Source organism: Malania oleifera, chromosome 12, assembly GCF_029873635.1.
Source record: "Malania oleifera isolate guangnan ecotype guangnan chromosome 12, ASM2987363v1, whole genome shotgun sequence".
In the NCBI taxonomy this organism is placed as follows: domain Eukaryota; kingdom Viridiplantae; phylum Streptophyta; class Magnoliopsida; order Santalales; family Ximeniaceae; genus Malania; species Malania oleifera.
The window spans coordinates 62910626-62982714 of NC_080428.1; the positions used below are offsets into that span (position 1 = coordinate 62910626).

Consider the following 72089-nt stretch of genomic DNA (forward strand, 5'->3'; position numbering starts at 1 on the left):
CAGAATAGCTAAGATGAAAGATGCAGAGCTAGTAGAGGTTATGGAGGGACTTCGAGATGATTTAAAGTCAAATTTCAATATCTTTGATTATGGGGTATTGAGATTCCATAGCAGAATCTGCGTACCGAATGACGCCAAGATCAAGTGAATCATTCTAGAGGAGGCACATCATTTACTCTACACAGTACATCTAGGGAGTACAAAGATGTACTGAAATCTACAGGAATCTTTCTGGTGGTCTAACATGAAAAGAGAGATTGCCCGTTTCGTAGAGTAGTGCCTAATATGTCAGTAGGTGAAGGCCGAACATCAGAGGCTGGTGAAACCGTTGCAACCATTTCTCATTCCTAAGTGGAAGTGGGAGCACATTTCCATAAATTTTGTCACGGGATTGCCATCAGCACTTCATAGACAGAATGCAATTTGGGTTGTGGTTAACAGATTGACAAAGACAGCTCGTTTCATCCCCGTTAAAGTCAGTCATTCTATGGATAGGCTGGCAGAGCTTTATGTGCAGGAGATAGTCAGATTGTATGGGGTGCCGGTGTCGATTGTCTCAAATAGAGATCCACGATTTACTTCCCAGTTCTGGAAGAGTCTTCAGGAAAAGTTGGGATCTCAACTTACGTTCAATACTACGTTTCACCCAAAGACCGATGGTCAGTCAAAGAGGACCATCCAGATCCTAGAGGATATGCTGAGAGCATGTGTACTAGACTTTGGGGGCAGTTGGATCAAATATCTGCCGTTAGTTTTGTTTGCCTACAACAATAGTTATCAGGCTAGTATTGGGATTGCACCGTATAAGGCACTATATGGTCGGAGGTACCAATCTCTGTTATACTGGGACGAGGTTGGTGAGCGACAAATGTTGGGGCCAGAGTTGGTCTAGCAAACCTCAGAGAAGGTCAAGCTCATCAGGGAACGAATTAAAGCAGCTCAAAGTCGGCAGAAGAGTTACGTTGATACACGTCGGCGAGAATTAAAGTTCGAGGTAGGTGATGCTATGTTTTTTTAAGATTGTTCTAATGAAAGGAGTGATGAGGTTTGGTAGGAAGGGCAAGCTAAATCCTAGGTACGTCGGACCGTTCGAAATTCTGGAGAGAGTCGGTTCAGTGGCATACAAAATAGCATTACCTCCCGCATTGTCTAGAATTCACGATGTGTTCCACTTGTCCATGCTTAGGAGGTCTGTTCCAGATTCTTCGCATGTGATCAGTTATGAGTCGTTGGAGCTCGAGGACACATTAGAATATGAGGAGATACCAGTTCATATCCTAAATCATAAAGAGCAGGAATTACATACGAAGAGGATTTCACTAGTAAAAGTATTGTGGCATAATCACGCAATAGAGGAAGCTTCATGGGAGCTAGAGTCAAAGATACGTCAGAAGTATCCTCATCTTTTCAAAGATGCTCAGAGCTAAATAGGTAAACAGGACGGTAAGTAAGTGGTATGTATATATTATAGTTAGAGTAAGTTTGTTTATGGTTTAGAGTATATTTGGTCTTCAAAAGAGTTGCGTTTGGATATTCTAATCTCCTGAGACACTATGTGTAACCACGGTATTCCTCCACCATAAGTGAAGGCAAGTAATAAATTTAGGATGGGGCTGCTATATGGGTAGGCGCGGGCTCTTCCTAAAGTCAGAACAGGGATAGTTCTGATGACATGATAGGAAACAGTTAGCAAATTTTGAGGACGAAATTTTTATAAGGAGGGGAGATTGTAGAGACCCAAACCAGGAAAATAAGAAAATTAAATAAGAAAAAGAAAAAGGGGATTTCAGTCGGCTTCGTCGACGAAGTCCATGTTCTCGTCGACGAAGGCCCTTTTGAGGTTCGTCACCAAAATTCAGAGCATCGTCAACGAAGAGATCCAAAACGTCCGAAAAATATTAGGTTTAGGTTTCATCGATGAAGTCTTTCTCTCATCGACGAACGGCCTACTGTGGTTCGTCGACAAAGGTGTCATTTCGTCGACGAATTTGACTAGGTCAAAGGGTCTATAAATAGATTTTTAATTGCTTCATTGTTAAAAAATCAAAATCTCTCTCTCTCTTTCTCTCTCTCTCTCTCTAGAACCTGTGCCCACACACTCTCTCTCTTCAATTTTTCGTCGTTCGTTGCCCGTTTTAACGATCAGAAGTTATCACGATGATCAGGAAGAGAATATGAACAGGTCTAGCAAAGTAGATTCTTGAACTCGGGAAAAGTTAGGGTTCAATTTTCGAGCGTCTCGGATTTTTTTCAGGAATTAGGTAAGGAGATTATATTATGTCAATTATGTTTATAAGTTCTACCCGAATGGAATGTTAACATGGTTTTTATACATATAGTTATGGCTTTTCTAGGGTTTCCAAACCTAGGGTTCGGTTAACCGAATTTATTTTCAAAAACCAACCGTTTAAATTTAAGTATGATATTTTTAAAGCATAGTATTGGACTTTATGAATGTTTTCATTGGTTGGAAAATTGTTATTTCAAACCACAAGCTTGTTTTAAAATCAACTAGAGACGGTAGGGTTGATTATCTCCATTTTCCCCCTAATTAGCTATATATTTATATTTAGTAAAATAACAACTTGGAGATATCCATACCCCAGTTTTAACAGTAGTATTTACATTCTCAAGGAGATGATTTATTTATGAGTTACCAAATGAAAATTGTGTGGCATGAGTATAGTTTTTAATTGGCATTAAATGAGCAGGTTTTGTGTAATACTAAAATGTAACGGCTATAAGCCAAGATGTGAGATATGATGGCTATATGCCAAGAGATAAGATGAGATATGATGGCTAAATGCCAATTTTTACCTTACCAGTTATGACAGATATGATACGCCAATTTTTACCTAGTTAGTAATCTAGCAGATGTTTTCATAGAATTATGTATAGCTTTATGAAATGAACTATGATTACAGTTTTATTATGATGTAAATTGTCATATATGATAGTAAAGCCCTGTTATGATGATCTCATGGTAAGAGCACAATAATGTAGCTATATGTATGTAGGGGTGCAACCACACGTCTCAGATAGAGTGTGGATAGGAAAGGCGATTGGTGGCCTGGGTGTAAAGTACTCCCTGAGGCAGAGATTTCGGGCCCCCATCTGATGGAGTAATTTCGGATGACTTAGCCTTTGGGCGGCCTTCGGGTACAGATTGAGTAGGCACCATCGTACTACTTTATGTTTGACTTAGCATTAGTCAACCGGCTATTTCTTTGGTCCAGCTTCCGGGCCGCACAAACCATCATGAGGGGAAGCATGTCGCACGTGTATGTGATGGCGTGATGACGCTAGTCCTACAGATCAGGTTATATCTTCTAGGCATATATGGGCATATTTACTATAGAAATGACTATATTGAGCCAACAATATGTATTTTTCAGATTTATAGAGCAATATAGATTTTAAAATGTCAATTAAATGTATTTAAATGTTAGTAGTATATGTACACACGAAATCTCATGCTAGTCACACACTGATGATAATATAATCTGTCTTACTGAGAGGTGTCTCACTTTAGCAAACAAATGTTGTTTCAGGTCCTCTGAGGAATCGAGTTTAGCGTACCACTGGGTTGGTTGTTGAGCGTCGGTTGTTTTGTCAGAGTCGATGAGTCATAGACGGTAGCTATGTTCCTTTTGGGAATTGTAATAGTAGATTATGTTTTAGTTATGTATGAATGTATATGGGAAACAGTTAGAGACTCTGGTAAGTATTAGATGATGTATATATTTCCAATGTGCCAATTTATACATGTTAGTATGGAGCAACTGTTTTTCCTTTGTTTGGGCGGGCTGTATATGTATGGTATCAAAGAGATGTATGTTATGTATATTTAGTGGTACTTTGGGCCCACCTAGAGGGTCGGGGCGCTACAATTCTAATTAAGTATAAGGCATACAACAACATAAAATATTATATCCAAATGCCAACACAAGTATGTGTCACAATCTCCAATTGAGAGTGATGTGTGACCTCATTCTCTAGTTCCTTGGAGTTCCCCCTAGGATTATTGTCTGTGTCATATTGCCACTTACGTATGAATAACGATCTATGAGTCTAATGATCATCCATCATAACCCGAGAGTGCTACCATAATAATTGTTTGAATCACTCAACATCATAGTGACATTTAAAGTATATTTTATGACATCTTCATAATTGAATTTATGTTGTAAGTACTTCCAAAACACCTCCAACATGAACATTGTGGCTAGAGGTGTAATCGGTTTATTATGATTCAGTTATGGGCCAAATCGAAAACCAAACCATACCTTACGATTTTTAGTATTCCCAAACTAAAATCGAAACCAAACCGAATTTATTATCCCCTGGAGAACCGAACATTTGGCAATTCAGTTACGATTTTTTCGATTTTTAACCAATTTTCTAAATATTCAACAATTGCTTTTCATAAGGGTTGTTGAGAATCAATTGAGAATTTTGATTTCTAAATATTAAATGGACCAATCCTGTATTGACATAATAATTAAGTAATTATATTAATTTATATATATAATTTAAATTTAAATCAATTTTTTCGATTTTTTGGTTCGGTTATATTTTGGAAACCGAAACTGAAACCAAAACCAAAAATTTACATTTTGTAAGACCAAAAACGAATACCGAAAAACCGAACTGCTTGTGATTTTGGTACGATTTCAATCCAATCTTTCATTTTACATTATTTTCTGCACACCCCTTGTTCTGGGCTTCCAAGGTTGTCTAATGATCCATCACAGATACAAGGACATTGGATCGTAATATGTACCTAATCCAGCTTATGAACGTCCTTATTGACATCTGTCTATTTCTAGAACTCCTTCAAATATTAAGAGAGAACCCTTGGAAACACCCTAACTCTCCTAATCAATTGGCACATTGATTGGTCCCTATTGTTCACAATAACCTGAATTCAATTCTCATTAAAAGACTCCTGCGGGACACATTCCTAACACATGAAATCATGAAAGCAAGTTCCAAACTAACATTCCACTTCCTCTAAAACCCACATTCTAGTACTCAATTCCTTAATAAAGTAGCAAACCCAAGAACATTCTTCGAACTCACTGGACAGAACTCAAATCTTAATGCCAAAAGAGAGAGCCAATAGCAAACGTCCATCCAACGCCTCTTTATATCACCAATCCTTGATAGTTGATTTGGATCTCTTATTTTGGTCGTATCCTTTAAAACCCAAAACTCACTCACAAGTGAGTGGAAGTTCCACAAGGCAAACCTCTTCCCAAAGTCGACCTCAAATTCTAAAATCAACCAAGAGGTTTACCAATTCGCACCTACGGAAACTCCATACACAAAATGCCATTCTAATTGTGATTTTTTTTTCGCAAGCTACATTAAGACCCTCATTTGATACCCCAATATTTGGAGGTTGCCATCATTTTTCTACAGCAACGAAGAGGTTTATTTTTGTATCCCCTATTCCTAATAGATCTATATGCCAAACTTCCTATCTTTCCTCCAAAGATGAATCCGCATCCTAATGTCTCCCAAAATGAATTGATCTTGTAAATCGAATTAACATTCTCAAATTTCCAAAGCATACCCAAAATCCCTATGAATCACACTATTCAAAATTTCCAAAGCATACCCAAAATCCCTATGAATCACACTATTCAAGAGTCATTCATTCCATCTACATATCCACTCAATCCCCCAACTCTCCACGGCTCAATAACTCAATTTCTCCATCAAGTACCAATTTTAGATCTTCCTCACTCTCTAACAGTCCAGCTTCAACCCTAAGTAGAAAAACATGATTCCAACCTCAATGACCCTGTTACAAAGCAGGTTTATTTGACCAAAGATTTATTGTTTCTTGGTTCCTCTCTTCGTGCTGCCCCGAAAACAAGGAATTGAATGTTGAATTTTTATTTTTATGGATTTAAGTCAAATATATTATAAAATTATATTCAATATTTTTCAATCCACATTTACACAAAACTAAACCTGCACTAAATATTTTTCAAATTCCAACCAGAAGCTCTAAGAAATGAAGATTCATCGTTCCTTGTCTCCCCTCATCTCATGTAGTTTATAAATCAACATCCACCCCCAAACTGGTGATTTTGACAAGATCAGCAGTGGGAGCGCGGAGGGATGGATGAGGGTTAGCTTGAGCTTTATGTATCCAACATTAATTGATGAAACTTTAACCTAGCTGAGTGAGAACTGAGATTTTTAACCGTATCAACCAGTCGTGCCAAGCTCAAGACCAACCACTTGAAATGCCAAACATAAACATGTTAAAAAAAAAGTAACAGATTTGATTCAACTAGATAATATTTCCTTTCATTCCTACCTACCTCTAAATTAAAGGAGCACATTGTGCCACGTAGCATCTGTTTGCTTGGCCCAAACACTTTTTTCTTTTTTCACGAGGCACATTGGCATATTGAAAGAGCAATCATTGTGGCTGATTGTATAAACCTTAAGCTAATCTCGACACTACTTGAAATATCGGGTAAATACAGAAACCAATGCCTGACATGCAAGTCAGGGAGTGCAAATATTCTGCAGAAGCAGTATATCGTTTCCTTCATATCTAAATTAAAGGGGCTTACTAAATCTACCACAACAAAATCAGACAGACAGACAAAGGGCGCCGGCTAAAATATACAATCACCTGACTGTTGGGTGAACAAATGCAGTGCCAGGACACAATAAACCGCTAGCAAAAGGCTCCATAATACTTCTCCAAACCCTATAACAAAATCCCAATTACACAAATGAATGTTGTTTCTCCTCATCCCATCTACTACTTAACCCATGCCGGTTGGATAGGGTGGTGTGTGCATCCACTGCAGCGCAAGGTGAGGCTTAAAGGTTGGCCCCATGAAAAAGTCAAAAGAATTTAGGCCAGTGCAGGAAATCACATCCCAGATAAGTCGTAGTTGGTTGCCCCTTTCATTTACAAGATAAGCAGCTTCTGGCAGAGGGTTACTAGACATTTATGTGGCTTGCATCAACAGCTCTTCCTACAGAGGTTCAAGAGTGCCGCCACTTTTAAGTCTCTCCATCCGAGCTTGAAGCCCAGACAATGCCTTATCGTCCATAGGAAGGACACCGCCTCCTTGCACAGGATTTTCCATACCAGCATGGTCTGCTGCTTGAGGAACCTGACTAGAAAGGCCGAATGATGATAAATTTCCATTTATGAACGTTAACGGCCTATTTCCAGAATCCACATTCCCACCAGCAGATGCTAACTGGATGCTCTTCATCCTCTCTCTTATTGCATCTAGTGTCCCACTGGATACTGCAGTTGCCAAATTAATTCCCAGTCAGACCAAAGAAGCCACAGGATCTAACAGCAATATCACAGCATAAATTACCTCCAGAAGGGAATCTCTCATTCTTCTGGTCACCTAAATGTTGCCGCAACTCTGAATGATCGGATGTGGCACATCTTGAAGAGATGGCATTAACAGCCCCATTGTCCTCGTGCAATGGAGGTAAATTGAAGCTTGTGGGCTCATTTCTAACATTTAATGACCTTGAGTCATTTAAAGGGTTGGCATGGACAGGTGACAGTGGTGCAACTTTTGGAGAAGAAAGGGATAGTGCAGCTGGTGGAGGAGTTGACATTGGCAAACTTGAAGGTGATCTTCCAGCAGCCGCATTCTTCTCCATCTACAATAGAAGTTAAAAAGAGAGTAGTCAGCACATTGCAATTGCAGTCCTAGAATATTCTGATTCAAAAATAAATGCAAACCTGGGCTAAACCTTCTCGTATATATGTTCGAAATGCCTCACTAGCATTTTGGAGCTGAGCAAATATATCAACCTGAAAAGAATTCCACTAATTAACTTTCAAGATATATACTTTAGCAAATAGAATTTACTATCAGTATATGGAAACTTCCCCATGAAAAAACCAGTATGGAAAGTTAATATTTCTAAAAGCAAAGGCGATTCAGTTTACCTTTGGGTATAATTGGGTAATCCGGTAGAGTTCATATAAACCAATTGTACAAGTTTGCTTGTCACCAATTTTCTTGAATATCGCAGCAAGCTCTTGCTATAATCATAAATTAAATCCAAGATTACCTTTAAACACAATATAAAAGAGAATATATGCACCCAAAGAGGCCTCCGTAACACGAAATTAAAATCATGGAAACACCGACTGAAAGATTGACAAAGAAAACTAGGACACAGCAATACCTTCAATTGGGAATCAGCAGAATGTGTCGCAGTTGATGAATTATTAGCCGCTGAATCACCCCAATGAGTTTGGCCCACAGGCCCAGATGGTGTCAGCATTCTTGCAGCAGCCAATGTCTGATTTAACAAAAAAACAGAGTTAAGAGACGGGGAAAAAAAATTGTCTGCCTGAAAGGACAAAGCCAGTTTCTGCAGCTCAATTGTTACCTGGAGATTAAGATCAATGTAGGCAAGAATAATTGGTGGAGGTTCCATGTCTATAGGAACCATTGAAAGATGACCTTTTATTGCAGTCCCACAAAGCTTTACAAGTTCATGCAAGACCGTTTTAACCATGCGCAAAGGTTTGTCATCAGCTCCAGCTCTTATAGAGGTACATATAAGATAGACGAAGGAAAAAAAAAATTTGTTAGTCAGATAAAGTTGAAAAGTCAACACAATACAAACCACATTGCCATAGTATGAATTCAAAAAAATTGGAAGATACCTTCTTCTAATTTCCTCCATTCCCAATTCTTGCAGGTAAACGTGTATGCTTTGAAGGATTCGATCAAGGTCAAGATCATATATGGTACCTTGAAGAACCTGCGCCTTAGGGAATCCAATCAATGTAATTAATGATAGTTAAACACCAATCCGATTTCTAATAGTGCAAGGAATGAAAAAGAAACAGAAAATCTGACAGAAAAGCTAAAATTCCAAAATTGATTGCTTAAAAGGATCAAAAATATGAACTAGACAAGTTTATCAAGCTAAACTGCTTTTAAGTATGTAGAGCTCTAAAAAAAAATATCAAAACTGACTGTGAACATCACTCTTTAAAACTGTTTTCCATTTTTCCAAAGGGAGAAAAAAAAACAAAGAAAATAATTCAATGTGACACATTTAAACATTTTTTTTTTCAAAATATTCTTAAATGGTTTTTCTGTTTTTCAAAAAGTTAATGAAAATAATTTCCAAGACAAGATAAAAATGATATTTTAACTTTTTTCAAGCAAGGAAACAGTTAACAGTGAAAAATAATTCAAGAAAATGATGTTTTACATAATCACTATATCCATGTTAAAGACAATTTCTAAAAACAGCTAGTTGCATCATTTTATTAGCACAGGCTTGTCAAAATGGTGGGACAAGATTTATGTACCAAATCCATAAATAGAAAGCCAATTTGCAGTAGAGGAATAATGCCTTCGTAGTGTAATCCTCACCCCAGCACACGTCTCTAAATGCAAAAATATTGCGAGCATTTTGCATTCGAAAAGGTATATCATTAAACTCTCAAAGTAACACATATTCATATACATCAGTGCACAAGCATGTAGGGGTGACATTTAAACATTTCCCACACAAACATGAGAAACTTAACCATCCAAAACAACTCAACATGCCAATGTTTAACTAAAGGGGGAATAAGAAGGCAAGTAGCATTACCTTTGTAATTTTGGCTAAACATCTGAAAATAAGTTCAGAGAACTTATAATTTCTAACAGCAAGATTCTCATTTGTTGCAGGTGATGGCCACCTTGAGGGGTCTAATGGACGGAAGAGATTAATTAGTACAACAAAGGAAGAAGTTCGTTCAGCGTTCTCCTGTATCAACAACCCCAAGTTAGAATAACTATAGCACATATTCCAAAAAATCATAAGAAATGCAGTTCAATTTTTAAAAGAACTTAACCAAAATTTTAAGCATCAAAACATTAAGAGCTTTCAGAAGTGGACTGCCATCATCCATATGGGGAATCCTTTCATCCAAAAGCCAGAGCAGAAGCTCAGTGATGAGTCTATCAAGAGTACTCTCCTTAACAGCATGAGCAATTCTCTTGTTCTGAAACGTCTGAGGCAAATTATGAAGAATCAGATTAGCAACATATTATTGAGAATATAATTCGATGTAAGAAAGAAAATACCAACCTCCCCAGAAAATTGGCCTTAATAATTCTAAAAACTCAAAACTTCTATTGCTCTCAATTTTCTATGCATTGTTGTTAGAATCTTATGATCCGTGATTTGATTCATATGATTCATATCAATTCCACACAAAATCATTTTTACTAACATATCTAAAAAAAAAATGAATTGTTGCCAAATCTATCGATTCACCATGTGAATCTAACAAATCGATCTGAATCCATCTATTTAAACAATTCTGGACCCTATCATATCAAAACCTCAAAAACAGCATTTTTTTTTTTTCACATGATTACCTTCCATTCCTTGTCTACATCAGTTCTGTGCTAAAAAAGAAGAGTAAATAGAACTTCAGGTCTTATGCTGCATTCACCATTCACAAAACCATTCTTCACTCTTAAAGGAGTTTAGTGTTGTGCCATTCAGAAGGGGCAGAACACTCATCAGCTAAGGCGGTACTCATGTTTCATTGTGTTGTCAAGATTCAAAGGTTGGTTTTATTAGCAGCTTTTCAATTATCATTTTCTTTAGGTTAATTATTTTTTTTATTTTTAATTCAAGAAAGAATACACATGAAACATTAATTTTTTAATTGTAACACCAAAAGTTCAGGTTTTTATTTTTTTTTTTCTTGATTCCTTCCCTTCAACAGCATAAAGTTCAATTTTTTTATTAATATTTCTTGATTCATTCCCTTACTTTTCATTTATTTAGGGATGCATACACATGAAATATGATTCTTTTTTTCACTGTCAAAATTTAAATGTAGTTTATTATTTCACTGATTGTTCGTATATCAAAAAATGCATGTCATTTAGAATTGATTTTGAAATTTTGTATGGATCCGATTCGATTCTCAATTTTGGAAATTCGATTAATGATTTGAATCTCGACTGGAAAACTATGTTTTTATGCAAATAAACATAATCATATGATGCAAAATGATAAGAATTGGTTGCTAACCTGCACAAGTGTGTTTAGGACATATTTACATGACCTTGATGAAGCTCCTGAGAGAGTGAGATTGAAAGTCTCAGCCACCTGTTTAAAAAATAATAATAATAAGTCATAACTAATCTTTAAACAATGTAGGACATAAATGTAGAAACGTAATGATGAAGCCATAATGTTGTTGCCTTGTTTGCCAAACAATAAACAAGTCTATCTGCATCCTTCACAATATCATCCACTGCACTGCCTTCTGGATCACTGTTGGCCTGTGCCAACTCATGACACACAACTTTCATTCCTTCAACAGACTGCATCAAAAGATTCAAAACAACATTAGCTCGGAAGGTGGTTTCACACATTTTTCTAAAACAAGTGTTCCTGTTGTAAGGGACATCAAGTTATTTGTCCATGTCCTGGCCGCAATCAATTTTTGCATACTTAGGTTGCACCTTTTGGAGCCTATAGTGATTTCCCCCCTTCTTCCTATTTATTTACAAAAAAAACAAAAAACAAAGAAAGGCAGCTGCACGAGTGCCTCAGCAATCCGAAAAAAATTTAAATTTTCTCTCAACAAAATAGTTCTTGCAGCAAACAACCATAACTACGGCTTCTTACGTGTTGGAAATATAGAATCAAGGGGTAATAAATTTTATGATGAAAAACAACATATAGATGCAACTACATAAGTGGCAAACCTGCTCAGGGGAGCCAAAAGAAATGATATCCAGAGCTTCATTCCAGTCTGTGGGGCCAGGTGCACCAAGCGCTCGGGGCATTAAATGTCTCTCCACCTGAAGCCCCGGATGAGCATAGTTTTCCCTAGAACCGACCATTGACAAAATAAAACAGAATGTGCAAAGCAACATTTAATACAGAACATATATGGCTTATCTATTAAGTAAAGAACAGGGCTATAAAAATCTGAAGCTTCACAAAAATGTAAATCACAATACCTAGTAAAGATTGGGCCAGACGCAGATCTTGAGGCCTCCCCACTTTGCTCAGCTAATTCAGGCCTAGAAGTAATAAAAAAATTTCAGTTGAAATACACTTCATTAAAAAGAATGAAAGTAAACAAAGATCTATCCAATATGTATGCAAGCTGTCTTTCCAACATATCCCAAGGGAGAGATCCAGGGCCACTTTTACATAAGAAAAATTGTTCCAAACTAACATATTTAAGCAAGGGAATGAAACATTTCAGTTCAAATGAACATAGAAAGGACACAGAATCAACAGCTTCCTAAGAATTATTGGTAAATAATGTGCAATAATTGTGGACCATAACCTATGTTTGCACCATCATAACGTAAAAGTTTCAGCTGCAGCAAATATACATCAATGTCACTCGAAGACTAAGTACAAACAAGCAGATGCAAAGATTAATGGAAGTAGATATGCACCCATTGTCCCTAACAGAACGCCGTAAAGCAGCTCTAGCTTCACCAGGCTTTCCTTCCTTCCTCTTCTCCATCTCTCTAGCCTGAAAAAGAAAAAGACAATTATAATGAAAAAGAAGATTTGAAACAAACATAATGCCAAAAAAAAAAATGTGCTGACCTTCCACTTAAATCTATCATCTAACATGCTTTTCTGAGCATCTGTCAACTTTCCAACATATCTCCATATGTCATCCCCTGAGAAGAAAAGAAAAGTTACTCAGAAATAGCTAGGTGACTAAGGCTTGAATACATAGCACACTAGTTGTGTCTGCACAAGTTTTATGAGGTGCAAACAATGCTGCAATAGAAACATCTTCGAAGATTTTGAATTTTCTTTGTTCACTCTAATGAAAATTTCCTGTAGCTTGTGTAGCACAAAACAGAAATGGGACAAATTAATTTATTGTGCACATATAATCTAGCTATTGCAATATCTGATTGGGAAAAATCACGACATGAAAATGAAAATATACAAATTGACCGAATGAAAACAATAATAAGATATTGCTCTGTTTACAAATATAAAATGGCGATGAATTATAAGGATTTTCAAAAGAGCGAACTAACATATTTAAGGAGACAATTTCTATAACAATAAAAAATAAAAATAAAAATTGGAGTGCCTTCAAAAGGAGTCCAAGCCTATAACAAAGAAGCTAAGACACCAATATAAAATAGTTCAAAAAATAGACATTTTTTAATAGAAACAATTTATTAGAGAATTTCAGTCAGTCAAAAACCTTCCTCGTAGACATGTTTTAAGACAAAAAAGTTACAAAGAGTGGGAAAGGAAGGGAGCATATCGAGTAAACAACACGCGGTTTTTAATAGAAATTGGTTAAAAGAGGGGAATAGAGAGAGTGAGTGTGCGTGAGATTGTGAGTGTGAGAGAGAGATAATGATGGTTGCCCACATATCCACACTACGTTCCCATGGGTCCAATAATAACAATAAAAATCATTTTAATAAGTTGAACACAGCTGAAAATGTAAACACTTGGTCGGGGCACATCCATGTCTGATGCATCATTGGCAAAGGTTAGAAAAGAATGAAGCAAAACAAAACAAATAATGCAGAAGTGTAGTACACAAATTTTATAAATAAATTGAGCTGTAGATCATTAACTGGAGAACATACCAAGAATTTTATAACCAGTAGCTAACGCATTTAAAGCAGCTTTCCTGATTTCACCATCTCTTTCAGCTGTCAAGCTAGCAACAAGTTGCAAAGATTTCAACTGACCACCAACCTGTAAACAAATAAATGAGCAAGCATCCAAAAAATGAATAAGAACCACGATGAACTTTTTTATCTTTACCTCCGCTCCATGATGATCAATTAAGAATCCAACAAGATCCACACATTCTATTCGAGTTCGATTGTTTTTAGACCGCAAACCCTCCAAAATATAAGGAAAAGCCTTTGCCGCTGAATATATGCTAAAAATTTGTTTAGCCAGCTCTCGCATTTTTTCTCGTACTTTCTCAATGTTGTGTCCCGACTGTAGCACAGCAAATAAAACATCAACCAGTGTCTCACAAAATGTACTCAATCTACTTACGCATTAAATATGACTTACAATAACGAGAACAAATAACAAACCATACAAAGCACACCAAGAGCAGCATAACGCAATCACCATACATAAAAACTTGAAGAATACGAGTACCCCATGAATGACATAATTAGATGAATAAATGCAATAATTTATTCTTTCAAAGGTAACCAAGAACCTTCTCTATCAGGCAAGGAAGGAAAATAGCTGCTTCTGATTCAGTCAAAGTGTAGGCCTCAACCCTTAAGGTTTCAAAAAGTTCAGAAAGGAATTCCAACACCTGTTCATGTCAGCATGAAGACTTAATTAGTCATTTTACACCTAGCTTGTTTACAGGCTCAAGACTAGGAAAAGAACAGATGAACACTGAACCTTCAGCAGGCATGTTGTGTTAGATTCACAAAGTCTCAAAACAAACCACCTCAAAAGTATATCTAAAACTTCAATGATTTCCTTCCCAACGGACGAAATTGACTGGATAAAGAGCAGAACGTTATAGAACAGACGATACATTCCAATAATTTTAGCAATAATATCAAAATACCACCTTCTGCAGCATCTCAAGTCCATCAACTTGCTTCCTAAAGTCAGTACTTAGAAGCCGTCTATGCAGATCCTCTCTGAAATATTTCATAATATCATTCTGTGGCAAATGAATGTTTCAGGAATCTGTCAGTGTTTATGGTAAAATAGAAACTAATAATTATTCTGTAAATGCTCACATCCTATACAAACCTCAAGATCTTGAATCTGTTCTAACCGTGGCTCTTCAAATTTAAACCTGCGAATAACCATTCTCTCCCTCTCATCCTGCAAATATACCACGGAAATTTAACAAAGATTTGAACATAACAAAAAATAATTGAACTTTTCTAAGTATTCCCAAAGTTCCGAATCTGGGTCGAGTATACCTTGCTCGAGTCCTTCACATTTATCAAAACCTGTGACTGGACAGCAATATCTTGAACAGACATGATAGAGTCTGGCTTTGAGCCTTTAGCTGAAGTTGCTCTCTGTTCAAACCAAGAAACACTCAGAATCCTTTTCATCATTTTTTTCACCAAAAAGTAATATAAGCAGGCAGCAAAATACCGAAGACATAGCTCTGCTCCCATGCTTAGACACACGATCACCATAACCATTGGTAGCAGGTTTTCCCACCTTAGAGGTGCTTTTTGTTGAAATCCCCATTGAAACTGTTTTTGCTGAATCGAATGATTCTAGAAGCAAATATCAGATTAGCATGAAGTATAACCAAGAAAAATAAAACTAAACAAAACCCAGCCATAAGTTTACAACATCAGACCTTGAAAAGCCACATAAGGCTGTTTCAGTCTTTCAAGAACAAAAGCTAAAGCTGGCCCATGTATATCTTTCAAATTTTTGGTCAACTGAAACAAGGATATAAGGACATAAACTAAAGAGCCAATTTAATTTAAACCAAAAACAACAAAAACTGTGTGTCTGGCATACTGTTTCTTGTCCGCAAACTCTCAATATTTCAACAATACAGCCTTCTGCTGCTTTCCGAACATCTGCTGCTTTATCCTACACAAAATATCCACACCTTCAAATAATCTATTATTATAAGAGCAGCAAAGAATTCTAACCGAGCAAAATGCAACGAAAAATATATTTCTAAGAAAATGTCAGTGCTTTATCTTCAATTTAATAATTACCGTCATTGCTAAAGCAGCTGGTTTCAGCAGATAAACAGCTTCAGAAAAATCACTTAATCCAGAAAGTTGCCTTGATAACCAATCAAAAAGGTCTTTACGACCTTCTGCACCAAGCTTGGAATCCGTCAAAGCTGCTGTGATGTAAGGAACCTATAGAAAACAGAGTAATAATGATATATGAGTAGAAGAAAAGCGAATCACATGCATGGCGAACATTTCTGGGAAGGAATATTACCATTTTATCAAGATTTACGGCACTGATCCAGGAATCCAAAGTAGTCAATGTACATTCTCTCATGTGTTTTTTGTTGTCACCCAGGCATTTTAGAACATCCGACAGAATGCCCTGCAAGACACACCTTCAAGATTGAAGTTCAAGATTCTAAAAGACAGCGATATTTACAGAAGTTGAAATAAATTTTAAATCAAGATGACTAACCTTGCTTGCCTTCTCAACACCTGGACCCATGGCAGATGCAACACCACCAACAGTCGACAAGGCTGCCATGACTAGATTTTTGTTGCTGTCATATAACCGCCCTTTAAGACCACCAAATAACTCCACTGGCAGTGGAATAGAAAACACACAATCAGGAGATTACAACATTTAATAATGTGTGTGTGAAAGAGAGAGAGAGAGAGAAAGAGTGAAGCTTAGCATGCTAGATGGATGCCATTTTGTTAATGCATGTTGTAAAAAGCATCTCTTTCCAAGTTCTGTCCGGTCTACTTGATGGATGCCATTATGTTAACTCATATGGTACAACACATCAACTCCCAAGTATTCCTGAACTCAAAAAGAAAAAAAAAAAAAAAAAGGTGCAGAACAGTTTAATACCAGTTCCAGTTGGCTGAATTCGTTTATTGGCCTCTTCCAAAATTTTATTCACCGCTTCAATTGATTCTAAGCGGGCCTGAAATAATGCAACAGGGACAACACAATCAAGGTGCTTCAAAAGAGTAAGAAAATTTACAAAATTTATACACAAAAGTAGAAACTCATAATGGACAGATTTTATGTATGTCTAATATAAGATGTCCACAGCCGGACCACCTTCCAATCATGGCTTTCCAAGCTCTTCAGCAGAGTTGGTGTGATCTTTCCACTAATATCTTCCCGTGGCAAGCTATCTAGACCACCAGCAGACATAGACAACGAGGAATCTGGTGCCTTTATAGTTCTCTTTAGAACAGCAGATGCACCCTGTATGGCATTACACTGTAATAATAAATAACTAATAACTATGGACAAGAAAAGTTATTAGCAGAAACAGAAGATGAATAGTAACCTCAAATGGGTTTTTCTCATATTCTGCATCAAGTGCGCTGAGAAGTGCAGGTTTGACATCTGTAAGAAACCCTTTGATATCTACACAAAAGGAAAATCTAAGAGACTCTACAATGAACTTAAAACAAGTGCATTATTAACAACTAAAATAAGAAGATACCTGGACCAACAAATTTATGCAAGGCACCAATAAGCTTGATAGTAGCATTTCTAGCGGCAGCGGCACTGGATTGTAGTCCAGTATCTTTGCAAAAATCAATTAAATCCTGTAAAATCAAAGACAAGTTTTCCCTTAATTGCCATCGGTAAAGAAAACACAATGGTGAGATAATACATTCAAACAGAAGTAATTTGAATAAAGGAATAATAACAATAGTAATACCTTCAGTTTCAAATGTGAAATGCCGAAGTCGTCTACAGCTGAAACCATCCACAAGATGCCCTCACTAAGAACCTTAGGATTCTTGTGCTCTTTCATGATTTTGTAAAGCTACAAGAAAATAATTTTGAGAATTTCATGAGGTGAAGACAACAGTGCCAACATCAAAAAACGAAAATAGAGAATATTTTTCTTTGCTCCAGCAAGACAAATTCTGTATGGGAAAGTCATTGGAAGGAAAAATCAAATTGCAAGTATGCATACTCTTTCAAAAACGAATCCCGGGCCTACTGCTTCAGAAAAAGTAGTAAGACACTTCATGGCATGACTTCGGGTCTTTATGTCCGCTACCCTTTCACTTATGCCTGGCAAACAGACACACAAGATGCTGGCCATTAAATACCAAATTTTGAAAAAAAAAAAAAAAAATCACAAGTAGGAAGGATCTACTTCTTGCATTACTATGATTTTCTCTTTCTTATTTTTAAAAAATGTCTTTTTTAAAAGAAGCTGAATACCTACCCAGAAGGCAAAGAACAACACACTTCTTCGGAAATTTAGCTGCTGCTGAAGCTATATGAGTAATGACTTCAATAACCTGTTGCTGGACCTGCATCATTTACAAAGCTATTAGAAAGCTGAATAAATAGAGCAGTATAATCCACCCAGTCTCATCAGAAAAAACTTTCAAACACCTGAACATTTTTCTCGTTCCAACCAGGAAGAGCACAAAGTAAACGAATCAAAATTTCTGCAGACTGGTTAAGTTCCTGTATGCCTTCAACTTGTTCTTTTAATGAGACAATTGCTGCATCAAAATGAATTTAATTTCCACAGATTTAGGTTCTGAAAATAAAAATCACCATATTGGCAAATATAAACAAATCTACAATATGCAGGAAACGTAAACGATTCAATGGATCTACAAAGTCACATTGACAAATTCTTACAGGCATGACTCTAAATTTAACACATCCAAAATGTTTCTCCTAGTACATTTCAGAACCCTGAGGATTAATATGAGTTGCAGTCTCAAAAATGTAAAAATTGTTAATTTCAGCCAAATTCATTTCAGTTTAGTCAAAACATTTAAGTTCCAGTCTGTTTCCATCAAATGACTCTGTCGTTGAGCTCTGTGGCAATGTCTTCATTGGAAAAACTTGTACTTGATTGAGGAAAACAAGTTTCTTCAAAATCAAGGGCTTTTAGATATCAAACTTTCCATGGTGTATGCTTTCTATTTTTTATTTATTTTTTGCCAAGGGAATGCTTTTATTTTTCTGTTCTTCAGGCTTAAAGAGTTTTATTTGTTATGACTTCTGTTTCCTTAGTATTAAATCACTGTACCCAACTCATTATGATAAATCTGATAACCTAGATATTACTTTAACTTGAATTTTTTGAATTTTCAATCTTTTCCTCAAAATAACATAATTTATCAGATCTATAAAAAAAAAAATACTTTGTTATCAAAATCAGAAAATCAATTATATTTTAGGTTGCTACATAAATTACCAAAATAGATTGACAACTTAAATACTTTCATATCTTTTCGCAATATTTTTTACATATTTAGAACTTCATTATCTTTTCAAGAAAATTAACTACTAAATATAATGTGTTAAAATCACAATTATATTATACTTGGCACTTCATAAACTTTTTAAAACCAACACTATCATACTCATGTTATCAATTTTGATGAGTTAGCAATTTATTGGATAAGCAAAATGCAAATGTTATTTGAGTTTTGTATGTAAATTACCATAACAGAATGAGGACTTTCCATCAGCTTGCAATTTTTTTTAAAATTTCTAACAATATTTTTATATAAGTTTTGCATTTCATGATCATTTAAAATAAAAATCAAATGCAATGGGTTAAATTACAACTATTTAAATCCTTTTATTTATTTTCGCAAGTAAGAAATATATTGAATAAAAAATGTGCAAATGTTATGCATTCCTACCCCCGGATGATTGCAACAATGACTGCAAAGACACATTGAATCATTTTATGGGTATAATACAGCATGCTCTTAACATACTATATTTGAAATAGATATTTTGTTTGCAATTTTTTTTCATGTGTTTAACAAACCTTTTGACTATAATGTTGCATTTCAATTAAAATAAGTTGTCTGCCTAATAACAAAATAACCGATATTGATCTAGAATTAAGTCCAAATCTGCATGTTGATCCATGTTTACAGGTCTTTTGACAACCTCAAATAAGAAAACAAAAGGTCAAGTGCTGAAAACACAAACATGAAGCAGTTTGGATGAGAATGATACGGGACCTTCTAGACGTTCTTTCCAAACACTACTCTTCAATTGAGAAACAGTATCTGCCTGTATAAGAGAACCTATCCTGCTTTCAATTTCTTCAAGACCCATCTCTGCTGGCTAAGCATATTAAGAAAAACTAAATCAATAAAGATGTCAACAATACATATAGAGAAAGAATCAAGTCTACAACAATCAACAAAGAACATCATATCAATTTACCTCAATATCTTCAGGTTCAGCTGATTTTGGAGCCTTCGGCTGCCCAGCTCCATCACCTTTCTTGTTAGCACCCAATTTTGCAGAGCCTCCTTTCTTGTTAGCAGGCTAGGATCAACGCAAAAGAAAATATGAATATCAATAAAAACATGCAAATTGACCTAAAATCAAATATGTTCTAAACAATAATATGATATCACTAATTAAGGTTATAAATAAATCTCACAGCTGCCTGAACAGGCTTCTTCCTACTAAGCATGCTTGCAGCTGATCTCCTAACAAATGAACTTTCAGAAGCCTGCACAGAGATTGATCAGTCATAAAAATCCCATATTATAGCATGAGAGGGAAACCAAAAAATGCAAATTAAAAACAAGTAATGCAAGAATAAACAATACATAAGAGTCAACAACGATAAAAAATTGCATTAAAAAAATTAGATTTGAACAAAAAGAAAAATAAATGTCAAAATCTTTGAGCCTGAACTTAATACACTATTATAATTAAATTTCCATTCAGGAACAATCAGTCAAGTAACTCTTCCCCTTTCAAATTTTTATTACTCTTTCTGGCAGGATGTTAAATAAGAATTTGATCAACGGGCTATAACCCATGTACAATGCAACGACAGAAAACAACAAATCAAAGCCTTAAGTCCAAGTAGGTGAGGTCAGCTACAAGAATCTTTTTCCACCAATTTACATAATCATGGGCAGTAAAGCAGCACCAGAGAGAGAGAGAGAGAGAGAGAACATAAGTAATAAAGGGTACAAAAGAGTCAAGAATTGTAAGAATGTCAATTATTTACAAGCCCCTATACCAATAGTCCACTTATCTTCTTCTTCTTTTTTTCGCAAAATAAATATTTTAAGAAAGAGAGGAGAGAAATTACCATCTGGGAAAGGACAAAATATCCTCATGGCAGGGGGGGTAAAAAAAATATATAATTAAAGGAAAATAGAACCAACAACCCTAATCAAGAAAACATATCAATAAACCCTTCCTTTCATAATTGATAGAGCTTTGAAGCCCTTCTAAGTCCTGCTGACCTCACTTGACTTTAGCAGTACATTCAATCAAACTTCATTCACTCCAGGATCGGACAACCACAATCCCATTTCATCCAAACAATTTTGGGCAGAAACATCCTACTCACTATTCTTCACAAAAGTAGGAAGAATCCCATTCTTGCACTTATTAATCACAGCCAAATACTCACCCAAGCCCCCTCCTCAAAAGTAGATAAATTCTCTAAACCTTCAACAGAGAAGGGGCACAAAAAAAAAATACCCCCTAGTGCATTAGAGAAATAGGAAGCATAATCCAAATTTTCCGATTCTCATTCAATAATAGAGCACTATCACAGATAGTCACCATCAAATTCACCATCCCTTTCTGGATAAACTCCCTCCCCCACAAAAAATATTTTCTCCTCCTGTTTACCATCTTTACTTATGTCAAACTTTGAGCAATTAGAGAGCTGTCCACACAAAAATTTCCAGCATAATCTACTTCTATAATTTGGCCTCCCTGTATGTTTGAATTTATGCAATTATTTACAAGCACATTTTTCTTACCTTGCCCCTTCTTTGCTGATTGACAATCATACACTGTCGAAACCATAGCCATCTGACAATTATTTACATTCTGTAAATTCCCAGAAATACTTTCCTCTTGACACGAACCATTGTCAAAGCCCTTAGCCTTCTCTCCTCCATGTGATTGAATTTTCTGCTTCCACTGAGAGACTCCCCCTGTGTAACAGCCCTGGGCCCAACTCCGATAAGGTATTGTCCGTTTTACCCACTTGCTTCACGGGTTTGTCCTATAAAAGGCGCCTCACTTGATTGGAGCCCAAAACCCCCTTATAAGCCCAAGATCTCCCAAAGTACACATCTGATGTGGGACCGTGACACCCAGTTATGCCTTCAGCTAAAAGTCCATTCTCAGAACACTATCCACTTTGGAAAGATTCTGTTCATGCTTCCCTCTTAATTCTTGATTCTATCTACAAGAATATTCTGGGGCCTCATAACTGCCTGAGCCCCACAAAAAGAAAACCTCACAAGCCCTTGTTAGAAAGTAAATTAGACCCTTGGGTTTTAATACCTGGCTCTTGGACTTTGACAGCAAAAATTGAAGAGTGGACTTGATCCTTAAATTGGCCCATCTCAGAATGGGCTGAATTGATATCTCCTCCCTGTGAAGAGGAATTAACTGATTGTTCTTTCTCCAGCTTCGAAATAGAACTGGTTTTAACCCCAAACATATTGCAGAGTCAGACAAGGAGACTGGGCCTGCTTCAGAGAAGGAGAATTGAGTAAATCCATGGAATTCTCATTAGATGAGCTTTTTAGGCATGATTGTTAGAAAGCTGAACTGAATCCATGGGCTACCCATTAAAATTATTAAATGGACTGACTTTGGGCCTTTTGCTAGGAAATCTACTTGAATCCATGTGCTGCCCAATGAAATTATTCAGTGGGCTTTGGGCCCAATTTCTAACGAGAAAAACTTGCAAAGCCTGAAAAGTGTATAGGTCTGCTCCAGAGAAGATAGTTTACTTGAAACCATGGGCTGCCCATTAAATTTAGTTGGATCTAGCCCACCAATGCCCATAATCTGACCCAAGGTCAAAGTAATGTGGACCATATCTGGCCCACTCCATTACTTGCATTCCCAGAATTTCACCTTCCCCCTATCATAAACCCAAGCTGCAATGAAATCTTCCAGACTAGCATGTGCCGCCAGATCCACGAGAAATTGTACCATACCTGTACAGGTGCCACAACGCCACCCACCCTGCTGGACCTTTGGCAACAAATCTCCCACCAAGGCATTCTTCCAAATCAGGGACCTTCTGTGTACCTCCCACTGACTCAAAGGCTGCAACCAAACTATGCCAAGTTTCCCCTTTAAATTCCCCCAGAATGCAGATAGAGTAAATGCAACTGTTCAATTGCACACCCAATTCCAAAAACTTACCTTTGCGAGACCCAAAATTGCATTCTACCAAATGTTCTGTGACGAATGAAACACCCAAAGAGTATAAGATGAGACAAATCGCACACCCATCTTGCAGCCAAAAGAGTGATCCAATCCACCAACTCCTAAATTGGTATTTCGCCTCCAAGTGAACAAAACATCCCTCCCTGACCTTTTCTAGATGCAGATTGAAAGTCCTGCTTTTGATCCGCACCAACTTGAGGAGGTTCTCCTCCATACCTTCCTTTGAACAGATCCATAGGAGGAGAAGAGGGAGAACACACAAGAGAGTGAGGACAAGAGTGAGACAGACATTTCAAAAATAAATAAATAAACAATAATTTTTTTAATGTAAACACAGATATTAGTAAAGAGAATAGAGGGAATCACAGACACTCCAAATTCCTTAAGGTAGTCCATCTATCCTTGATAGCATTTAACGACACAGCTAATCCTTCAAAAGCTTTTTTATTTTTCTTCCACATAATCTAAAAAATATTACAGGCAATAAGAGTCCATGCTTTCCTTCTTTCCTCACTTGAAGGAATACCTTTCCATGCCCATACTTCTCCCTCCACTGTCTTGAAAATAACCCAGGCTGTCTGATCAGTCCCATGGCCAGGTCCCAAAGATTTCTGGCTCATGGACAATTTTAAGGGGATACAATAAATTTTCCACACTCAAAAAAAGCATATGTTGACCAGAGACTCCTTTTTCTGCAGGCAAGTTTCTAATGCTCTCTCAAAATGAATAAATATGTGAAAAAGATCTCCAAGGACACTCGCAAATATTAGCATCCCATCCATTCTCCTATAAGCCAAATTTACTGTTTGAAGGGATTTCACTACGAAGGAAAATCACCAAAACCATTTATCCATCAAAGCAATGTTTCAAGACACCAGATACCCAAACCAGCCTCATCCAAATCTACAAACCACTTACCAACTAACCAAATGATCACTCTTCTCACCCTTTCTGAAAAAAAGGAAATCCTATATAATATTTTATTATCACCCCCTCCACCTTAACTGGAAAAAGAATAAAAATAAAAAATAAAAATAAAATAATAATAATAATAATAATAATAATAATAATAATAAAAAAAAAACCCCAATAGCAAGATACCCCTGAATTAAAGTACTACAACCTCCTGGAGAAAATAAGGCACCCTTCCATCCATCAACATGCTCAAAAACTTTATCACTAGATCCCAAAAATGAACAACCTAGATTACCACCTACAGGAACTAAATAAATCAAATGGCAATCTAAAAAAGAAAGCATGCAAAATAAAAAAGTTCTAGCAACCTATCCAAACTAAAATTAATACATCAAAACCACTTTTACTCGTATATATTTTTAGATCAGACACCCTAGGATGACCCAAAAGAAAAGGATAATATTCTCCACGAACTGCAAATGACACATAGTGACATAACAACCTTGTCATTCCCCAAACAATCCCCTCCATTAAACCTTCATCTACTACAGCCCTATCAATAAACTACAAAAATTTTCCAGTGCGAGCACAAACAAAAAGGTTAGAGGATCCCTCAGCGGATTCCCCTGGAATCCCAAAACCACAACTTAGGTTTCTCATTTACAATGACTGAAAAGGAAGAACCACACAAATGCTAGTCAAAGGCCTAAATCTAGCACCTGAATGAAATGAGTCTTTTAGGGACCAAAGTGACAATAGTAGAATTAATGCTCATACCAACAACCCCATTAAAGTAAAGTTCCTGCAAATAATATTCACAATTTATGTTTCTCCCTCTTAACATCTTTTGACCTCCATTAAAGCCTGAATAAGAGCCCACCAACCTGGACTTGGCACCCTGCCTCCTTAGATTTTTCTCCACACTCAGAAATCATCACCTCCTGTTTTCTAATACACTCAAAAGAGTAACCCCACCCTCTGTCATCAAGGGCTTTACCCAACGGTTATTCCCTTGTCGACATGGTCCAGACAAAAAGAGCTTGAGTTGATCAAGGAACCTCTTGAATTCTTCATTGGCCAACAACGGAAAATTTGTTTGTCTCCCACCAAACTCAGAAATTCGCATTGCATTATCTAATAAACCAATGCTGAAAATCTTTCCGCTTTCTTTAAATGAGAGATTGAACCCCATAATAATCACTAACAATCCCAATGCACTAGTGTTCGTTCCTTGTAATCTTTTCTTTTGATAAACAAAGAAATTTTATCAGAAAAAAGCAGAATGTATACAAGAAAAAAGAAAAAGGAAAAATTAGGGGAATACAAAACCCTCCCTTTACATCAAAGGAAATTACAAAGCTCAGAGTCTAAACCCGAAAACCAAACTCAATGCAGTAGAACCAACCAGTCCCACAGCAGGTCTAGAAAAATAATCCATTTACGGACACCCACAATGATGGAAGATAAACCACCCTAAGAAAATTAATAGATATAGCCGCACCTTTGAATATTCCAGTGTTCATGTCCAACCAGTCCCATGGCTAGGGGTTTTCACTGGTTGGGTTGGGTCGGGTTGGACTTAAAATTCCAGCCAATCCGATCTTGTCAGTTTGGCAAGAAGTAAATCCTAAGTTGAACTGCTGAGAATGTAGTTTGGATTGGTTGGCTCAGCTTGAATATCGGGTGGTTTGGTTTGGGTTGACAGTTGAACCAGTGAAATATGTGTGAAAGAAGTAGGGGAAAAAAAGAAATATGTGTGAAATTTTGTCCAAACATAATAGCATATGTTACATTGAAAACACTACTTAAACTAGTTTCATTCAAGTTAAATCAAGTTAGTGTCATTCATTAACAATACACATCAATACACATTTGCAGGGCCACAGCACTAATGTCTCCCTTACTAGTCCTAACAACACATCTAAAAGTACCTTATCCCAGCTTTATCTTGCAGGATTGCAATTACTCCAATTAGTGTCTCTATGAAATGTGTGCTGTTTACAACTTCCAAAAACATAATAATTTTATAGTAATAGAAATAAGAAAGTATAACCATATTAGCCTCTACAAACTTCTGGAATAGTTGAAGAATAACGCAAGAAGTCAACAACAGCTGCAGCAGCAACCTAACCTTAAATATAATTTTCTTTTTCTATATTCAGCTCGACTTAATCTACCTATTGGTTAAATTAAATTTTACAGGATCTTTTCCTCCCAGCACCAACTCCATGTTCTTCTCGATCTTCCTCCTGCTCTAATAGCCACAGCACTGCATCAATCAAATCACCTTACTTATGGGAGCATCTACTGACCCTCAATGCAAATGCTCAAACTATTTTAAATGAATCTCTTACTTTCATTTGGTGAAATCCTACTCTTCTACATATGCAATTATTTATTATTATTTAAATAAATAGTAGGCCTATAACACAGGTTTTTACATACTATAAATGAAAACGCATTAAGAACACGCAACATTAAATTAATGCAGGAACAGACCCACCTCCAGACTGGACATGCTCCCACCTGAAGCCTGAACTGTAGCTGGCATGTTATTTGAAAAAAAAAAATTAGAAACGAAAACAGATTTCCAAAAAACAAACAATAAATCACCTGTAATCAGTAAACATAAAAAAGAAAACAACAGAGACCTGAACTTGTACCCATTGGCAAACCGCTTCCAGGACTACCAATCATTTCTGAGAGCTTCTTTCTTCTAACATCATCGAGTTTCTCCAGTGACCTTTCTAAAGGCCTCATGCCAACAGACTGTAAGAAAAACAACATAATTGCAAATATTGAAGTAACTATGACAGTTGCCAAAGCTGAACAAATTATAGAAAAAGGACCATGAGAGCCTGAAATAAATACCTTAGCTAATGCTGCCAAAGCTGAAAAGGCTGCATCTCTCACGTCTGGTGTTCCATCATTAAGGCACTACACAACAGAAATTGTTCTCTTTATCATTTCTTTTTCCCAACTAAAGAGAAAAATTCATGAAAGATCAACCTCTCCCCTTGGTGGGAAAAAAACTATTTTCCAGGGCACATAATGAAAGGAAAGGTAACAACCAATGGAGGAGATTAAACCAGGCATGACATATTGATCAATAAGATGTGATGGGCTTGTCGTCAATGTCGAAAATCCTCAAAAAAATTCTAAATAAAATTGTGCATCTAATGAAAAATAATTAAATCATAAATGATCACCATCTGGAAGTAAATCCAGCCTAGGTTAGGACTGCGAGGGCCCATGTGCATGGAGGAGGGACACATCTAACCTCAACTTTCAGCACACTACCCACCCCAAACTAAGTTTCATGCTAACAATTTTTATAGAAGATTTAAAGAGGAATTAGACCTCAATCCACAGGTTTGTACATTGAATGCAGGTGTTAACATCACAGGAAATTTCAGTCACCGAAGGTTTCATATTTCTCATAACTAAAAATAGCTGTGCAAGAAACAGATTCAGGCATAATTTCACTAACCTCCATACAGATTGGGACATAGTCCTTGTGCACCTTGAGAACAACAGCTTTGTTGCTCGCTTCAGTACAACATGTCACCCAATTTAAAGTGAGCGAGCGCACAAGAGGAACTTTGTTTTTCACCGCAACCTTAACATCTACAATAAAAAGCACCTAAGCATAAATGAGATAACATTCATAACAAAAAAAAACAGGTATGTTTGCATTCAATGACAATGTTAAACAATGAAATCAACCACACAATGACTATACCATACATGAGCCATTAATTACCAACCAGTGCATCCATATAAATAGATAAAACAAATAAGCAAATGAGATAGTGACACGAGAGACTAATAAAACTTAAAAATATTTAGCATAACAATATGGGAACGCCAAACAAATATAATTATTGCATCACTATCTTCCCTTAATCTATTTTAAAATTAAAAAAATTTAGTTTTATTTATTTCCAAAAGCTCGTGTCGAACAGTCAATTTTTTTTGTTAAAATGACTGCTTAAACCTAAATGTTAATATCCAAATAACACCATTCTTAACACCAGCATCTTTCCCACTTCCACGTAGATAAACTAACTACCCCATGTAGTTTAAAATAATAGGGCACAAATTTGTTCAAAGTCATTGTAACAAAAGCAAAATTCCAAAAATTATTTGGCATTAGATTAATTTGATATTCAGGAGTAAAAAGAATGCACTGAATTTCAATATGAAGAGGATATCCAAAATGAATTTTCATCGAAAAATAGTAATTCATCAAAAGAATGTATAAAAAAAAAAAAAATTCTTTACTTGGTTCTAAATATTGGCCATTACCATGGTTTTAAATAACGGCCATGACCGTTACGTAACGCTGTTACGTAACGGCTTTTTGGGTTACCGATACCGTTACACATCGCAAAATTGGTGGGAAGAAAAATCACGGTTGTAACAGCCTTTACCGACCGCGACCATTACGTAAAGGCCACTACAGCCGTTACGTAACCGCTACAAGACTGTTACACCAAAAAATTATTCTATTTTCTACTTTTTCTTCTCACTTTTTCCCTCTCTTTCATTTATCATTCTCAATATACTAAGTGGCAAGAGGGTGCAAAGATTATAATGAGAATGACAATGATACAAAATTTACTATTTCTTTACATACTCACAATAGATGCATATCATGCATTAATTAACAATTTGAAAATACTAACTTGATAGGAAAATATTTTATTTTGATAATATTAGTAATGTGATATTTATGTTCTATATTTTTCAACTTCAACCTTCTTTCTTTTCTAGCTATTTTATATTTGTATTATTCGTATGTCTTATGCGTCTAATAGATTAATGGAGTGTACAATGTATTTTATTTTCTTAATTAATTTAGCGCACATAAGGATTTATCACAAATAAGAACAATGAGAAGTATAAATACGCGCACACACGTAATTTTTCTATCAATGGTGGTTTAAAACAAATGTAAACTTGTTGCCCTTACCAAATAACTTAGTTACTCGAACTAAAGGATCCAAAATACACTAGAATTCTTTCTAAGAAGGGCTAAAAGCTTAAAACATGCAAGTACGCTAATATGCACAAAGTTGTGCATGCTTCAAAAAAATTCACGTATGTTACACCTGCTTCCCATTATGTAACATATGCTACTCCTGCTTCCCGTTACACCCGTTACCGTTACGTTACGCTACCTGCTACCACAATTTAAAACCATGACCATTACATAATGGAAAAAAGTTCCACAATTCCGTAACACCCCGCTATATCAGCATGACTGAATTTGTCAGGCATAATGGTACCATTGTAGGCTGTTACAGTGGTGTAACAGACTGTCAGCATATAAAAGCCTCATTTCAACCATTTTTGCAGATATCTTGTGCAATTGTGGTCCAAGCCCTTTTCTTACTCCACTCCTACTGAGATCCACTTAAATTCTGCATCAAAAACAGATATTTGAGAATGAAATTTGAATCAACCATTGGTCTAGTTCTAAGAACATCATTTGTTCTGCTATTTCTCTAGATTTCTCTACATTGAGTTTGGTTAAAATTCAACAATTTTTTCTTCTTGAAGGAATTTCTTGTCCATTTTCCTCTCAGTCAGTTAATTTCCATCTTTTTTTCCTTTACATTAAAGCTTTGCTTTTGCATATCATAACTTTGCAACTTCCTTGGTACAAAATTATTGAAAGATAAATTATTTTAAATTAACTAAAAACTATATTTAAAAATTTTTCATTTTCATTTTCAACATAAGCTGAAGGGGAGCCCTAGGCGCAACGGTAAAGTTGTCATTGTGTGACCTAGAGGTCACAGGTTCAAGGTGTGGAAACAGCCTCCTGCAAAAATGCATGGTTAGGCTGTGTACTATAGGCCCATCGTGGTCCGCCCCTTCCCCAGACCCTGCACTTGCAGGAGCTTTGTGCACCAAGCTGCCTTTTTTTTTTTTTTTAACCATAAGCTCTCCATCAAAAAGAAAAAATCGCTGTAACCTTTTATCCTTAAATTTCTTGGCTAATAATATTACTAACTGCCACTAAACCCCATAGCAACAAGCAAAAGTATTCTTTTTGTTTGCAAATGCTTTATATATATGCTTTATATATATATATTCTTATTTTTAATATTTTATCGTAGGTAAGTTACATAGTCACCAGATAATAACACCCCAGCAAACCACATATTGGTATGAATGTTCCAAATCAACATCCTCTCCAAAATATACAAGTGCCATACATTTTTTTCATTGAAATATCTAATTAAGTATACCCCTAACATTCCATATTTTAGAGCATGTGCAATTCCACATTTTGCTCTTAAATAATGAATTCGATACATGGTTAACAAAATCCCGATCTGGTGTATGATCATTTGGAATGCTAGGATCCTAGGATGGCAATCCTACTCGCGAACCTACCAATCCTATTTGTGCAATGGAATATAGATTTTTCCTATTTAGCAATTTAAAGAAAAAGGCCCAACATATACTTTATTAGCCCAAGTACTATACTTTTGCAATAGACATAAACTTTAGTCTAGTTGGCCCAAATGCATCAAAATTAGGGCAAAATAACAAGCATGCCATGGGGTTTGTTCAATCCAAGTCTAGAGAGAAGCTTGGCATCTTTTGAAAGCTATACAAACAAACAAACAAAACCAAGCCTTAGTCCCACTAAGTGGGGTCGGCTATATGAATCCTTTTCCGCCAATTTATGCGATCAGACGCACTACCATTCCTTTGAAATTGTAAGCTCTCTTAGAGCTTAGAGTTTGTGATAGGCAGATCCTGAGTTGTCTATCAGCAGGCTGGCACTTATTTTTCTTCCAGCAACAGTAGAGACTAGCTGAGAGCTTTGAGATCAGCAGCAAGCTTCAACAAATAGAGAGCAGGAAGTTGTGTGGAAAATGAGTTTTTTGACAAAACGAAGGGAGACTCACTCTAATGAAAAGCACCATGTCAAACCTTCTGGTTTACTTTGCGTCACTCCTCCCACTCCCAATTTCTCTTGCCAAAGGATTGGAAGGGGTTCAAAGGAGGTTCATTTGGAGGAACCTGGGGCATAATTCAAATTCCACCTGGTCAAGTGGGCTCGGTAAAACAGCTCATGTTAAGATCTTGACCCTGACAACTTGCAAAGAAGGGGGCTCTTCATTGCCAACAGACGTGCCCTTTGCATGGCTGAGGCAGAATTAGTAGACCATATCCTTCTCCATTGCCCCTGGACTTGAAATCTTAGGAATGTGGCTTTGACTCTTATCGTACAGCGGTGGGTTACCGCTACATCTGTCGGAGGGGAATTCTGAGCCTAGAGAGGGATTCAGGCAACAAAGGAAAAGAGGAAGGCTTTGTCTCTTATTCCTTTCGCAATTTTCTGGTGTTTGGAAAGAGAGGAATAGAAGAGTTTACAAAAATTCAGTCTCGATGCTTCAGTTCAGCAAAGAGCAGTGGTCTACTGCCGTTATTACTAGGTATAGTGGACTTGTAGCAAATGAGCTGAATGTAATTTCTGATTTTTGTGACACCCTCCACGGTGGTTGATTTCTTGCATACTGTTAGACTACCACTTTACTTAAATGCTTAAACTATCCGGTTGCGGGCCAACAATGTACATCAAGCTTTAACACTCCCCCTCACGTGCAGCCCGACAGCACGTGGAGAGATAAACATACGATAAATAATACCCATGATAGGGAACACAATAATTTTTTAAAACACCACACAATAAACACAGGCAACAAGACTAGAACCCAGGACCTCCTGGCAACCAGCTCTAATACCATGTTAGACAAGCACTCTACCTAAAAGCTTTAGCTATTAGGTTATGGGCCAACAATGTATATTTGGATTGGCATCCCCATGATGCCCTTTTAGTATATACTTTCTTTACTGATCAAAAAAAAAAAAGACAAATAGAGAGTTGTACAATTAGGCTAAGAGCTTAAAGTTGCAGGTTTATGACAGTTATGAGTTATCTTTGTAGTTTATTACTTTCTTCGTCTCTTTTTTTCTCATTATCAACAAGCCAGAAACCTATCTTTTTCTCCAAAGCAGCAGATAGCTTTCTTTTTCTTCCTCTTTTCTTTTCCTTCCTCTTCCTCTTCTCTTTTCTTCTTCAAAACCACAGAAACTGAGAAGTTTACATCAATAAGATTAGCAATTTCTTCTTCCTTTTCTCGTCATTCTTTTGTTTTTCTTTTTTAATTACAATTATTGAATAAACAAGCTAGCAACAGTCAGTCCTTTGTAGAGCACTCTGCAATTCAGGCTATTCAGTTTCCCTTTTTAGGGTCAAAATTGCTGAAGGAAAAACCTGCCAGGTGCTAGCTAGCAAGCTAGCTACATTCCTAAAATTTGTTTTAATTTCTTAAACTTACTATCAAGTTTTTAGGCTTATCTTATCGAGGGTTGTCATAAAATGCCAAATACATAAGTTTTAAATTTATTTTACATTTTAAGTAGAATCTTTAGATCCACGATCCCATCCTGCGGAACTCCAACCATCCTATGTAGGGCCCCAATTCTAACAACCTTGATTAGATAGGATATATGCAATTATGCAAAACTTGAATTTATGTAACTATTATTATTTTAGATATTTTAGTTGGTAATTATTAGTACTTTAAGTAGTGAATTAATTACTTATTAATATTTCTAATTTATAGGGGTATGTTGTTGTCATTTCAGAATGTTGGATATGATATATCTATACACAGACTTGTTCCATCAATCTAATTTTTCAATCTCTATAGTTAATTACTTGCCTACCTTAAAATTAGCCTACCTTAAAAGTATTTCTAAAATTTTGAGTCATTAATGATTAAACCATAAGAAATATGATTTTTGTGAACAGTACACCAAAATTATATCAAAATCATGTTGACAACTAAAGAATGTTTGTAGACATAATAAAGTTAGCCAAAATATATTTAAAATCAGATTTTAGAATATTGCATGCTTATTTGTCAATTTGGGCATGGTTATGCATGCTTGAAAAAAAATCATGCCACTTCTTGTGAGTTGTGACAACCATAACCACTACATGATGCTCTACCAGCAACCGTGTTTTAAAACCATGATGCTATATTGTTCACAATTTCATTTACAAGCACTCCAAAAAAGCACGGATAAGTTACATCCACAACCACTACATGATGCTCTACCAGCAACTGTGTTTTAAAACCATGATGCGATATAATTCACAACTTCATTTACGAGCACTCCAAAAAAGCACTGATAAGCAACTAAATTCATAAATCTCTTAGGGAGAATTGCAGTAGAGTATTCCCAACATACCATCCCCTTAAGTTGTTGAAACAAACAAGCAATTAAATTCTTGTGCAGAAATAAACCACAAGAAGCATCATTCTATAGTGAACACGTAACTAATTTAGCTTCTCAGATAAAAATAAAAATAAAAATAAAAACCTGATTTGTGACAAGAAGCGGGTACTTTGATGGATCATTTTGACCCAATTTGGAGGCTTATGTCAAAGAAGAGAATCAAGGATTACTAGGTCCTAAACCCAAATGTGCTTAGTTAATTAGTTGTTTATGATGCATTTTAGTTTGCTCGTAGTAGGATTCTGTGTTTTTGGGCTTGATGGTCATATTTATGTATTTTGGGGGTGGGTGTGTAATTTCATGTAGTTTCAGGGGTATGTGTGTAATTTATTCTGTTATTGACTTTCTCATGAATAGTGTGTGAAAGCCATGTAGGAGGTGATAACACCCACCCCACCCCCCCCCCCCCCCCGGTGACCGCCTCTCCTCTATTTCTTCCAATTTCTCTCTTGGCAGCAGACCCTTGATGCTGTCCATCATCAAAACTACTTTCAACTTCCCCTTGAGGAAAAATTCATGATTGAAAAAAGAAAAAGGCTTAACAGTCATCATCCATATTCTAATCCCAGCCAAAGAAATCAAAACTCTTTCATTAATTAATCAACCACTAACTCATACATCCACAACTCCTGCATGAGGAAAAATGCATATCTTAGCAAATTGAAAATGCCAAAAAATACATGATAAATTATAAGAAGCACAAAATGATTATAAGAGAGTGCCTTAATAAAGTTTTTATAAACTAGTGAAGAATGAAAAACCTACCTTCAACAATATCAGCAAGACTTAAACACCCAGCCTTGTGGATAGCTTGGAGAGTTTGAGTAAGCGACTCAGCCAAAGTAGGTTTTTTCTCTTTCAATTTTTCCTATCAAAGACGAAATAGGTCAGTATGCAACAAACAGCTCTAGTTTAACATCAAACCCTTTTCCTTTTCTTTTTTTATGGAGAAGGGAGGGGGTGTGGGAGAACTAATCACAGTTATTAAAGCACGAAGAAATTAATTTCTTTATGCATCAACCACCGCTCTTGTTAAACAACCAATGCAATTATAAAACACTGACTGGATTTGGAAACATTCACCATTTTGAGGAATTGTAGACAATTCCTATTCCATATCAGCATTTCTTTTTTGATAGCCAAATTATTGACTTACAGCCAATCACACCTTTTTCACACCCACCTATAGAGTGGCTATTGAAACACCACCAAATTGAGTTCAAGCATTCAATTTTCATGAAACCCTTCCCCCCCCCCCCCCCCCAACCAAAAAATTTTAACAAAAAAAAAAAGTTGCACAAAATTGATCAAGAAAGGGAAAAATACATGGAACTCAGTATTTTATCTGTCGTTAATGTCTTGAACCTATATTTAACCTCATTTACGAGTTTGAGGCGCAATTCACAAACAAAGCAGGGAAGCCTTGTTGTTACTATTTTTTCTTTTTCTTTGGTGGGGGGGGGGGGGGTGGGGAGAGGGAGGGAAACAGGAGGTTACCAGTTGTTATGCCATTAGTACGTACTAAACTGTTAAAATCAGATCCATTCATAACTATATATATATTCATCAACCAAAATACATGCATCCAGGTGAGATGTGCCAACGTACTTACAAGTAAAACTGGCAATAAGAACCGTGAACTCCCAGAAAAATGGGTTCTTAAACCCCTGGCAAGATTTCCAATTGCTTGAATGGCTTCAACAGCAACAGCTATGTTCACATCCGTGATAAGCTAAAAGCCAAAATAAAAAATCAAATACTTTGTGAGATAGCCAGCAATAAATAGAGTACTTGAACTCAAATTTCAGAAATAAAAATTGCATGTGCATAATAACATGCAAAGATAAAGATCCAAACATTGGAACACTTGCTGGCATGACATTTTCGCAAAGACAAATAGCAATAGACAGCAGTTATAGTAACTAATACCAGAAACCACTTTTGCTTCAGAGAGGTTGTTGGGTTAGATTTATCACCAGCCAGCTTGAACCCTCTCCAATTCACAGGTCAGGAACACAACTCATTTATTTATTAATAATCGGGGAAACACAAAAACAACGGGAACCCAGAACCAAATTCTACAATATTTATTCCAAGCAAATTAGCAGGCAGAATGACAACTGCCAGGTCTCTGTGTGCATGTGCAAATGACCGTGTAGGAAGAGTGAGTAAACAAGATCTGAAATACATGTCCTTATTAAATATGCAATGGAATAGAAAGCAAGGTTCTCAGCATAAACTCCAATGGAACTTCAATCACCATAGATGGAATAATGATATAATGGAAGTTCACAGAGTACAATAAGTCAAAATCAAGCATCAACTCAAATCAAAATATTTTCAATTCCTAATCTGTTAAACTTTAAATCTGCTTTAGAACTGGAATTAAATCAACAATTCAGAAGGTATAGTTGTAATTAAGTGGGTCATTGTTTAGGGTCTAAACATAAATCCAGGAAAGACGTAGAGGCGGATTTAATAACCACAATGATAACAAAAAAGAAAATGAATATAACTGTAAGCTCAAGATGCCACAATTAGGTATCCTAAATTCCAAATCATGGAGAAGTGAGATAGTGATATGCACAACCACACATTTACACGCTACAAGTAGATAACATTCTAAGTATCCTGTAGGAAAATGAAATATGAAATGAATACCTTAAAGATTCCTTCTATTCTGCATATGTGAAATACTCAAAGGAAAACAAGATGTAATTGCTTGAATCAAGGAAAAATTGAAATACCTTCTTCAATGTACGACAAATTTCTGTGAAATCACCAGGTGCAATCCTTTTTGTTGAAGCAAGTTTAGTCAGCTCTGCAACAGCCTCCTTTCGTTCAGACCACTTGGTAGCTTTCTAAATTAAAGATAAAACAATTATTAACAAAACAGAACCAAAACATGCCCTTGAAAACAAGAAATGATATCACATCTACATCAACAATAAAACACAACAGAACCGCACCATCTACATGATGTTGAACAAGATGAGAGGGAGAGAGAGAGAGAGAGAGAGAGAGAGCACTGACCACTCCGTCCCAAAATCCTGACTTTTCCAATGGAGTTAATATATCAACAGGGTCAACAAGCTCATACTCATCTATTTCCTGAGGAGCTGAAAAACAAACATGTATTTCAGGCCAAGCATGGAAAGTCAAGTCACCACACCTAAATTCTCTGTAAATGTATGTGTTATCTTCACACTCATAGCACACAGAGTGCTCCCATTAAATAAAACTATATATAATAAATGATGATCGCATACCATCAGAAGCAGATTCTTCAGAGGGGCCAGGACCAGAAACTTCAGAGACGACTTCTTGTTCAGGCTCCTTGTCTTGTTCAGACCTGATCAATACATCAACAAATAATCAAATCTTAATGCATTAAAACTACAATGTAAAGCAGGACAATTACATAACAATTACAGACCTCCTAGAAGCAAAAGCTAACTTCAGACGAAGCTCTGATGAAAGCTCCGTGCACAGATACAAGCTAAAACCAGGTGATGAGAAGAACTAATACCATGAATCTACGATGCACAGATACAAGTTCTGTGCATGCAATGCACTAGCCTACCTTCAGGGAGGTACTCACGCATCAGAGGAAGAGAGGGAAGGATAAATTAAGGCTCACAGAATGTCTGTCAATTGACTTTTCTAGGCTCTGTTTAATAATGGTATTTAAGTGTTCAAAACTGCATATGTTTAACGGTTCCCCTTTCAATGCATTTGATAGCAAGCACCACAGTTGAAAAGGGCCTGAAACATCAATCCATTGGGGACTTATCGAACTAGATTTCAAGTGTATACCTGCAGTAAAGTCTGAATTTTTAGCTTTATAAAATAGTGCCTTGTATCATTCCAATGCAACAAGGATAAGTTATACAACAAGATGGATATCCTGAGAACACTTAATTGGTCCACTAATAAATGATGCATGCAGGAGTAACACACAAAATTACAGACTTCATTTTCCCAAGGCATATAAGAATTCAGAAACCTCCAGAAATTATGTGTCCTAAATTTCTAATTTTGGCATTTAGGCACAATTTTACAGCTTATGTGCATAACCGGAAATATGTAACTGAGGTGACAAAGGACAGGTAGAACGAGTAATACGGGAGGAATTCAGTAGAATATATATCAGCAATCATAAGAATCTTAAGATAAGTTCTAAGTTAGCTTAATATATTAAAATACAAACCAAAGGTCACGCAATAATTAATACAACAAATCAGAAAAATAAAAAGGAGAAAGCAAAGGGAATACTTAAAACAACTATAAATAACCATAAATGGCAGAGAAGACCAAATGATACATTGGCTACATCCAATGACAGGCAGCACAAGTTCATATCTAAACAGCGCCAATGAGTTAGCCAGCAAGTAATTTACAGGCTCTCGCACCTAATATTTTCTCAAATCATGCGTATGAAGTAAAATATACTTATCAAAAAACAAGCTAACAACAAATCACTAATGATGCCCGGCAAAAGAAAAATACTGGAGCAGGCTCAATTCCCTGACCATTTGGCAGTGAAAAATGTTCTCAATGGTAAGAAAATATAGCCACAATTATTACCTTATTTTGCGAGATGGCCTAGCTGTTCCTGTAACATTGACAAGCTCAGCTTCCAGCTCTTTTTTCTAAAGATGGAGAAAAAAAAAGCACAAACCATAATTTTATTTTCTACTCTGTTGAAAAAGATACAAACATCAAACATAATAAAGGGAAACAAATGTATCATACCATCGTATCCCGCATTTTCTCAAACAATATTGATTTTACTGGGTCTTTACCAATCCAACGGCAAAGTTCAAGCGTCAGGCCTTTGGAGGAAGCACGAACATTTTGATCTTGGTGATCGAAAAGTTCAGGAAGCATCTTAAGAATTCTTTTTGGGGGAACAACCTTAGACCCAAATTCACTAATGACATACACAGCAAAAACATAGATATTTACTGAGTTAGCTAAACTAATGAAAAAAAGTGATGCATGATTCTTAACATGAAAGTTCAAGGGACAAACCTTAGAGCTTGGAACATGACATCAATTGCAGGCACCACTGCCTTTGCAACTTTATTTTTTATTGCCTTCTCCATAGAATCCTGCAATTAAAACAAACCTTGTGAGTTATGTGGTAGAGAATTTAACCATCACATTGCACATGGAAAAGGTACTGAAATATAAAAGCTAAAAGTACACTGTCAAAAAAAGATATAACAGAACCAAAAATATATCGAAGAAAACATGACACCAAGTCATTAATCTGGTAACCATATGTCGAATAAGTCAAAATTTAGAAAGAAAACTAGAATGTGCAACACCAAGTGATCCATTAACATTTCAATCCCTACACTAAATTTGTCTAATGATAAGTAATTTGAAGAAAAAGGTAACAGAGTTACAGACAAGAATTTAAATTTCAAGGCATCAAGACTCAAGATGGAAATTTTGATGTCGATTTGGACATCATTTTGAAAATTAGTAAGTACGGCATGAATTTCTTTCAGATAAAAGAAGAAATTATTTTAAAAAAGAAGGAATTACAACATATCAGAGGACAAACCAGTCCTATGAAACAAAACATAAAATAAAAACAACTATAAAAAAGCAAAAAAAAAAAAAACAAACAAACAAACAAGGCTCCCCAGTTTCATTGTACATCAATAAGCCATAAAGAAGCCAAAAATAAAAAGGAACCCTACTTCACACCAGCTCTAAATCAATCACCCATCCCCTTTAAAATTCTAGAATCTAGAATTAAACCCCAACCAAATACTCCATAGGATAGCAAAATAGCAAATCCCCAAAGTATTGTTGGCTTCCTTCCAAGAACCAAGCCCCTAATATCTTTGAAGGAAAATTCATTCCAAAGATGCTGGGCACACCAAATACTTCCCTAAACACACTAAAAGACCAGAACCAAATGCCTCAAGAAAAAGGCAATGCAAAAATAAATAAGAACTCATTTCACTACATTGAAAACAGAGGATGCAAACATATAGAGAGAAATGTTTCAAAGATATTTGAACTTAGACTACTAACAGAAATTAGAAACAGTAATTGAAATTTATGAATAATAGTATAGTAAATAAAATAGATCAAGGATAGGCATTGTGGCCTATAAGCGCAACAGTTGTAATGCAGTAATCATATTAAACGTATTCAATTAGTATAATTTTTTTCAATAGCATATTGATTTAATACAACTAAAATTCATAAATCAATTAAACATTAGTAATCTCGTAAATATAATTTAAACATAAAAGATCAAATAAAATGTTTTAGGTTTAAGTTTTGCATCAAATTTCAAGTCTAAAAGTTATATCATCTATATCTTTCTTGTAATAATCTTTACTTTAAATTTTCAATAAAAAAAGATCAAGTAAGATTTAAAAAAAAAAAAAAGAGGATTCATTAAAGAAAAAAAAGATGCACAGAAAGGAGAATAAAGCATCCTTCCATGAGAAAAGAGAACATAAAAGAAGCAGCTACAATCAAAATAACACCGCCTTCCAGGTCCGAGAAAGACATCCCTTTAAAACAGCTAGCTTAAAAGGACCAAAGATAAGGCAAGTAATGAATCCTTTCCCATCACAAAGGATAATTGACCACCTTCCCTGTAAAAAAAAAATGTCTTTTTCCATTCAGATTCCTCATAAAACTGCAAAGATCTCACAAACCCACAAAACTGAATCATCTCCACTCTTCCCGATGCATGTAAAGGAAATATTCAACAATTTCTCCACTCATCCCAAACAAACCCAAGTACCTCCAAGTAAACCAAAACAACTTATTCATCATCCCCCAAGAAAAAGAGCAATGCAAAAAAAAATTAGATGAGATGATGCACATTCTGAGCTATCAAAAAAGATAGGATACATCCAAAGATAGCACCTTCAAAAGTCTAATTGGTGTTAACTCTATCAAGAACAACCAGACAAATAAAAACCTCAAACATACAGAGGACTTTAGCTTTCTATGAAGAATAAAGGACATATAAGTTCTAATCAAATGCTCAAAAAAAAAAAAAAGATTCAAAAGGATAGACTCATGAAGAATCCAACCCCATGACCGACTATCTCTACCATTTAAGAGATGACATCCCTCCAAAAACGAGAAATACAAAAGAGAGAGTTCCTCTACTTCTCTATCATTCAGAAACCTATGAAAATGGAAATCACAATGAGTAATAGACCCATTTGAGGAAAGAAAGAAGCAATGACATCATTATGCCCTAACCAGAGACAAAAATGCACTCAAAAAAAATCATATTCATAAAATAGCATCCCACCCATTAGCCTACATATCAAATCTACTTTTTATAATTATATGCTAAATAGAGATCTCCAATAAGAGAAATCGCCACAACCATGCCCAATAAGGTAGTGTCCTCAGAAATCAACTGTCCAAAAGACCCCCCTCCAACTTAGACCTGCAACCAAAGGAAAATCACACGATCCCTCTTTCCCCACCACCCTCAACCAAAGGAAATCTCTCATAACTTTCTCCAATTTACTAGCAACCCCTAGTAAAATGTGACACTAAATCAGTAAAATGTGACACTAACTACAGAGTTATTTCTACATATTTGATAATTGAACTGTTCGAAGTTAAAACACTACAAATGGGAAAAAAAAAAATTCTTCATGTTCTGGCAAATCAAAAATATACGAATTCATAGATCAAAACTGGAAATTCACCTGCACCAAACATCAGGCTAATAAATCAGAACCTATGTCTCTGCTGCATATTTTCTTTTATTGCCTTTACACACACAATTACTCTCTCCCTTGTTCCTCAAAGGGAGCTCAGCATGGGTTTCTGAAGCATTCTAGCAAAGGTGAATCCCGCATGAAATGCATGATAATATCTTGGATTCATGGGAATGTAAGATACATCAAAAACACAGGTATTTAATAGTTAATACTCTCCTCATCCTCAGGTAACCTTCGATTCACATGAGAATTCAATTTAATTGGACAAAAATGTCAATGTCATTCATTGCTCTAATACAAAATTGCTCCTTGTTCAACAATTTTAATATGATTATTTAAAAAATAGTATTACTTATCTTGTTGTTGATGTTGTTTGTTTCATAATCATGATTATGTTTAAAAATAGTGCTAAATTTTATCTTTATTATCTCTATTATTAATCAAGGAAAGCCTAGGCAGTTTTTTTATTAAAAGAAGAAGATATATCAAGAGAGGAAGTGAATACAAGCAATAGAGAACAAGGGGCCTCAAGAAAGAAAGCTGAAAAAAAATAAAAATTGGCAGCCTAGTGCACGAACCTCCCAGATACATGGGGGAAGGGGACTCAAGGGAGGACCATGATGGGACTAGTATGCAACCTTACCTTGCATTTTTGCAAGAGGCTGTTTCCACACGTTGAACATGTGGCCTGGACTCCAGGCCACACGACGACAACTCTATTGTTGTGTCAAGGCTCCCCTTCAAGAAAATGAACTCAAAACAAAGAATAAAAAACGGCCTCAAAAATGCAATCATCCATTTCTCTTCAACCATCTTTTCACAAATGCCTTCAATTTGCAAGTTATATTATAAATACAATATTTACAAATCATGCAAATATAAGTAATTTAACAAATTATTTCATTCATTTTTTATAATAAAAGATGATGAATTTAATAGAGAAAGAAGAGTGTACAAAAAGGAGAACAAGAAATCCTCCACAACAAAAGAAGAAAAATAAAAAATAAACCAGAACAATAAAACAAAACTCAAACAATTAGACTAACAATGCCAACCAATCCCGTAGGATATCCAAAACCTCACTCCTTTAGAACCACCAGCAAAGCAAGGCTAAATAATGAAATTTCTCCCATAGCAAAGGAACATTCAGCACTTTCCCCACAAATATACGAGTATTTTCAATCGATAAACCCCAAATTACAAGAACCATACACATCCACAAAGCAAGAACATCCTTCCTTTTACCAAAACCAGAAAAATAAGCGGCCAGCAAATACTCTGCCGAACCTAGACAAACCCAATTTTCTCCAGAAAGACCAAAAATCTTATTCCATTTACTCAAGCAGACGAGCAGTTCAAAACAAATGAGACTATTTCACAACTACCAAGACAAGGAAACATATATCAGGACAAAGTGCCTTTGAAGGTCTCCTACTCTGCAACAGATTGTTGGTGTTAACTCTATTAGAGAACAAACGACCAAATAAAAGCCTTGATCATTAGGGAACTTTGTCCTTCCAAATAATTCTATGGAGTGGAAAGGAAATGTTAGCATTAATCAAGTAGTCACAAAAAGATTTGCAAGAATAATCCCTTGAAGAGTCTAGTGACCAAGAATGTCTATACACCCCAAAGTAAGGATAGCAAGTCCCCAATAACATCAACAAGGAAGACAACTCAAGCATACAAAATTTACTTTTAATGACTCTATGGCAGAATGAGAGGACTCCTCTAAAGGAAAACGCCATAACCATTTAGCTAGAAGAGCAATGTCTTTGGACACCAACTTACCAAGACCCAAACCCTCCACCCTCCAACCTAAACCTACAGATAATCTCCTAGCTAACAAGAAGAATATCTCTTATCCCCAACCCCAACCAAAGGTAATCTCGCATGATCTTTCTTTTACTGTCTATCCCCACTGAAATTTTAACAGGGGAATGCTAGCCAGACAAGCTTGAGTAAGAGTAATGGGACCCCCTAAAAAGAATAACTCACCTTTCCACCCATCCAAACGCTCCACTAGCGGATCCAAAATAAATAAATAAATAAACCACAGACCTAGGATTACCACCCAACAGATCACCAAGATATGGGCCAATGAAAAAAGACCACAAGCCCCTAACGAAGCAAACTCCCTAGACCTACTAGATGTCAAATTGATGGCTGCTATACCACTCTTAGCCAAATTAATATTTAAGGCTAGAACCCTCTCAAATATTCAAAGGAGTCAAAATGTCCAAAAAAGAATCTCCATCATCACGAATGAAAAATATATAATCAACAAATTGAAGACAGGACACACAAACCCCCTCCCTACCGACTTCCAACCCTTTAACTAAATCTTTATCAAACTCCCTCTTCACCATTCCACTCAAAACATCAACCAAAACCAACAGAAAACGAGATAATGGATCCCCATGTCTAACACCTCTCGATGTAACCATATTTTAGTTTCTCCATCCATAATAGCTGAGAAAAAAAAAGGCATTAGGCAAGCAATTCCCCATCCAAATCCTCTATCTCTTCCCAAACCCTTTTCTAGCCAACACCTTATCCAAAAAATTCCATCTAACCCTATAATAAGCCCTATTATAAGCTCTCCCAAAATCCAATTTAAAAATCATGCCCTTTTCTCTCTTCCTATGAATATCCTCCACAAGCTCATTAGCAACCAAAATAGCATCCACAATTTGCCTAACCCTCAAAATGCACTTTGAACCTTAGAAATGGTATCATCCAACACCACACTCAACCTAGTAGCTAATAACTTAGCAATGATCTTATACACACTCGTCACTAAACTAATAGGCCCAAAATCATCAATCTTAATAGATATATTCCCCTTAGGCACCAAAGTGATGAAAGTGGAATTAATTCTCTTGCTAATAATCCCATTACAATAAAATTCATTAAATATCTTTAACAAATCCAACCTAACACATCTCGACAATCTTGAGAAAAAATCTAAATTAAACCCATCTGGACCTGAAGCTTTATCCCTCTTCATCCCAAACGCAGTTTCCTTCACGTACTCCAAAAAAGGTCTTCCCAACCATCTCACATGGCCCCCAGAATGGGATTCCAATCTAAACCATCAATCATAGGCCTACAAAATCCTCCTCCAAATAAAGATTGAAAGAGAAATTAGTAATCTCATTTGCAATCAAACAAGAATTAGAAACAGCCTCAGCTCCTCCCTAATCCAAGGCCCTTATGATGTGTTTTTTTTTTATTATCTTCCCATTAGCCAACCTATGATAAATAGATTTTGTATTACAATCACCTTCTTTTGCCCACTTAAATTTAGTCTTGTGCCTCCAACTCCTTGCTTCCTTGAAAATCAAATCCTCCAACTCATTCTTCAACAAAACCCATTTAGCCTCCTCACTCTCCACTAGACTACCACCTTCCTCTTCTCTGTCTAAAAAACCCAACTCCCCCAAATGACAGCCTTCTTTATCCCAATATCCCCAAAAACCACCTCATTCCAAATCTTCAAAGTCTCCTTAAGATGCTTAATCTTTGCGATGAACCCCAACCCTAGCCAAAATCTTTGCACCAATAATCTCTCACCACGGGAGGAAAAGAATTATGATCAAGCCACATAATCCCCTAAAAAATGGTAAATTTAAATTTAAACAAATCTAAAAAAGAGTATATAACTTCCCATTATCTTCCTAACTCCATCTTATCCCCTAAAAATAGTAAATTTAAAAAGTGAGGCACACAACTAGAGCAATGTTAGCATCCCCATGAGCAAGAAAAAACAATTCGTCAACAAAGCACAAATTAGTTAAGCCCAATTTACTACACATAATAGTACGATGTTTTCCATGAGAGATGGCATGATTTTAATAGCCTTTTGTAAGAGTCTCCAAAACCATGACAAAGATATAGGGAGAGATAAGAAACACCCTGCCATATGCCCTTTCCGCATTTAAATAAACTTTAATAGTGTCATTTATCACCATGGCAAACTGAGGAGAGGATATACACTCTTTTAGCCGCATCAAAAAAAATAAGGCTGTCAATACACTCTGAGATGAGAGCGATAAAGACCCAGTGAAACAGAATCGAAGGGCTTCTTGGGTCCAATTTCAAAGAAAACTTTGGAGGGCTGGAATCCAAAAGTAAAAGTGCAGTAGTTGTTGAGTTACTAAGCTATTATCTTGAATAATTCTTCCTTCAATGAAAGGAGTTTGTTTTGGTCTAACAAAAGAAGACAAGCTGCTGGCTAAAATTTTTGTCATACACTTGTATATGATATTGCAACAAGCAACAGGTCTGAATCACTTGATAAAGAAGCATTTTTAACCAAGGGCACAAGAACTGAGAGTAACATTATTCTGCTTCAGACTCTTTGAGTCTTTGAAAAAGGATTTTACAGCTCTGACAACATCCTCCCCCACACTAGTCCAGAAAAATTTGAAAAACCTTCACGTAAAACCATCAGGTCCAGGAGCTAATCTTCAAAGAAAGAAAACATCCCTTTTTTAATCTCTTCTCTATCAACATCCCCCTTTAAGATGGTCTTAGCTTCATCAATCAGAGGAAATCAATAGTAGTATTCAGAAAATCAGTATCACAAGAACAGCAGATTTTTATTTTTCTTCCTCAAAAAATTATTATAGAACCCCAGAAGCTCCTTTGAGATTTCTTAAAAAGAAGAACTTACCAAAGAATCAACCAAGGATCTGATTCGGGCCTTGGCTCTTTTATCCTTAAACTATTTAGAAGAATTTTCTATTTTTGTCCCCTATTGGAACCAATCTACTCTTACATTTCCCCTTCAATCTTCAACAAACACAAGTATTCCTGCAATTTCACATTTAGATCATTATTGTCCAAACTCTAGACTCTAGAGTTAAGTGCATCTTATTCAAGATTGGTTTAACTCACCCCTTAAATCACCAAACCTGATGTTGAGGGAAGAGAATTGAGTATTGTGAAGATCCTTAAGATCATATTTAAGGAGCTTGAGTTTCTGGCAAAGAACAAACATGGGTGTACCAGATATGTTAACATTCTCAACCTTAGCAATGAGTATGTTTGGTCCAGCAATTAAAAAAATATGAAAGGGGTATTCATTTTCCCAGGATTTCTAAAGGAACAAAAGTTGACTAAAATGGGACAGTGGTCAGGAACCCCAGGGGGAAATGAGAGAGATTGGGCAGAGGCAAGCAACCTATTAAGCTTGTGAGCAATAAACTGTTCTCTAAAGGAAGATGTAATCAAGATCATATCTCTTTTTGTGCCTCTCTACGCTTGGTCCAACAGAAAGGAAGTGCTCCAACCAGATTCATATAAGAAATTCTAGAAGACTTCCATCCCAGCTATATCACCAGCTGTCATGCCATTTGAGTTTTCTGATTTTTGAAGCATTTTTAAGTGTGTAAGAATCCCCTATAACCAACCACGGCAATCAATTAATATTTATTGGGAGACAGAAGATCAAACCATAACAATTCCTTTCCTTGAAGTTGTTTGAACCACACAGGAAAATGATCCAACGTATGTGACTGATAGAGATATGCCGAGTTATAGCAAACCCAAATCCTGCCTCCCTTCTCTAAGGAGCTGTAATTATGCATAAAGATCCAGGCCCTTTAAACAGATCTAGAAACTTTGCTTAAATTTCTAGCTTTCTCTTAGTCTCATACAACCCAAAGAACCACAAAATTCCTGGCCTTTTTTTGCTTTACCAGGTCATCAAGATGCTGCATGACTTGAATGATTATTGATTTATGATACTACTCTTTGCCTTATTCTAAGGAGGCCTACTCTTCTTCTTGCCTTTATTGGCTCTAGAGATTTTATTACCATGAATGACATCTCAGGAGATTTCCTTGAAAATAGAGTTTTTGACCTTTGTGACACTCTTCTTGTCTGACAAAATTTCCCTCACCATTTTCTATATAGTTAATACTCTTATTGCGAATAGCAACGTAATTAGCCTCATCCACATCCTTTATCTCTCAGCAAAGAAAAAAAATTTAAATCATTTAAAGCACGCTACTAAAATTCACATAACCAAACTAGAAGGAGCAGTCACCATCATTCTTTAATGAACTGGTATTCTCAAGGCATAGCATTCTTTGGACACTCTTCAGTATTTCCAAGGCATTCCTTTTGATCAATAATAACAATGACACCACTCTGATCATCAGATATGGCATTCTTTGGACTCTTCTCATCAATTTCAAGGTAATTTTTTCTAACAACATTAGCAAAAACACCATTTTGATCATCACCAGGATCTTGTTCACTCTTAGCAAAATCTGGGCTTTCAGAAACCATTTCTTTAATATAACACAGTCCTTTGCAACAAGACTAAAAAACAGCACAATTAGGACTTCTAACAGTTTCCAAGCATATTCCACCTCAATAGTAATAAGCTCAATAGAGAGGGTTCTAATATCCACAATCCAGTAGTTTCTCATTTGCATCTACCTAAATACAGGATCTAGCATATCTCAAATTTTTCATTCGCCCTGTGCACACATCAAACTCAAAATACAATGGAACTCCAATTGAACTAGCTATGTAACTCAATCCCACTAAAATCCGATAGACAGAATATCAACAAAAAGAAAATTACACAAATAGGGACTTTGTCAATTTGAATATTGATTCCTCAATCAAAAGATCCCATTTCAATAGAAACAAAGGGGGTATTACCTATGAACCATTGTCCAGTTTCTAATATCCAAGCATTATCTTCTTTCTTGCAACTTTGGAGACATAAGCTCCTGAAGCCAAAGAAAATATTTTAATCTTTCCAGCCTTTTTATTAATAAAATTATCGAACTTTCTTAATAAATTTTATTCTCTCCCTTGATAAATTTCTTTTGCGATAAAAAAAGAAATTCCAGATTTTCCCAGTTATATTTTTGACTTACGAGAAAAGAGGGGGACTTAATCAAGAATCTCCCTATCAATGCATCTCCCATTTCTTCAAATCCATATTGAAAACATCCTCAAGAGGTTTTCAATAATCTTGCCCTTCAAAGAAGATGGCTAGAAACACTGTAGTTCAGAATCACGGGCGATAGAGGAGTTCAACAAATTTCTCCAACTCGAGCTTCCTAGCACTTATCTTGCATAATGTTCTTTAGTTTCAGCTTTGAATCCTCCTCGAGAGCCATTAAATCTCAAATATCTATTCCAGTGAATTTCTTCATATCCTCCATGCAAGAACCAAGGGAATTCTCCAAATGGTTGACAAAATCAACAGAACAATTGGATCAACAGCATCAAAACTAGTGATCAATCAGAAAACACCAAACCTTGTATCAATTATTTGAAAATAAAGCGATATTGGCTGTTCAACGCATGTTAGTTCAAGAACAGTAATGTGCAAAAGTGAAAAAACAGACTTTCCTGCCATTGTATTAATGTTACCGATTAGTTGTTATTTCATTCACCCCTTACATTTGATCCAGCACGATACATGAAACATAACATACAAAAACACGTCACTTCACAGATGATTTGCTATTGGGTATAAAATTCAAACATTCAATTCAAAATAACCATCATTTTGAAAACTAATCAGCAAATTCAATTCCAAATTCCAAACTGACATGATTACTGTAATAATGAAAGTGTGGTGTAGGATGCATATAGAAACAAGAACACACACGCACACAAACAGAAGCAAACATAAAGAGTAGGTAAGATGAAGAAAATAAAGAATAGAGGGGAGAAAAGAACAAACAGCAGCAAAGCTGAAGCAGAAACAGCAGCAGGGGAACCACCCAGAAGGAAATAAGGAGAGAGAAGGAAGAACAGGAGGGATGGGGCTGAGAGAGAGAGAGAGAGAGAGAGAAACCAGTTCTGAAATTCAAATCATAACTGTCTAATACAATACAAAACAAAGTACTAATACTCCCAACGTTACAACTAAAACAAATAACAAAAAAAAAACTCAAAAAAATTAAAATACACAGAATAACCCTAAATTAACTAAACTTCTACGATTAGCAAAGTTTTTCAAACTAAATAAAAATCTTAATTTCTAAATCTATAGCTACAATATAAGCATCTAAAGTTTTCCATCGGTGGCCATCCATAACAGTGCATATCAAGTGGTATCAATGTCAATACATAAGTCCCAGACTACTCTTACAGGAATGAGGCACATAAAGTGATATGGAAGCACAACTGTGCAGTCCTTATTAAGGAATTAAAGAAAAGAGCTGGAACAAATAGGCAATAATCAAGGTGTTAGGAGAACTTCACAGGAGAATGTCACGTGATCTAATGAGCGGCCTAGTCATCACTCCGTCTAAAAAAATATAAACTTTCTCTACAGTGAGTGTGGTGGTTCTTTTTCTTTTGTTGGGGATGGGGGGAAAAAGAGTTAAAGAATCAACCAGATGATTAAATCATTGACCATCATCTGGCCAGACTAGCCATTGAATTTGTAAATTTCTAATATTATTATACTAGACTATAGTAAGGAATTCAAGAAAAAAGCAGGAGCAAATAGGCAATAATCAACGTGGTAGGAGAACATCATAGGAGAATGTCACATGATTTGATTAGCAGCCTAGTCATCACTGCATCTAAACAATATGAACTTTCTCTATTTGTGTGGTGGTTCTCTTTCTTTTGTTGGGGATGGGAGAAAAAAGTCAAAATCATCAATGATCATCTAGCCATACTAGCCATTAAACTTGTAAATTTCTAATATTAGACCTAAATTCCTTGTCTCCTACTTTCCTTCATTAGTACACATTAAATATGACAACTTACAACATCCATTTACTTCAGATGTTCTGTCAGTGCATAGAGTCAAAAATACATTTCTAAAAACCACAATTTTGAAAATAAATCAGTGCATCCAATTCCAAGTTCCCAACTAATATTATAGCTTTCATAATTGAACATGTATTACCTTCCCCAGAAAACCTATGTTTGGCCGGAGCTTTTCAAATACTACCTTAACATAAATTCACACACAAGAAAAACTATAAGAAAGCTCCAGTAGCAGACTTTGCCTAGATACATCAAAAGCTTGGGGAAAAGATGCCTTGTTTAGGCATGACACAATAAAATGAAGATGCTGTACAAAGTTCTTGCCGAAGGCTGCCCATGAGTATAAGCTCACAGAAGAGTTTATTTAACAGTGAAGGAAAGAGTGAATACATGACCACAACATAGCGGCGTTGGATAAGATACGTTATGTTAGTAACCTAAATTAATGCCACCCAAAACTGAACAGCATTTCCCAAAAGAAGGATCCACTGAAAACTCTACAATGTACTAAGGTCCCATAGTACTTACAAGTTCTTGACAGTGGTCAAGTTGCCTATTTTTAACAAACTAAATCTAGTAAAAATATGGCATTGCCAATCAGCAATCTTGAGATTCAGGAAGAAATCAAACGTACCAGGAAAACGTCCACGGCCTCCAACTCTACCCAAAGCATAAACACTGCTTGAGACTTCTCCACCGTCTTTGGACGACCCGTAAGGCATTTTGCAACTATTGCATCACATGTTTCTTTTGCATACCTATTGACAACATAAATCTGAATTTCAATCTAAAACCGATAAACAGATGAGAAAATAAAAATGTATTCACCGCAGCATACAAAATTGAATGCAGAAATATTTTACAGAAACATTTTCACCTTCCAGCATCGGCATCAGCAGCTCTTAAGTACGCGATTAGCGCATCAAGTGCCTTCTCTTGCACTGGCGCATTGGAATCGGCCACAATTTTTCTAAAAAGTGGACCTGATCAAATCCGAAACCAAAAAAACAAAGCATCTATTAAGATCGGCAAAACCGCTACCCCCACCATCGCACATTACGATCACATAAACAGATTAAACTAAGAAAACAAACTAATGAATCAGATCCGTGCCGCCCAACCGAAACCCTAACTCACCAAATTCCCGTAGGCGAGAATCCTTTGGATCCCTGATTGAATCACAGACGGCCGCGAGGTCAATGTTGGCCTCGTTCCTAACCTTCCAGTTCTTGTGTAGCAACCGATCCTCCCATGGCAGTTTCTTCGCCTCCTTCAGCAACTTCTCTTCCTCCGACATTGTAACAACAGATTTATATACCTATGTATAACCCTATCCGCAGCTTTCCCACTCTTTTCTGCGAAGTTGAAGAACGAAAAAGTAGAGAGAAAAATCAAAATTACAGAGAGAGGGGGGCGAGAGAGTATCAATTTCTTCGTTTTCCTCTGGCCAGTGCCGGCGACGGAAGGCCCAGTGCCCAAATGACGAAACCAGAGGAGAGAAGAGCGTACGATTATCTTTTTTGAGAGAGAGAGAGAGAGAGAGAATGTAATGGTGTTTTGGATTGTACGCTTTGAACGAATAATAACATCGAGTCGCGCTCGAGTCACGTGCGCTTCGACCGTCGGCTGATTGGGCACTGGAACCCACATAAATGCAGTCTGACCAATACTTTCAGCGCGTCTACTGTGCCTCAATGAGTAGGCGCGTGGGATATACTGTTTGGATCTATTTTGGTTGAGCGGTGTAATTTGTAGGACCCAGATGCGGGAAGGGGTGGAGCGGGGAGACGACACAGTACTTGTAAACCAAAATTAGTGAGGGGGGTGAGAATCTCACGCACTCTCCTCCACGATATATGGTATGGGAATCAGACATTTGCCGTCGGATGTTGAGCCTTGAGCACGGCCGTTGATTTAATACCAGCAGATCATCGATCAAACGGCCGAGAGAGAATCTAGGACTGGACCCTATTCTAAAGTGGGTCCCTTTTTTTCAGTGAGCCGGCACGCCGACTAGGACCATTAAAACGACTAGCAGTCTATGTGGTGGAAATCGGAAGGGGCACCGCTTACCAACTCCCCGTCAGCGGAGAATAAACAAATGATCTACAGACACGTGGCTTTCGAGGGCTTATTCGTCAAACAAATTTTATTTGCGTTGGAAGATGTTGGTCTGATTTACGAAAGCGCCCTGCGTGGACACATCCTAAGGTAATAGCGGTTGCGTGGCTTTAAGCTATTGGCCTTGTGTGTTCCCACTTCCCCTACCGCCTTCAAAAATTTTGAAATTTTTCAAATTGAACTGCATGGGTTGAGCTTGACTTCTAGACGGCCCGGCCTTAAGGACTAAAAACTTTTGGTTAAAAAATTAACCTTTGGGGCTGGCAATATTAACATCGGCGGTCACCCAAAAAAGCGAGCAGTGAAAATAATAAAAACCGTAATTGACACCAATTGGTAAAATAAAAAATATATAATTTTTAATAAAATTGTTTTAAATTGAGAAATCAGATATGTGGTGCAAAAAAGTTAAAAGGAGGCTTCATGTTAATAAGTCTGGCAAGACCGATAAATTATATTTATTAATTATCAATTAATTTAATTAGTTAGTGACTTGGTTTGCTTATTAGCTTAAAATAAGTTTTAGTTGAATCAATTTTGAGCTTAAACTCGAGCTTGAGTTCGAGTTCGAGTTCAAATCATTTATATGTGAAATGAGTTTTAACCGAATCGAATTCGAGCCAAACTCGAATTATATATATGTTAAATAAGTCGAGCTCAAACTGAAAATTTTACACTCAAGTCGAACTCACTTATAAATAAACGAGTTGAGCTCAAGCTCACCAAAACTCGGCTTGGTTCATTTGCAGTCATAATATTTGTCTCATGCCTCCACTCAAACGCAAGCTTAGATACACAATTGTCATTATCAAAACATGAAGCTTTAACTTCGTGATCTAAAATTTTAAAATATAATTTTGTGATTGTGATTAAATATTTAGCAATTTAGCAAATTATAATTTCAAAAATAACTTCAATTATTATATTACAAAAAAATGATCATTGGAAGGTAAAAAAAAATTACACTTGGGATGGAAATGACGGATTATTCATCATCTGTCGCGATTATCTAATCAAAAACATCGTAAATCCGTCACTTGATTGAGTTAGATATCGACTGTAATTTTCTCATCTCGATAATCTATCAAATTCGTCATAAATTATTTCGACCCAATTTGTTTTGTTAGGTGTACATGTCAATTAGTAAATGAGGATTTGTTACTATTGAATCATGTTACATTTAACTTTGAAATTTTGATTGATATAAACTTGTTATGAAACCTACTTATTTATATTTTTTGTTATTATTAATTTTTGATAAATTGAAAATAAGATTTTATAAATTTTATTTTTTGTGATAACCTCTTATTATAGTGAACTTCTGTAAATTCATTTATTTTATATAATATCGTGTGAATTTCAAATATAACTAAAAATCCATTACATTTATAAAATTTTGTAAAAATAGTAGAAGTTATTTTTTAAAGTATTTTTGTTGTTTTTCAATTGTAATGTATTATAACACTAGAAAGTGGATTTAAAACATAACAATAACAATTAAATAAGAGTGAAATATTAAGTTAGTCTCGTTGTTATTGAGAAAAAATAATTTTAAATTCTAAATTATAAAATACCAAAAAAAAGGGCAAAAATAATTCGTGGAGATATGGAGAATAGCTTACTTGGTTAATTAATGGATTTGTATGTACATTTAATTCTAAAATAAAAATTAACAAATTATTATTATGTGTATGACCCCAAAAAAAAAAAAAAAAATGAAACTCCACAATAGGGGCATTCAACAACCTGACCAATCCACTCAACCCAACCAACCCAAATTGAATTGATCTTAAAAATCGATTTGGAATGATTTATAGGTCAATTAACGGTTTCCCATTTTACATAACCTAATTATACGATTTGGTCTACCGGTTTAATGTCAAATTCATCTGACCAATCTAAACCGTCTCTTTGTACATGTATATATATATGTCTATTATTACTTAAGAGTACTTATGAAATAATGCATAAGATGGACTATGCAATGCACATATGCATTTTGGAATGTTTAAAATGTAGACATCCCATTTTTCAAGGATTTTATATAGTAAAAATTAGATTTATCATTTTATTACTCTCATTATTCAATTCAAATAATATTTTGCAAATATTTATTTGTACAATTTAACATAAAAATAAAAAAAATACATGAAAAATAAATAAATTTTTTTAAAAAAAATGTTGGGTTTGCTCTTCCATGCTTACACCTGCACACACGTCACAAGAGAGTAATAGATTGATAAATACAAATAAATCAGAATAAAAAATCAATTAATTAACTTTAAATTTAATTGACGAATTAAAATTGATTTAACAATCAAACTTAATGAATTAATTAGTTTAAATTTGATTTATCAATTAAGATTGACTGTTCAATCAAACTTAATTAGATGTTCTACCTTTGGTCTATAAATAAAGCTTAGCAGAAGAATGGTGAGGAGAAAATTGGATACCAAAAAAAGAGTGAGACAAGAGGCTGAGAGACTGAGATTGAGAAGCTTGAAAAATAATGAGAGAATAGAAAAACTAAGAGTGAAAAGGAGTTGGAAATTGGTGCATCGGGAGGCTTTCAAGTTCATATTTCATAAGGCCAAAGAAATTGGGCAAGACAGGCTAAAGGTGAGAGAAATTGAGAAAGGATTCCGAGTAGAAGCATCAAAAGCATAAGGAATTTCTGAAAGTTTACAAGGTTAGTGCTTTTTTTTTCTCTATTTTCATAGAATTTAAAATGTTGATGCAATTTGAAAATGTGAAAAAACCTAACTAGATGGGGACATATGACTTGATTAGTTTGTGTTAGAATTGGTGTATTCCCAAGAGGGGGGTGAATTGGAATTTTAAAATTTATCTCCTAGGTTAAATGAAATACCCGTACAATACAACTTAGGGTCTTTCTATGCAATTCCAAATGCGCTAATAATATAATGTGCGTAAATTTAAATCAAGCGCATCATTCACACCATAACATACATGTGTAGTAAATATAAAGTGCAAAAATATAAACAAGGCACACGATATATTATCGGGGTTCGGCCAATTGTGCCTACGTCCCCCCCTCTAGCTCGCAAGTCCGAGGATTCCACTAAAGGCTCACTTAACGTGTGGAGCAGCACCGATTACAACCAGGTCAATTAGCATAGGGCTGACATTAACTTTTACAACCAGGTCAATTCAATTGGCTGACCTCAACCAACACGTCTTAACAAGATGGCGCACCTAACTTTCCTAACCGGGTCTAAGTCAATCGGGGACTATTTCAAAGGGCTAGTCTCCCTCTTCAGGCCCGTGCCTGGACATACACCAGTATTTTCACAATCAATGAAATGATGCAGTGATTATGCTTTCATGTAAAGCATATGTGTACCCAATTACGCGTAATCACATACACCGCCAATAAGATATAATAAGTAAGTTCAATGTGGTTTAATATATTAACTCTCAAATATATTTACAATCGATGTGATCAGTGCGTGAGAGTGTGAACCAGTATAATCTTTGTATCACAAAATGTATTCAATATAAATGCTCAAACAAAGATATCAGCCAATCCTTATATATATATTTCAACCAGCAGATCTTCTCAATAGTATAAAGCTTACACACCGAATAAATTGGGTTTGCAAAAAGAATTTTAATCTTTGTATCCAACAAAAGATATAACTCAATGAATATTGCCACAAAGATTTTTTAACTCATAAACAAATATCTCTTCGAATATTTTTTAAGATAAAACATTATAGATATTTGCAAATGATTTTGAAAAGATTTTACAACCAAAATAAAATACAAGTTTCTCAAGATGTTGCAATGAATGTGTAATCTCAGAAGATCTAACAAAGTCTTCTTAGGATAGACTTATTAACAAAGTCTCCTAAGAATACTTAGGTTTGGCTCTCTAAAAAAAATTATATCAAGCAATCACAAACCAAATGAGAGCAAAACCCTTTTTAAGCAAACAATCACTTAAAATAAACTTACAAAGGATTTAGGCAATTGTAGAAGGTAAGTATGAGTGAATGGGGCTTAGAAATGAGTATTATGGGATTTGGGAATTTCAAAGAATTTTTCTTAATCAAGATTGTTAATCTTTTGCTAATTACTCCAAAATGAGGGGGTATTTATAGACTACCCCTAAAATATAACCGTTAAGGACATGGTTGGAATAATTAGAAAAGTTTTAATGATTTTTAATTACTTTAACCCCGTTTTACCGACTTAACCACGGTAAAAAAAAAAGGTCCAACCCCAGACCACCGGTCGAGTAAGACAAGTTCGGTTGACTCAAGTTCTTAGGGTTCGATCAACCGAGCCAAAAATGAACTGCCGGTTCGGTCGACCGGACATGTATGTCCTAGGTGATTTTTCCAATTTTGCGAGGTTCTGTCGACCAAGGTTATTTTGAACTATACTGGTCGGTCGACCAAACAATTGGGTTCCCACACATGGGAACTCGATTGACCAGGTTGGTGTAATACAAAAAGTGCTTGATCAACTAGGAAGTCAAAATGTTGACTTGCTAGGAGGTTCGGTCGACGGGGCCAAAATGAACTACATAGTTCAGTCAATCGGGCTGTGGTCAACTTGTTGACCCGGACCAAGTTCGGTCGACCGGGGGCAAAATAGACACGAGGTGCCGGTCGACCAAAGGTGCACATTTTGTGCATTTTGGTCCTGTATCATCCAAAAATCGCCCTATTCAAGTGCTTAACACATAAAAGTGAGTGTGTGGGTGTCCTAGGATCATTTTTACATCTTTTTGAAGACACTGAAAAAATCCGGCATCGGTCGACTGAATCCCTAAGGTCTTTCTAAGGTCATTTTCGTTTTGAACTTACCTATCGTATCATGTAGGTGATGCATGCAATTATTACAATCAAAACCCTATTTACTATTACAAACCCTTTGCAGAAATGAAATATATTACAACACATATATTGAGTCTTCAACTTCAATCTCTTCTTTGTGCCATCATTATGATCTGCCAATTTAAACCTGCACATGAACTAGATAGTCATTAAATGATTAAGTATTTATCATAATCAAAACAAGGTATGACCCATTAGGTCAATAGTTTGGGATTGAAATAATTATTCATAATTTTAGACTTGACATTCAAAATCTCAAATAGATCCCTTAAAATCTTAAATAAAAACTCATCAAACTTAACAAATAATTTCTAAAATTTTGACCCAAAAGCCCAAATATCCGTACTTCAAAATTCATATTCAAGGACCTGGATCCAATGACTCAAATCTAAGAACCCCAGGCCAGATCCAGGAACTTGGGTTTACTTGACTCGGGTCCAAGTCACCTGCCACGTGTCACCTTTTAAATTTTCAAAAATAAAGAAAGAAAAGAAAATGTTGCTTGCTACCACATTTTGCATGGATGGCTAACACGTGGCAGCCTTCTCCCTTTTCCCACTTTCCTTTCCTCGAATCGGGTCAATCCGATTTGACCCAAGTCAATTCAAATTGACCCGTTGACCTAGTTCAAATCGGTTGAATCGACCTGACTTCCTTGGACCGCTTTTTTTTTTTTTTCAATTAAAAAATTTATTTTTAATTTTGAAAACTAGAAAATGGTAAAAAAAATTCAAAAAATTAGGAAATTTATTAATTAAATAAATAAAAATTATTTCAGTCATTTTTTACTTGAGAAACCAAAAAAAAAGGAAAATAAAGTACCAAAAATAAATTTAAAATATTTTAAAAATCCTAGAGAATTTTTGCAACAATTTCTAAAATTTAAGAGTATTTTAAGGATCCCTTTTGCTTAAAATCTAAAGGTTTGGTGACCACCTTTATAAATTTTTGCAACAATTTCTAAAATTTATAGCTTCACCATAGTCTTCTCATCAAAGACTATATCCCTGCTGATCGCCACCTTGTTTGCCGCTGGGTCACATAACTTAGCCCTACATTTAATTTAAGACGCCGAGCCTTTTCAGAAAGAGTCTAGTTCATCCATTCTGTCACACCATTTTGCTGAGGTGTCTAACGAACTGTAAAGTGTCTTTTGATATCTTGCTCTGCACAAAACTCCATAAACCAAGAATCAGCGTACTCGGTCCCATTATCCGACCTTAAGTATTTGATTCTCCTCCCCGTTAGGTTTTCCACTTCAACCTTCTAAATCTTAAACTTGACAAACGTATCTAATTTGTGACGCATAAAGTAAACTCAGACCTTCCATGAGTAATCATAAATGAAAATCACACAATACACATGTCCACCCTTTGATGCAACTCTAACCGGGCCCAAACATTTGAATGCACATAATCTAGAATACCCTTTGTCTTGTGTATAGCTAATCTGAACCTTGCCCTATTTTATTTTCCAAGAACACAAATCCTACAAAATTCCAACTAACATGATTTCAAGCCCTTCAACAATTTTCTCTTGTGTAATTCTTTCATGTTGTGTTTCCCCATATGCCCAAGGCATATCATTTGATTCAACATCTATGGCTGCAGCTCCACCTACAATGGCAATTCCCTGCAATGTGTAGATATTCCCATCCAGGTTCTGCCCTTTTCATTATAGTCATATTACCTTTCCATACCGTCAGAATTCCACCTTTGGACTTGTAATTAAAGTCATTACAATCTAATGTACCAAGTGATATCAAACTCTTCCTTAACTTTGGTATATATATTACATTACACAACGTTTTTATAACACCATCAAACATTTTTATCTTTACATTTCCTATGTCAATGATCTTGCAAGAAACATCATTACCTATAAGAACTAATCCAAAATTCACTAACCTGTAAGTGTTGAACCACTTCTTGTTCGAAGTCATGTGATAAGAACATGCTGAGTCAAGTATCCAAGAGTCCGTTAGATTATCCAGCCCTGCTGAAACTGATAGAACATCACCATCACTACACGTTGAACCTCCTTTTTGAACAACATTCATAGATTTTGAAGTACCCTCATATTTTTCAGAATTTTCCTTCTTCCAATCCGGACACTCCGGTTTCACATGCCCATTTCTACCGCATTTATAACATCGAATTTCTTTCTTCTTCTTCGATTGATTTCAGGATTTCTAACTTGATCCATGTTTGGATTTTCCTTTGCCTCGCTCATTATTACCCTTTACCACAAGTCCTTCTCCTTCATCACATATTTTCAATCTTTGATGAAAATTCAGTAAAACATTTATTACCTCTTCAAGATCAAGAGTTTCTTTTCCGCATGTAAGAGTGGTCACGAGATTTTCATAGGTATGAGTCGAGGGCAAAGAGTTTAACAACATCAATGTTTTGTCATCCTCATCAAACTTAACATCAACTCTCATCAAATCACTAATAATTTAATTGAAAACATTAATGTGTTGATCTAAGTTTGATTCCTCAATCATCTTAAGTCAATACAAACGTTGCTTAAGAAAAAGTTTATTATTAAAAGATTTGGACATGTACCGACTCTCTAATTTTCACCATATAGCCACTGGAGAATTCTCCCCCATCACCCGATAGAATACTTCGTTGGCCAAACACAAGTGTATTGTAGAAGCGGCCTTTGCTAAATCTACCCATGTTGCCTCATCCATTCCTTCTGGTTGAGTATCAAGTAAAGTCTTAGTCATTCCTTAATGGACAAGAATATCTTTCACTCTTCGATACCATAAACCAAAGTTCTCGGTTCCATTAAATTTGACAATGTCAAATCTTGCAGAAGACGATCCCAATGCCATAACAACAATCGCTCTAATACCAATTTGTTGTGATATGGATCGAATAATTAAAATGTACGGCGGAATAAATACAACAAGTAAATGAAACACAACCAGAAAATGATAAACAACAAGAACAATAACAAGATTTACATGGTTCAGCAAAACCTATACCCATAGAAGCAATGTCACAAGAATTTCACTAAGGAAATCACAAAGTACGCAATACATTTCTCAAATGATAAAACTTCTTCTCAATACATGTCCAGAATGACATATATAACAATCTCTCGGAGGTTTCCCTCCGATTACCCAACCACCCCAACGTTCGAATTCAAAATGCAAAAAACTGCTCGCAGCCCATAACTTCTTATCGACGAGAACAGGGGATTTGTAGATGAGACCAAGAAGGACACTCGATGACGAGAACAGGGCATTCATTGACAAACCCATTTTACTGCTCTTGGTATCTCAGGATCTCTGAATTTTTCTTATTCTCTGGATCTCCTCGTTGACAAGTACAAGACACATATTGTAAGAACCTGAACCATGATATATAGGTTTATTTTGTAAAAGAGGGGTAAAATGGAAATTCTGTAGACTTCGTCGACGAGGCCATATTTCATCGACGAAGATAGTAGGCTTTTCGTAGATGAAATTTAGAGGTTCGTCGACGAGAAAAAGCCGAGAGGTTTAAGGAAATTTAAATACCAGGGTTCGTTGATGAAATTGCTGTCTTGTCGACAAAATCCCTGAAGACTTTGTCGACGAGGACACCAATTCGTCGATGAAGCCCCTCGGGTCAAAGGCTTATAAAAGATCTTTGGGGGCTGCTTTGGGGCTAAGTTTTCCCAAAAGCTCTCTCTCTCTCTAGAACTCTCCCTCCACTCTCTCTCTAGATTTCTTCACCGATCATTGCTAGAATTGGGAAAAGGAAGTTACCATGAGGATCGTGGAAGGATTCTCTACAACTTCTATGGATCGGAAGACTGTTTCGAGCGTTTTCGGGTTTCGGGCCAAAATTGAGGTAAGGTTTGATTTTTATTTCTGATTCAGTATATGTGTAATAGTACAGATTGTAAGTATGTTTTGTACTATGGTTTGTAGGTTTCAGAGTCTCGGTTCATTGTTTTGAGGACCGTAGAGTTCGTAGTTGGTTTTTAGGTTAAGGTAAGGGGATTCTGTTTATATCAGTCTATTTTCAAAATCAGGATCGATAAGTTTGTAGGTTACGATCGTATGTATGTCATGACTACTTATTTGGGAAAATCTATTAGGTAAAAATACAGGATTTTCGGGTTGCAGTTTTTCAGGAAAATTGGAGTTTTCGGGTATCATCTCTATTTTGTTTGAAAAACTGTTGTTTCCGTTAAAACTATGCTACATCGTATGTTGCAATGGATTCACAGTGGGCCTAGGTCGTCGCAGCGTAGTCGTGTATATGGCAATGTAATCGTGGTGAGACTAGGTGACCTTTGTGTAGTTGCGTATGTAGCAATGGATTCATTATTGGGCCTGAGTCATAGATCTTCGTAGTTGCATATGACAATGTAATTGTTTTGAGACTAAGTGACCTTGTGTAGTTGCGTATGAGGCAATGGATTCACCATTGGGCCTTGATCGTTGCAACGTAGTCGTGTATATAGCAATGTAATCGCTGTGAGATGAGGTGACCTGGTCTAGTTGCGAACTAATGTGATGACACTAACCGTATGTATGTATGTATGTATGTATGTTGGGTATCATATGAACTGGAATGGTTTTTTGAAAATACTGGAACTGTATGTAATTGTATGAAACTGTATGAATTGTTTCAAACTGTATCGTATGTATAGTGTTATAAAGTATGTAAAATGACACTGATATGCCACACATTGATATAAACTACTTTCTTCCTTACTGAGAGGTGTCTCACCCCAAATGTACATACAATATTTTTCAGGGCCTTCAGGTAGTGGTAAGTAGCATCCTAGTGTCGAGAAGCAAGGGTGTCGTAGCTACTACTAGTACCTTCTCGGTACAAGTTTTGGTATCCAGGTTGTCAGGATGGTTTTAAAGACACCTTGGGTGTGTTTAGTAATATGGGAATGTATATCCTAGCTTGTATAGTATAGACTCTAGTATGATACTGGTTATGTATAAAAGACCGTATTCCGCTGCGTATTCTGGATAGTATAGACGTTTGTATGTATGTATGTAGGGCATCCGTTCACCCCATGGGGTCGGACCCTCTTTGTATGTTGTATCAGGTATGTTTTAATTGATACAGAAACAAATTAGGTTACTTAAATTCACCCCCGAGTTCCATTTCCAGGTTTGGGACTTGACACTTGTCGACGAGTCTTCTGCTGCCACTTAGGAACACTTCAAAAACTTATGTTTTTCTTCCTTTGTTTGTAAATCCTACTAAGAGTCACACACAAATATGACAATTTGTTAACTAAAACCATTACTATTTTTCTTCATTTCTTTTATGATCATTTGATGGTTTTTTATAGTTTCAAATAAATTTACGTTTTTTTTTTTTTGTATTTGAAATACTTTTAGATCTATAATTCTATTTCTAAAATTTATATTCTAGAAGTTAAACTATTATTTATGTAAATGATGGTAGACGTTTTATAATAGCTCTAGAAGTTATATCTTTTATTTAGCATTTATGATACTATATATTTATTTTATTGCTTTCACTTTTTAGAATCAAACTTTAACCTATTTGAAATAGTCTTTTAAAACTTTATTTAATTTCAATTGAATTTAATTTATTATAAAAATGATTTGACCTACTTTAAAATATAAAGATAATTTTTTTCTACAAAATGATGTGTATTACCTTTGTACATGATATAGATAAATTACTCAATATTCATGATGTTGCTCCTTTATTTATTTTTATTTTTTTAATTTTTTAGTGAAATATGGTTTCTTTTTTTAGATTCAAACCTTAATCTAACTAAAATAGCCTTTCTAACGATATCCTTATATAATTTTTATTAAATTTTTTAGGTTTTTTTTGTTATTTTTTATCCCACATTGGTAGAATAGTTCCACATTGGTATAAAAAATTGTTTTGAATTTTTTGTATTATTTGTCCCACATTGGAGAGAAGTGTTTTTTGGACTTGAGGTTGAAACTATATAAAGAGCTCAACTCTTCAATTGTAAAACACACCTCAAAGTTGTACATTGTCAATAAGTAGTGAATTAATCGTCGGCGCCCGAGAATGTAGGTAATTCTATACTGAACTTTGTTAATAAATTTTCTTGTTCTTTTTACTGTTTTATTATTAGTTTCTACATTACTTTAGTTTCTTATATATTCAATAGTAATAGTTGTAGTATTGGTGTTTGGCACAAGTGGGGTGCCCGGTACAACAATTGGTATCAGAGCTAGGTTGAATAGTGTTGATACAGAGGTGTTCCTCTGTTAGGATCCTTGATTTCACATTTGATGCCTAAGAAAGGCCTTGTCTAAGCGAGTGCTCAGACACCATTACGGTTCAGTCGCTCCCTAGAGGTCGGTCTGGTCAAAATGGAATTTCACAGGATAAAACAGAGTAGACACAGTTGGTACGTACTATTCATCCTAGGCCTTTTGCTTTGTTGGTTGGTATTGAATATATTGAAGATGGCAGAAACCAGTGCAGAAGTAGAAGAAACTTTGTCCACACGAACTCCAGCCCCTTTAGCTCTGACATCATCATTAAAGACGATAGCTAATGCTCAGTTTGAGGTGGAGAAATTTGATAGTACCAATAATTTTGGTATGTGGCAATGTGAAGTGATGGACATCTTGTATCAACAAGAATTAGATATTGCTTTGGATGATAAACCAGTAGATATGAGTGACAGAGATTGGGAAAAAATCAATCGTCAGACATGCGATTCGTCTGTGTCTCGCTAAAAATCAGAAATATTGTGTTTTGAGGGAGACATCTGTAAAGAAATTGTGGAAGACATTGGAAGATACATTTATGACCAAGAGTCTGGAAAATTGGCTCTATTTGAAAAATAAATTGTTTCACTTCTAGTATCAACCCGGTATTTTGATTAATGACCACATAAATGCTTTTAATAAAATTTTGGCTGATTTGTTAAATTTGGATGAAAAGGTGAAAGATGAGGATAAAGTTATATTGTAACTAAATTCTCTCCCTGATGAGTATAAACATTTGACCACCACTTTATTGTATGGGAAAGATAAAGTTACTTATGATGTTGTTTGTACTGCATTGATTAGTACTGAATGCAGAAAGAATGATCAGAGGGTCCATAATGAAACAACAGAAGCACTAACAATAAGAGGACGTTCTTAGAGCGTATGCCTAGAAGGAAGAGTAAATCTCATGGAAGGAGTAAATCTCGTGGGAGACCTGCTAAAGATGAATGCATCTTTTGTCGTGAGAAAGGACATTAGAAGAAAGATTGCCTAAATTACAGCAGAAGAATAAGGGCAAAACACATTCTAATGCCAATATAGTCAATGATGATGGAAGTGAGTCAAATTTTTCTCTTGTTGGAACATCTTCGTCACATTATTTTGGTGAGTGGATTTTGGATTATGGTTGTTCCTATCACATGTGTCCCAATAGGGAATGGTTTTTTAATTTTGAAGAATTAGATGGTGGGGTTGTTTTTATGGGAAATGATAATACTTGTAAAACAACTGGAATATGATCAATTCAGTTAAAATGTCAAGATGGAACTATTAAGACCTTAACTGATGTTAGGTATGTTCCAAGCCTAAAGAAGAATCTGATTTCATTAGGTGCCTTAGAATCTAAAGGGTTCACTATCACTTTGAAAGATGGAATCTTAAAGATTAAATCAGGTGCGCTGGTGGTGATGAAAGGAATGAGGAAAAATAACTTGTATTATTTATAAGGTAGTACAGTTATTGGCTCAGCAGCTATTGTTTTTTAGAAAGATGCAAGTTCAGATACAACCAGGTTATGGCATATGCAATTAGCACATACAAGAGAAAAATCTTTGCAATAATTAGCTAAGCAAGGTTTGTTAAAGGGTGCAAAGGTATGCAAAGGGTTGCAATGGTTTGTACTAGACTTGATATTTCATAAGTTGTTAGTATGGTGAGCAAGTATATGCATGATCCGGGTAAAGGACATTGGCAAGCCGTGAAATGGATTATGAGATATATTATAAATACGATCGATGTTGGTATAGTATTTGAGAAAAATAATACTATTGATCAACGTATTGTTGGATATGTGGATTGTAATTTTGCAGGTGATTTGGATAAACGTCAATCAACTACTGGATATGTTTTTACATTTGCTAATGATCTAGTGAGTTGGAGGTCTGCCTTACAGTTTACCATTGCCTTGTCTACAACAAAAGTAGAGTACATGACAACTTCAGAGGCTGTTAAGGAAGCTATTTGGTTGCAGAGTTTACTTAAAAATTTGGGAATTGTTTAGAAGCATATTGTTGTGTCTTGTGATAGTTAGAGTGTTATTCATTTGGCAAAGAACCAAGTTTACCATGCATGAACGAAGCACATCGACGTTCGGTTTCATTTTATGCGGGATATTATTGATGGAGGCAAGATACTTCTTCAGAAGATTACTACAACTGAAAATCCCGCAGATATGTTGACCAAGATTGTGACAACAATCAGGTTCAAACATTGTTTGGACTTGATCAATATCTTGCAAGTCTGAATATTTTTGAAAGGCGTCGATGATGTGGAACTCAATAAAATGTCGGTGACTGAAAAATTTGTTGAATTTATCGTCAAGGTGGAGATTTGTTGTTTTTTGTCCCACATTGGTAGAATAGTTCCACATTGGTATAAAAAGTTGTTTTGAATTTTTTGTATTATTTGTCCCACATTGGAGAGAAGTGTTTTTTGGACTTGAGGTTGAAGCTATATAAAGAGCTCAACTCTTCATTTGTAAAACACACTTCAAAGTTGTACTTTGTCAAGAAGTAGTAAATTGATCGTCAACGCCCAAGGACGTGGGTAATTTTATACCAAACCTCGTTAATTTCGTTTCTTATTCTTTTTACTATTTTATTAGTAGTTTCTGCATTACTTTAGTTTCTTATATATTCAATAGCAATAGTTGTAGTATTGGTGTTTGACACAAGTGGGGTGCCCCGCACAATATTTTTTTGGCTTATTTTTGATATATCGACACTATTTATACTTTATATATACTATAAATAACAAAGTATGCAATAACAAAAAAAAGGTTCAATTAAAAATGTATTTTGTGTGTATAAAGAGATGACTATACCCGACTCCAATAAATTATAAGATTGGTTTATGATATTTCCAAATATATCATTTTTCTTACACCCGAAAACATTTAATTTATACCCAAAAAACATCTAATAAAATAGACCATAAGCTCCTAAAGCTCATGTTTTCTTAGGTGCAATCACATCAACTTGAATATATGAAAATTAAAATTAGGTGCAGCAAGGAAAGCTTTATGAATAAGTTCTATATTATATTGGAGTTCTAATGACTAGCTTTTAGAGTGGGGAATTGTTTACTAACCAAACATTTTTAAAAAGGATCAAATCATCCACATAATAGATAATAAATAGGTAAACAAATAAACAATAAATAAATAAATATTCGATAGCCCCCCACCAACTTGCCCATTTTAGTTCAATAATAGCTTCAGATTAACCTGATTAAAATATAGAAATATTGTGTCTATAAGTGCATCGACTTCACAATTTTGCAACTTCTTGAAATTTTAGACAACTAATGAACAAAAAAAATTTGGAACTTGGCCTACACAAAGAATTTTAAAACTATTAGAGGAATTAAAAAAAAAAACAAATTTTTTAAAGAAGCAATAAATTTTTGGCTTAAGGTTTTTTTTAAAGCAATATTGAAAAACTTTCAATCTCTCAACTATCTTTTGAAGCTGATAGTTCATCGTGTTTACTACACGAATTTTAAATTAAACAAAAGAACGAAAATTTAATTTATATTTTTAGTAAATTATCTTCCGAACAAAGTATGGTATCAATAGTCATTGGGCCAAGTTGATTGGTCCGGTTTGAACCACCTCTCATGATTATCGTTAATAATTGATTACAGTTAACTAAAGCTACTTCTCATCATCAATGTATTAAGTGCTAATGTTCTAGTTTGAATCGCCACGTGTTAATATCATATTAAAGGGCTAGTTACTTAGGCTTAGTTAGAGTTGTCTCTTGTCATCATGTCAAAAGGGTTTAATTCAGTTAAGTTTAAATTTCTTATTATCATTATTGCATTAAGATACTGGACTTTATTTGAGCCACTTTTTATCTTTATATCATTGGGTTTGTTTGGGTCTATTTTAAACTGTCTTTTGTCATTATTTCATTAAATAGTTGATTAAGCATGATTTGAGGCACTCTTAATTTTTATATCATGCCTCATCATTATTGTATTAAAGGATTGGTAGAGCTCGATCTGAGTTGTTTCTATTCATTTTTCTTTTTCTAAAAATGAGGGATTGATTGGATTAAAATTTGAATTAATTACCCTTCATCAAAATTCTAGGGTTTGATTCATTATTTGGTTTGATTGTGCTCGAATAATTTTTTACCATTTTTCATTAAATATTGATTAGGCATTACACTACTCCATATAATTGCACCACTTAAAAGATGAATATGGTCATTCAATTTCTATGTCATCATTGAGCATTATAAATTGATAAATATTAGATACCCATTTGATCATGCGCTTTTTTAAGTTCTGTTGCATGTTTCTAGTTGAAAAGATAAACAATGAGTGTTAATAAAATATTCAGTTTGCATTAACTATGAACCCTTATTCGTAAAAATGTTATTTAACTATTTTTTCTGTTCCCCCCCCCCCCCCCCATCTTCAAAGTTTGGCCTGATTTTCTCACTCTCTTTCTAGCTTTATTATGGACCCTTTATTGAGGCATGTGTTTTCTTTGTTAAGCTTTTATTTATTTTGAGAAATCTCATACTTATTACCTTTTTCGTCTCGCCACACTTTTTCATATACTTGGGGTTTTTTTTTTTTTTTTTTTGCTACTTGTAGTTATTGCCCTAATTTTGATAGGCTTCAAATTGATAACTAGTAGAGCCTTTAGTAGGGAGATAACAATAACAAAGTGCTTTAGAGTGTTGCAATATTTTTAATTAATTTACCAAGAAAAAAACATAGAAAAAGAAAAAAAAACTAACATATAAAGAAAATTAGAGCCAAAGCAAAGTAATCAATTATACCATGAAGCTACAGTAACTGTGTTAATTCTTAAAGAAAAATTTATTTAGATAAACATGTGTTTTGAAATTTAACCAAAAAAAGTAGTCTAAATGGCGAAAGAGCGATGATGAAAACTAGAGATTCTCGTAAGCTTTTTATCTTGTCTAATTTTAGAAACATTGTTTAGAATGGAGAATATTTGGGGGAGGGGTAAAGAAAAAAAAAGTAGATAATTTATATGTTGGAGGTAGTTCAATTGCCTAAATTGGTTCACTTAAAAATTGGGAAAAAAATTGGGAGATTAGTGACTCCTTTGAAATAAAAAGTTAAAAATGCTAAAAAATAAAGTAAAATATTCCAAAAATCTAGAAAAGCCTAGAAATTTAGAAAATAAAAAGACCTCATAATGGAGAAATTACTGTTGCAATTTCATCTCACAATTGAATCCATTTTTATTTCTTAGTTTAGCATTTGAAATTCGTTAATCCTATGTTTGAAAAGGTTGGAATTGTGTTGTAATATGTGGCTCATATCAAGTGAAACACGTGTACAGAAAAAGTAGGTTGATGCGGGAAGTGGAGCAAAACGATGACATCAACCTTATGGGCTTGTAATTTATTGTTTTGTTGGCTGGGATGATTAATGGGTTGAAAGTACGGGGGCAACACCCCTGCAGTATGGTACAAGGGTATTTGAGAAAATTTTCTAATACCTATAGTGCTCTGAACCCGGTGGGGCCCGGAGTGCTATTCTCCATACATATATCTCTAATACCATCATTGTAGCGACCCGAACCCAATAGGTGATCCCGAGTACGCCACTCCATAAATCAATTTAAAACATGCAGCGGAAATATATAAAACCTCAAAACTATACCAGAGTTTTAAACCTTTTCATTTACATAAGTATCTGCCCAAAAACAATATTACAACCTAAGGCATACAAAAACATATCAGTGTCTCACAAACACTTACTCTAAACTATAGTATCTAAGGCCCCCTCTCGAAGCTCGCTAAGCTTGGCTCCCTGTATTTCCTAAAATGTGATAAAATTATTGGGGTGAAACACTTCTCAGTAAGATAGAATAGATTATCATCAGTGTGTGGCTAACATGAGTTTTAGTGTAAGCAAAATACATTCATCAATTTAACTTTAACTGAAAAGGCATTTAAAAACTATACTCACACCTATATCTTTGAAAATACATATTTTCCTTCTCAAAACATACTTCGGCTCAATAAATAACCATTTTTACATAAATCTACATACATGCATAGAAGAACCTCCTTGACTGAACTAAGATCATGTATAACCCCCATGATCGGGTTGTGCGATCCGAAGACTAGACTTAACTTTAGCTGGTCTACCACCAAGTTAAGTCAACATACTCGTCTGTAAGTTTGATTTGCCTACCGCAACTTGGTCCAGACCCTAGGAGGATACTCTACTTTTCTCTAGCCCAATCGACTATCCAATTACCAACACTCTTAGAATAGTGTGGCTGCACTGACATATCTCACTAGTTACGGTACCAAACTTCCTTTACATATCTAGTCCATCAGAGTTCTTAAATCATATAATGCAATTTATAAAATAAAACAGTAACATGATCTCATTTTCACAATTTGGCATAAAAGCTCATATCATAACCCGATATTAAACCGTCATATCATAGCCCGGTATAAAACCGTTATATCATAACTCGATATAAAACCATCATATAATAAATCCACATCATTCTCAACATTTCCTGATATCAGTATAAAACCATATCTTTCATTGTATAATACCATAAAAACCAACAGATTTAGTTATGCAATAATAGTCATTCTCATGCCACACGAATGGAGTGATAATTCATAATATAATTAACTGCCCGGGGAAAATATATTTTGTTGAAAACAAGGGTATGATCATCTCCATAATTTTATTTAATTCATAATATAGGTTTTACAGGAAAAAGGAGATGATTGCCCTACTCAATTTAGTTTTCCCCAAATACGTATATAATAAATAAAATCATCATTTCCATATGTCTGATTCATTCAGAAAATCATATATAACATTTCTGTATCCAAATACTCTAGTTTAATCGGTTCATATTTCAAAATAACCTACATAATCTATTCCCCTTACTTGTTCCTGAAAATCTACCTACAACATTCAGAGGAAACCCTAACTTTTCTTTAAACTTGCCGAGGATAGAGGAGCCGACAAGCCGAGAGGAGGGAGAAAGGCGATTGGAGAGCAAGAGAGAGTTCAAGAGGGCTTTAGGGAGGATGAGATATGAGAAAATGTAGAGAGAGAGAGAGAGAGAGAGAGAGAGAGAGAAACCGAAACCCAAAGAGAGAGAGAGAGAGAGAGTTTTTTTCCTAAAAAAAAGAGCTTATCCTTATTTATAAGCATGCTGGCCCGCACAAAATTTAAACTGTCGATAGTTTCCTGAAACCGTCGAAGGTTTGGTCACTTACCAAACCAAATTTTCTTGTGTTCTAAGCTCACACAAAATCATCGACGATCTTTTAAGAGATTACTCAAACCATCGACGGTTTAGTCTTTGTACCAAACCGTTTCCTTTCTTTTCCTTTCTTGGTTCGGGTTCCTACAACTCTATACGACTAAGGTAGTATAAATACATATGATGTAACCCTACTTTCTACAATATTGAAATTTCACAGCCGCTCGATCTTGTGAATGTAGGCATACTGTCGAAACACGTTAAATCCGTGTGTTTTTCTTACTTTACGTATCTCTTCGTTTTTTCTGTACTATTTATCATAATTGCCACACGTTTCTCAATAAATTATATTGAATTTGGATAAGATGTAATGTAAAATTGTATTAAATTTGTCTAAATCCATCAAAATCTAAATTTAAAGTCCAAAATATATGCTCCAAAAGGCAATGTAAGTCTAAATTTGTATTTTTAAAATTTTGAAGTTTGTTTTCCTTTTTTTTCTTTTTCTTTATTGTCTATTAGCACTTATTTGCATTGAAACTAACAAATCAAGAGAAATAAAGGAGGCATGTTCTATATGGACTAAATAGAGATGTGAACTCCCAATTTTCATTGGTTTTGTGCATATTTTAATATGTTTCATTGTCCTCACAAATATATGAGCAATTTACTTAGTAAATGAGTGAAGATGGGAGGGAAGAAGGTGATCACCTTTCCATATATTGGATAATTAATAAAAAGTACGTATTGCGAGTAAATGACATATATATAACTAGCCACCCAAATCAATTTGATAATAATGCATCTCAATAAATGTTGCTTTTTGAGCATTAGGGATGTGTTATTTTTTAAATTTATTTAATTTTTAATAGGTTCATGTCTTGAGAACGCAATCAAATTTCCAAAAAACCTTCTTTAAGGTAAATATTTATTAGATTCAATGGTAATAATTCTTGAAATGAGTGAAATCATGAATTTTTATTACTTAAATTATCTTTCTTGTGTATGTATTTAGTTTCTTGAGTCTGTTTTCTATAGTTTGCAAATAATTTTGTTATTAAAATGAGTTTTTGAAACTAAAGTACATTGGTAATGACAAAATATTTTTAAAGTAGGCTTTTTGCTTCCAATCACAAATTCATCTTAGAACTTCGCACTATAGTCTCATTGAGAGAGAGAGAGAGAGGAGAGAGAGAGGAGAGAGAGAGAGAGAGAGAGAGAGAGAGAGAGAGAGAGAGAGAGAGAGAGAGAGAGAGAGAGAGAGAGAGAGCCATTTGTAGTTGGTAGAAAAGAAAGTCAAACACAAAATTGAAAAATGATTTTTTTTTTTTAAAAAAAAATTGAAGATTTAGAGTCGATATTGAATAAATTTGAGTGTTGATCAACCTACACCTATGATCTAAAGAAGGATTTACTTCAAGTATAATAAATAACATTAAAGTTAAGGAATTGTATAAGACTCATTGAAAACTGGTTCTAGATATATGTTTCATATTAGGAGGGAGATATTTCAAATTTGTTATGATTTTTTAAGTGGCCAAAATACCTTGTAATTACCCATAACTACTATCTTAATCAAATAAAAATACCTTTCTACTCTTATTTATTTTCTCTATAATTATTTTTTAAATTAAAAATAAAATTTTAGATAGTTGTGAAACATGCACATAGTGTGCCTAGTGACGAATCCAAAGGGGGGCTGGGGGCGCACCCCCTTACCTCTAAATTTTTTAAAAATATTATTTTATTTTGAAAGGTTTTTCATCAAAATTAGGTCATTTTCCTTTATTTTTACTAGGTTTATTTAGATGATTATTAAGATTACAATGTAAGAATTGTATCTTCTCTCTAGAACCTTTTCATATCCTATTACAAAATTTGAATTTAATGTCTCTTATGCTCAATAATGACATTCTTCTAGATCTTTAAGAATAAATTATCTTCCACTAAGTTATAAA

General features: G+C 35.3%; 1 protein-coding gene across 3 annotated transcripts; it reads right to left on the bottom strand.

Moving 5' to 3' along the window:
- Positions 1-6425: 6425 nt before the first annotated feature.
- On the bottom strand, positions 6426-51168 carry LOC131144979 (protein MOR1). 3 transcript variants are annotated; one of them, XM_058093982.1, is made up of 54 exons: positions 50793-51168; positions 50533-50638; positions 50290-50413; positions 38200-38279; positions 37921-38098; positions 37753-37817; positions 36435-36517; positions 36199-36284; positions 35913-36026; positions 34778-34897; positions 33931-34033; positions 27323-27459; positions 26704-26769; positions 26484-26601; positions 26336-26376; positions 20135-20206; positions 19912-20016; positions 19704-19809; positions 18100-18212; positions 17927-18014; positions 17669-17769; positions 17408-17515; positions 17186-17291; positions 17027-17106; positions 16792-16941; positions 16576-16651; positions 16177-16301; positions 15973-16083; positions 15738-15887; positions 15532-15606; positions 15365-15449; positions 15151-15278; positions 14970-15071; positions 14794-14868; positions 14606-14701; positions 14431-14532; positions 14237-14338; positions 13822-14004; positions 13641-13752; positions 12622-12698; positions 12465-12544; positions 12015-12077; positions 11757-11880; positions 11247-11369; positions 11074-11151; positions 9878-10036; positions 9631-9789; positions 8687-8790; positions 8407-8563; positions 8200-8316; positions 7958-8053; positions 7748-7819; positions 7368-7665; positions 6426-7291 (listed from the first exon to the last, which is right to left on the bottom strand). In XM_058093982.1, the coding sequence occupies exons 1-54, from the start codon at positions 50950-50952 to the stop codon at positions 7011-7013; spliced, it is 6120 nt and encodes a 2039-aa protein (XP_057949965.1). In that variant the 5' UTR covers positions 50953-51168; the 3' UTR covers positions 6426-7010. The 3 variants fall into 3 exon arrangements, with proteins under 3 accessions (XP_057949965.1, XP_057949967.1, XP_057949966.1); XM_058093984.1 differs by having other exon boundaries at positions 26496-26601; positions 50793-51158; XM_058093983.1 differs by having other exon boundaries at positions 8687-8784; positions 50793-51158.
- Positions 51169-72089: the final 20921 nt, after the last annotated feature.

What these genes read in the sequence shown, in the direction of transcription:
- LOC131144979 (XM_058093982.1), bottom strand. Translation starts at nt 50,952, where the DNA reads ATGTCGGAGGAAGAGAAGTTGCTGAAGGAGGCGAAGAAACTGCCATGG. An exon ending in AGGCCGTGGACGTTTTCCTG is followed by an intron (nt 38,280 to 50,289) that starts GTACGTTTGATT and finishes TTTTAATTGCAG; the next exon opens with GATTCTATGGAGAAGGCAAT. An exon ending in TGAGAGATTCCCTTCTGGAG is followed by an intron (nt 7,292 to 7,367) that starts GTAATTTATGCT and finishes TGGCAACTGCAG; the next exon opens with TATCCAGTGGGACACTAGAT.